Below are 60,071 nucleotides of genomic sequence, written 5' to 3'. Positions count from 1 at the left end.
AATTTTTTGACAAAAAATGCTTAAGTGACAGTAGAATTTTTACACGTGACATCCCAATTTTGCTAGTTTTACCTTAAAAACTAACTGCATATATAATTTCACTTTTGAAGGGAGTTTTAGGCTAAATTATGCATACATGACAAGTTTTCAGATACAAAAGACAAATTACGGCTACTACCTAAGCATTTAAGCCCGAAAAAAACCAAAATGAAAAAAATTGAAGTTCAATGACTAAAATAAAAAATTAAGTTTAATAACTGAAATGAAAAAAATGAAAGTTTAATTACCTCCAAATCAATTACCAAGAGAAACCATTTGAATTGGTGAATTTTGAAATCTATGAATTTTATTATATCCATGGATTTTATCAAATCCCTGGATTTAAAATTTATGGAATGTAAAATTTATAGATTTAAAGATTCCATCATTTGGATAGAACCTAAAATCAATAGATTTATATGGATAATTTTGAAATAAAAAATATCCTAAAAGCATCAAGTATAAAAAATGGTAATTTTCAAATTTTTCACCTTTTAAGTGAAAAATCAAATGAATTTTTTTAAGTTTGGTAAATTTTAATAATCTTTAGGCTCATATTTTGTCATATAAAATAATTGATGTTTAAATTCATAAACTGTATAAAATTTATGAATTTTGATCATTTGAATTTCTTCATTCTAAATAGTGCTAGAATATATAAGTTGAGAGGACTAATTGCAAATTGAGAGGACACTTAGTTTAAAAGTTGAGGAGGCAAATTATAAATTTGCGATAAATTGACCATAAATGTCAATTTTATAATTAATTTGACCATAGAATATATTTGTATATTTATTGTCTATTACTTAGAAGACAAATTGCTACTTGAGTGTTTTAAGAAATGTAAGTATCAAAATTCATATATTGAAACAGTCAATTTATAGTGTAGAAACTTTAAGTTTTAACTTCTCTATATGTGCATAAAAAGTGCACATGCAAACCAAATGTCAAATTATTTGATAACCTACAGGTAAATGGTTAAATTTCACTAGTAACCACGAATTAACCAAGTTTTGTTACCAAGCTAATTTTTTAATTAAAAAACAAACTAAGTCATTAATTCAATTTTTTTACTTTTTTATAGTCTAAATTTTTAAAATCATTAATTTTTATTTATTTTTTTAGATTTCAATTTTAGTTCAGCCGTTTATTTATATTAGAATGAAAATAAATGAAAATATATATTTCATATTATTTTATATTGTTTCAATTCGTAGTGTTAACATCAAAAATTTCAAGAAGATGTTTTGAATTGTTTTTCCACTTCAGTTCAAACAAATGATTATAATAAAAAAATGAAATATATATTTTTCAATAATTAAATCTTAAAAATCATATAATTAGATTTCTACTAAAAAAATGAAAACATTTGAATCCTTCTTATATATCCCCAATAAAATATATTGAGAGGCTTAAGATCTTAATTAAGTGGAAGCTGACACAATGCTCTACATGATTATAATTTTATAATTAGACTTAAGTATATTTTGTCATTGAAATCTCTCTAGAGACATGCAGCAATTAAAGAAAGGGGTTAGTTCCCAATATAAGTGTAAGAGATCCAACAATAAATTAAGATTAATGAAATAAATTAATCCTAGGGTTTTGAAACCCTAGCTAAAAGAGTCAATGGGGTTTTAGTATTTTTGGAAGGTGTCATGTGGATAGATAAATAATCATAAGAGACATAATAAAACCCAAGCCAAGAAACCCCATGAAATAATTATATATAGACACTAAGGTTGTTGAAAGATTAGAAGAAGGGAATATTTGGGAGAGTATGAAAAGGAATTATAAGAAGAAGGAAGGAAGGTTATATATAAAATAATAATAATGTTGAAAATGAAAATTTAGGGTTTACGATATGTACACATGAATGCAAACAAAATACCCTTTAGTGGCTCTATCTCTCTCTAACACCAAGGTCAATGCCTCTATGCATATTTTAACAATTTTTTTTGTATTTATAGGATAAATGTTATATATCCCCATGTATATAATTAAAATCTCCTCTAACACTGTCCTCTATTTTTAATATATTATTATAGATAAATTTACATTGAGCATGTAAATAATTAGTAATTTTATAGATTTAAGTTTTTATATAATTTAATAATTTATTATAATATTACTCATTTTTATAAAATTATAATAAAATATTTAGTAATATTACCAGATCGGCGAACATATATATAGGCAAAGAATTCTTTTTGCCTAAACATGTTTTATATTTTGTTACAAACTTAACCATATATATTTTATATATCTAATTAATTTTTATTATGCAATATTTAATTAATGTAGATCTATAAATAAAATATAAACATGATCTAATAAGATTTTATATATATATATATATATATATATATATATTTATACATACATGTAAATGTACTTTGGAAAAGGCTAGAATGGCCTTTTTAAGCATAGAAATGATAGGCAATTGTGATGTTATAATATTGCGAAGAGAGTGGGGGAGAAAGAATCAAACACAAGACACTCTTTATCTCTCTCACTTATTACAACCCGTTCTCTCCGGGCAATTCTATTACCAATGCTGCCTTTTTTTTGTAAGCATTTCAGATACATTCCATGTATTTTCAACTTTAACTAATTTAAAATCCATATTTTAACTTATATTTCTCATTTGTAAAATTAAAAATTCATTTAAATAAATAAAGGGAGTATATAATTTATACCAATATGTGCTGTTTTTTTTAAAAAAATAATCCCTCTAAAAAATTATTAATGCTAATTATTTAAGTTTAATCTAATTAATATTTTTTTTTTGAAAGTTTTGACTAAAGAGAGATAGAAGTTGTGTGTTTTTCTAGTGTCATTTTCCAAGATATACTCTCGAGGTGCACCACACCTAAATCCTTCTCTCTATTTTATTTCCTTTTTATGCACTTTCTGGTTATCTTTTTTAATTTTATTTTTCTTGAAATTTGTTGTATGAAATAATATTATTTAAAAATGAAAATTGATTAGCTTGACAACACACATGCCTTCTCTTAAATTTCATCTCTTTCTAAAACTCATAATCTTTCTCTATCTATCCACACCTTTCACTCATTCTCTTCTTTTTTCTTTCTTTGAAGCATGTTTGTTTCTTCAACCAAATTTTCTTTTCTTTAGTTAACCACAAATCAAGAACATTTCAAATCTTTTATTTTCTTCAAGTGGGAAAAACAAAAGATTATTCAAGATTCAAGACTTGCACTTAATCTTTAGTTTTGTTGGTACCGAGTTGAAGTGAATTAGATAAAAATGCCCTTAGAAGGGGTTATAATTGAACCCTCTTCAACCCCAGTTCCTGATCTTTCTTTACAAATTAGTCCTCCTAATACTACTTTTCTTTGCATCAATAGTACTGCTACAACTAAAGCTTCAGCTGCTACAGACACAAGCTTCAGTCTCTTAACCAGACAAGAAGGTAATAATAATCTTAAATCATCAAAAACCATGAGATTAGATTCTCAAGCTTACACTGAGCTATCTCTAGCTCACCCAGCACCAACAATAAATGTTCTTGATGATGAAACAAGAATCAGAAGGAATTTCTCAGCTTCTTCTTCAACACAGCACAGTAACAACCCTTATCACCAAAATCTTCATAACCATAACCATCATCATCGTCACTTAAATCATATAAACCATGGAGTATCTTTGCTTGATGTATCAGACGGTTTAAGGCCAATAAAAGGAATTCCAGTGTATCACAACCGTTCGTTTCCTTTTATGCCATCATCAGAACAACAGCATCATCATCAACAGTCATCAAGAGAGAATATTTTGAATACTAATAATAATACTAACAATCATATTAAAGATCCGAAGATGTGTTTTTACCAAATGCCTCATCCCGGTTCTTCTTCTTCTTCTCCGTATTATATTGGAGATCCAATGGCTATGCTTAACTCATCAGGAGTACTCTCAAATAATCATCACCACCATCATCAGTCTGTTCCGACGTATAACCGGCTAGCCGCGACAGCGAGGTTTAACGGGCTGTCAATGGATGCTTTTAAAACACACCACCATCACCACGGCCACCAGTATGGAGTCGGATCCGCCGGAGAAGCGTCCCATGGTTTGATTAGATCAAGATTTTTGCCTAAATTACCTACAAAAAGAAGCATGAGAGCACCGAGAATGAGATGGACTAGCACTCTTCATGCTCGATTTGTTCATGCCGTTGAGCTTCTTGGTGGCCATGAAAGTACACATCCCTAACATTTTTTTTCCTCCTTCTTTTTTTTCCTGTATAATTTAATGAAAATTTGGGGTTTAGATAAAAAATTCTTGATATTTTAAAAATTTGGATTTTCTCTAGTTTATTATTATATAGTTGGGTGGTTCACTAATAATTTTATAATTTTTTTGAATTAGGAGCTACACCAAAGTCAGTTCTTGAGCTTATGGATGTTAAAGATCTTACATTAGCTCATGTGAAGAGCCATTTACAGGTAGAGTTGAGCACAGAAGAATAAGTATTAATCTCTCTACTTTTCTATAACTCAGTCACTTTTTTTTCCTTAATCTCTATGTTTTCTTTTAAAAAAATGCACATTAGCCAAAGAGAAGTGAGTGAAGATTAAAGAAAAAAGAAGAAAAAATATGTCTGAAAGTTCTGCAAAATGTTTTTCAGACAGACAAGGTTTTGCTTTTGAATAGAAGAAAAAGAATGAAAACAGACAAAAGTAGTCATCATTTCACAATAATAAACCTCTCATTACCAAACTCATCAAACATCAACCTCGTGATTAATGATGACTCTAAAAGCCCACAGATATACACTTTCAAGAACATCTTTAAAATAAAGAAAAAATAAATAAAATTAATTAATTTTTTTATACTATAGTCTTAATTTTAATTTAATCTGTTTATACTATGTATTAAACTGAGTGGTATATAGCTAAATGTTGATGAATGACTTATTTTCTTTATTTCTCTCTCTTTGTGCAGATGTATAGAACTGTTAAGACGACTGACAAACCTGCAGCCTCTTCAGGTAATTCGTATTGCTTAGTCTTCATCTTTAACCTTTTCTGTTTTTCTTTTTTAATTTTATTTTCTTCTCTTCTCTCTCTTTTTAATTCTAATTTTACTGCTCTAATTTGGAAAATTATGTCTTCAAATTCTTATATTATAATACTAAACCCTATTAGACATAGTACATCCATCATACATACATGCATGTATATAATTAGCATGCTAACTGAATATAATATACTTATATCTTAATTAATTATTTGCATGCATTGTTTAAACAAAACTAATAATGTTTCGTTTTGTATTTTTCTTGAAAGGTCAATCAGATGGATCTGGGGAAGAAGACATTTCCACCATGGGTAGCGGAAATGACCGTAACGGCGGCGGTTTACGGAGATTTTCCGATCAAAGAGGAAGTTTAGAAGGGTCAGTGCAACAAGAAATGGATTACCCTTGTACTGCTACTACACTTTGGAGTAATTCTTCAAGGTATTTTTTTCTTCTTAAAATTTTCTTGATTTTCTTGCATTATAGATTTGAAATGCAAGCCCACGTAATGCACCATTTTTGAAATTCTTGATGAAGAATAAAAGTCTTGTTGCTGCAGCTTTTGCTTTTATTTTAATTTGATTAATTTGTTTTCTTTTTAAGCTTTTTGTTTGTTTGCGAAGATTTTCTTGGCTGAGATTAGATTTGTAGGTATAGCTAGCTTTAATGACAGTATAATTATTAAAGAACAATCTTTTAATGAATTCCTCAGCTAGGAGTTTCTTTTTGTTTCTTTTTCTTTAGAATTTTATATCATCTTCTCATTATTAAACTCTTCTTAATTTGTTCTTATTCCTTCCACAAGGATATTGCATTTACTAAATATATAAATTAATTTTTGCTTGTCATAAAGATTTTCTAAGTGCTCTTCTTTTTCAAAGATCAAAATTAGATATTACCATTAATGTTCTTAATATTCCTTTTGTTTGTTCTTCTTCCTAATTCTCCTCAAACTTTATTTATATTTGTTTTGATCAAATCACTTGCACATAGCCACTTAGGAGTATCAATTTTTGGTGCCATATACATATATTTAATTCTCTACAAAATTGTATGCATAATACTCTTACAAACTGAAAAATTGTTTGGTAACTTTTATTTAAAAAAAACATATTATATAGAAGTGATATAACTATGTATGCAAATATGAGGTTTAGTTATGATGTTTGTATTTCATGCATCAACTACTACAACTCATTTGTTTCAAAAATTTAATTTTGGTCTCATTTGCTCCATGTTGTAGTCTAGTTAATGGCAAAGGCATTTCGATTATTTTGGATTTTTTCCTAATTTGATCACTAATTTTATTAAAAAAATTAGATTCAACAAAAAATTGTGGATTCCACTTTTTCTTACTATTATTTTGTTCCCTTTAACTACATTTCATTTAAAGATTTTGTTTTCTTAGATATATCTTCTGAAGAGTGGAGTGCAATTGACTTGATTGATAGATGGAAATAATGTATGCATATTTTGCTCAAATATTGATTGCACTTAATTAGTCTTTATGTCTCATTTAAAAAAAAATCATAACTTGTGTTGTTAATTATTGGAAAAAATTAGTATTTTTCTTATGCTATGAGTCATGATTTTAATTAGTTATAATTCACATAATCTATTTAAAATTGTAACTACTAAACCATCCATATATAGAGAGAGAATATGGATTGTGTAGATTAAATATTTACTCCATAAGCATAGCAATTTTTCTTAATTTAAGAGTCGTCATTATTTAGATAATATATAGTGATAGTTTGATCTATCACAATCTGAATATTTTCCTTCCAGTAGATACGTTAATTAATTAATTCTTTGCAGATTAGAGTATTGCTTAAATGTTGCTTATGAAATTTAATTTAGCAAAGGGTGATTGCTAATGTTTTCCATTTTAAAATACTAACCATAGAATATGTAAGTTATCATAAAATAGAACTAGGCAACTCTAAAACGTATTAAAAACATGTAGTGATAAGTAATCAAACTTTGGAAGCATTATTCAATTAATGTCTTGGATTAGCCAATATTATATCTCTCTCTCAACTATATTACACAAGGGGTTAGCAATTTACATCATAAAACGTTAAAACTAATGTTCATTTTTTTTTGACATATATGGCTCATTTGGAAACGCCTTAGTATAAATTTTGGATTTTAACAAAAACTGTGATTGGTAGAATTCATGAACTTGTTTGCACGAGTATAAAACCTTGAGAGTGTTGCATCCATGGACAAATAATGGAGTTGGAATCTCTTGCAAAAAACTAATTAAATGTTTTCTACTAAATATTATTAACTTCCGCGTATAAATTACTCCACTTAATAATTCAATATAATATGTTAGGATAATTGATTCTCGAAGTTACTAAACTACTATCTTAGCATAATTGATATTTGCTAAGTGGCAATCCGTTTTTTTTAATTATTTATTTCATCATAAAGTTTTTAGGCCAAATTAAGCATATGTTGCATAACAATAAGCAAAAATAGATTTGTCATTTTTTGTCTGAAAAACTTTGGTCGAAACGGAATTAAAGTTAGGTCACCGAAATGAAATAGACGATAGTTTATAATTTTAAAAATTAGTTACCCTAACATGTTGTTTACGCCATATGATCTAGTAAAATTTATCAAGTGTCAAAATTTTGAAGCTATTTGAAAGAACATTGGCAGATTCATTCAAGGGCTTCCCTAGTAGAGAGGGGAAGATGTTATGAACTTATGATGAATAAAGAGAAAAAAAGATTGAGATACATACATGCATAGACAAAAATGTAGATTTCATAACCCTAACTCACCTACCAGAAACTGGACAAACATACTCTTAAAAGAGGAATATACTATAAATATAAGTTGCCTTCAAATAATAATAGTAGATATATAAATAAATGGATGGTGTCTTTTTCTATTTATTAGAAGAGTCAGCATCACTACAAATACCTAATTCTTCAGCTGTTTTCTTCTGTTGACAATGAAATCTATAGCTTTCAATTCAAATATATTTTCCCCCTTCTCTTGGTTTGTATATTTTCTAACTAATTTACATAGAAAAATGAAGTAAACTTTAGTAGGGTAGGTGCCATACTCCATTCACTAAACAAATCTTTAGTAGGGTAAATGACTAAATGTAAACTGAATTCTTAGATTTTGAATGAAGGTGGGAAGATGGAATAGGCTAAAAAAATTTGATGATATTTCTAATCTTTGAAATAGCTTGAAATTTTTTATTACAAAATAGAGATTTGAATCTTATAGTTTTGAGGCTGGTTAAGTGAGACTCTAACAATATTGTTAGTATTATATCTAGTACATTCCACACGTGAATGTCTATTGGATTTGAAGCGTGAAAAATATAAAAGTTTAAGCTAGTAGGTGAGATTCTAATGATATTATCTCTAATATACTATTTTACCACTAGACTATGGCAATTGAATTGAAATAGCTTGAAATTTAGTGGAGTAAATTTTATTTTATTTTATTACAAAAAATTCATTTCATTTTTTAAGAGGTAATAATAAGCATTACTGAAAACAAAATCATTTGTTCCTTATGCAACTTGAGATTTTATTTTTCTTGTTTTGTGGATAATCTAAGTATTTCTATTCTCACACTTTTTTACCTTACTTTACCTATATGTTTCACATTAGTTTGACCCAAAAAAACATTCATAGTACACATAAATGTGAATTGTGTGATTTCATACTCTAAAACTTTTCCAAAATACCCATAAAAACTAAAACTATTCCCATTTCATATATCATTCTCTCCTACTCATGAAAAATATTACATACATATCCTTGCAGTTGCAAAATTCTTCCTATTTTATGCTGATGTGTAGCCACATATTCTACTATTTCTTTCAATTTTACCTTTTACAATTCTTAATGCATTATTGAAAAGAATTGAGTTATAATATATAATAAGAAAAGGAAACTAGTACAGATAGTTATGGGGCAAAAGGGCTCAAAAACTACCGAGCTTTCAATTTTTTTTCAATAACACCCTCACCTTGTAATTTTGTCAATAGCACCCTATTTCGTATTTTTCAATTTCAATAGCACCCTAATTGAGAAAATTAGATGATTTGATTACTATAAGGATGAAAATTTTCAAAAGAACTAAATTTAAAGGTGAAATTATACTTTTTTCTACTTGAACACATTTAAACAAGTCCTTTTAACTTAAAAAAAATTCAAATAAGTCCTCGATAAATGAGTTTAATTTGATGATTTAGGGTGCTATTGAAATCGAAAAATACGAAATAGGGTGCTATTGACAAAATTACAAGGTCGGGGTGCTATTGAAATCCAAAAATACGAAATAGGGTGCTATTGAAAAAATTACAAGGTCAGGGTGCTATTGAAAAAAAAATGAAAGGTGGGTAGTTTTTGAGCCCTTTTGCCTTACTTGTTTGCAGTGACTTTAAAGGAAGGGAATGCAGTCTGTTGCCTTATTGGATGCCCTTTAAAGGTTCTGCACTGAGTTGATATTACATCAGATGTTAAGCTTCTTTTCACACTCATTCTCTCTTTTATTCAATTCACTCATTTCAACTTTTCTCAAAGTCATCAATCTTACATGTTTAAAGCTTTATATATATATAGCTTCCTTGTAAACATATTACATGCCTACAATCACTTTCCAAACAAAAATTAAACATAAATGACTTATAGTAACCGTGGAGAACTGTTGTTGCTGAATGTACAAATACCGTTATCTTAGATCTTTTGTTGATTTTATAAAATTGAAACGGCTGATAGCTATAACTTTTTCGTTATCTGTGTATATATGGGTGCGCGCGCGTGCGTTATTGCAATAGTTTTGAAACTGCTACTAAATTGATGTTGTAGTTGTGGCAACTATTGTGGTATTATGTAGTACTGAGCAAAACCTAACTAAATATTTTATTTGTGTTAATGTTACTAGTAGAGAAGCTTGGCTACAAACAAACTCCAATGACACGGATGGGATCAGAGAAGCAACATTTCAATCACAACAAAGATCTGGAAATCCAATTCAGGTATCCAATTTAGAAGTTTGTATCCATATCTTTAGGGTAATTGATTATAGAGGTTACCATGCTTTTCTATGTCTGATTCTCGAAAATTTCAGAACGTTACAAATTGATTCTTTTACAATACCTTTAGTGATTCCAATGAGTTTTTTCAATAAAATCTGGTCAATTTATGCCTACGTGGCAGCCGGATTCCACTACGGAATTTCAAATTTGGGAGAAGAGAAAGGTGGTATTTTACGGTAAAGGAGTGTGAAGTGTCTCATGTTTATGTAGCTGATGTTTAAATGAGAGGAAATTAAAGCATAAATCGGCTACCGCCTAGGCTAAATTGGCCTTTTTACATTAGTTATTTATTAGAATCACTAAAAGTATAGTACGATAATCAATTTGTAACATTTTGAGATTGGTAATCAAACTATAAATAGAACTAAGTACGATAACCACAGAATCAATTATCCCATATTTTGAAGTTGAATTTTTAGGGCAACTTTTGGTTTATGTGAGACTCATTATTGGGAATAGAGCTAGATAAATAGTGTTTGAAATGATATTCAAAGCATAAACAATAGCTAACCATATAAAATTGCAAATTTTGGTGCAGGAAAGCAATTCAAATGGGCAAAAAAGGTACATAGGGAGTAGTATGGATTGCAAGAATCCAAGCTTGGAGTTCACATTAGGCAGACCAGACTGGCAAGGAAATGAACATTAACTCATATCATAATTTTACTATAATCTTAATTTGTTGTCTAAGTTCTTTTAATTGAAATTTAATTACAAATTTCAAAAAATCAGTCTTGACCATCAATGAGAAGATATATATAGATGTGTCAAAGGTTGTTGCCAAGGAGGAATTTGGGTTTTTTATGTTTTTTTTTATTGAAAACATATAATTATCTCAAAGGTTTTGTGAGTGGGGTGGGTGACTAGCTAATGTTGCAGATTTCATGAGAGTTTGTAAATTTAGGAAATTGAGCTAATTAAATCTTCACTTGGTTTGTTGAAGATTATGGTTATTTGTCAACTCCAGCTTCTATAATGGAGAATGTCGCATAAATTGCTTTCTTTTTTTTTGGGTTGATTACCTTATACTCCCTCCGTCCCGTAAAGATAGAAAAAGTTGCATTTTCACAAGAATTAAGAAGTTAGTTAGTTATAGTTAATTTGTGTTAAAATTTCTAAATTACCCTTTTATTTTTATAATGGTTTACAAAAACCAAAGCCACTACATAAATATAGTCCAATGAAATTTCATATGTTTAAAGTCACACATGGGAACTATAAATTAATTAATATTGATATAATCAATTCTAAGGGTATTTTAATAATTTTATATCTAACTTACACCACTTTTTCTATTTTTATGGGACAAAAAAAGTGGCTACTTTTTCTATCTTTACGGGACGGAGGGAGTATCATGTACTTGTAAATCTTAGTTTTCTCTTGAAACTACATTTCACTATTTTTTTGAGAAACGCCTTCTTCTCCTTATTAATTTATATTCAATTCCGACTAAATTTTGAATTCTAAATCTCCCGGTACTATATTATTCCCCTTTCGGCTTCACCTTGTCGCCGGGGGAATTATCCCTAATGCTTTTGGAATTTCGGACCGATTCGTGCTTATAGAAAGTAAAGGCAGCCAAGTGAACTAATTCAGAACTGCTCCAATTAGTCACTTCTATAGCGGTTCAACTCCTAACCATGTTAATATTGTATAGTATAGGGACTAGACCGTATAATAAACCAATACCTTGTGGTCCTTAAAACATATACTTATTTGGGTGCAATTGGAATGGGATAAAAGATAAGGTATGGTTTCTATCTTTGGAATTATAGAACCCCATCCTAGTGTAATCGCTATTTTGAGTGTTAAATGCACTGTCGTTTTCAGCTAGGCTAAATGAATGACAGCTACTTCACATACAATACTTAATTAATTTCATTATATTTTGTGAATAATGTCATGAAAATGTGATAATAGGCATATGTCCATTTCAATGAAAACAGTTGGTTGGGTTCATTTAATTACAAAACATGAATCTTAATTGCTTACTTTACATGTTTAGATTAGTGAAAGTAAGCAGCACCATTTTTTTGCTGCTTTATTAGCCATTCTGCTTATAGCTAATTCTGCCTTTTTTTTTCTTAATTTTAATTTTGTTGTGGAAGTATTATGCTTATTGGACAATCATCTAACCGTATTTTTTCGAGTTCATATCTGTCAAATAAAAGAAACCATGACATAGATTATTTGGAAAATTGAATTCACGATCTTAATAAAATGTTATTCTTCATTTATACTATTCAACTATAACTCATTTATATCAAAACTTTTTTTGATTTTATTAATTCTGGTTAAACTTTTACATGTTTGTCTGATTTGAAGTGTTTCAATTCAATTATAATGTAATTATATAAATAAAATGAGACGACCATGTAACTTTTTTTTTAATTATTGAGGAAGAGAGCTTATGGGAGGAAAGAAATTCACTACTTAACGGATTGTTGTCAAGCGCTTATACCATTTAAGTAATAGCTTATCGGTATATAACTTTTCATTTACATGTCTGTCATTTTAGAATAAATTAACAATTTATCGTTGAATAAGTATAACAACAATTAATAAATAAAATAGTTGATATTTTTATTTTTCCGAATTTTGTGCACTCGTGGCAAGAAATAAATTAGCAGGTCTGGTATATTTAAACAAAATAAGTCAAATACAGCAGCTACGTCAATATAGATATCCCCTTTATTCAAACTTTGCAACTAATTATAACTGAAATAAAATTTAAATTATATTAAAATAAAAAAATTGCAAAATTGCAAAATTTGATTTTTATTTTAAATAATGTTTTTTATCAGAGATAAACCTGCTTTAAATTAGTTGTTAGCAAGTTAGTTGTTAGCAGAAATTAGCGGGAGTTAGTGTGCATCTTTCAAATTTAAACCAGGCATAACACAGCCTGAGGAAAATCAGAAGTTTGAACTCCCGACCTCATGCAATGGAAGGACTTGGCTATTAGGCCAAGCCTTCACATGCTTATTTTAGATAGAGAAAATTAGGAAAAATACTCTCTTTTTAAAAATAATAGGATTTCCTACCTCAAGAAGGAAAAGATAGAGAAAATACCTCACCCTTTTACTATAATTATTTTTTTACTCTAAGACATATTTATATTATAATTATACCTACTTTTTATTATTATTTTACTCTAATCATATTTCTTTTACTCTAATCATATACTATCTGTCACTTTTTTTTTCTTTCTCTTTCCTTTCTCTTTCTTCTTCTTTCTCTTCTCTGCTTTCTTTTTTCTGCGCCATTTTTCTTCTTCTTCTTCTTCTTCTTCTTCTTCTTCTTTATTCTTCTTTTCTTCTCCATTTTCATTCTTTTTTTCGTCATCGTTCCTTCATCGATCCGTTGTCGCTCCGCCATCGTTTCGTCGTCGCTCTGCCATTCTTTCGTATTTGATTTTAACGATTTTTTCTTAATTCGTGGTGATAAATACAATTCATTTTAACTTTCAGATCTAAATAAATTAATCTTGATTTTTTTCATTTTTAGATCTAAAAAGCTGCATGAAAAACGATTTTATGATGAAAAAAACGATTTTCTGCAAACAAAACAGCATCTGATTATCATATGAGTATCACTGCATTATCATCACATTATCATAACACTGCAGAAAAAATTATTTTTTTTATAAAAAAACAGCCTCTGATTATCATATGAGTATCACTGTATTATCATGTAGTTATCATAACATTGCGGGGAAAAAATTCTGCATAAAATAATGTTTGATTATAAAATCGTTATCATAATATTATCATATTTCGTTATCATAACATTATCATATGATACCGAGATGGTGATATTTATGGTATCAAGATGATAATGTTATGATAATATCTATGATTATGTTATGATAAAACAATATTTGATTATCATGTCAGTATCAGTATATTATCATGTTGTTATCATAACACTGCAGTAAGATAACTAGATGATAATGAAATATGATAATGTTATGATAATATCTATGATTATGTTATGATAAAACAATATCTGATTATCATCTCAGTATCAGTATATTATCATGTTGTTATCATAACACGACAGTAAGATACCTAGATGATAATGAAATATGATAAGATTATGATAATTGGATGATAACGTGCGCAAAAATATAATTACAGAAGGATTTATGATAACCAGATGATAACGGAGTAAAATCATAAATATTTTTAAACCCAGAGTAAAAACATAAATCTGAAAAAAACGTGAGGTATTTTCTGCAACTTTTCTGTGTTGAGGTAAAATGTGCAAATATTTTCATTTTTGGAGTAAATACCTAAACTTCCCTTTTAGATAATCGTATATGAAGGTTTTAGTAATTGGCATTTTTGGACTTTCAGTCACCACCAAGTAAGAAGAATGTTCTTTTTTTTTGCTGTAAAACAGCAAAACTAGAACCAGCGAAGCTGTGTTGATTCCATTTTTCATGGGCTGGTTCTCGTTCTGGTTTTGGGACAGAGCTGGGCTGTGGCCGTGTCTACTCAAACTCTACGCAGAGGTGTAAATAAGCCGAGCTAAGCAGGATTAAATAAAGTACGAGCTCAATTTTGAATGACATTTAATCTATTAACATGGTAGAAAGTTAAATTTAAAGATATATAAAGTTAATGTAATAAAAAAGTTATCATTTAATGTGTGTACGAGATTTGTTTAAACTTGCGAACCTAACGAGTCTTTTAGATCTGATACTCGAGTTCGACTAGAGATTAAACTCGAGCAGCTCAAGCTCAAGTTCGGCCTAAATTTTTCGGGTTGATCTCAAATTCTTTTCGAGTTGATCTCACTGACTCGAGTAGCCAAATATTGCACCTTTATCTATACTTGAACAGACATTCTGTTAAATATCAGAGAATCGTAAATAAGATAAAATCTTCATACCTAATAAGTAGTAAGCAACAAATATGACAAGCTAATAACACTCCATGATGATGATGATGATGACGACGGCGACGGTGACCACCACCACCAGTAGTGAGTCATCATGATTGGAAGGTGGCGTTCTAGGTGATGATGTAAATCATTTCTAGGAAACTACTCTGCATTTTTTACGAGTAAACTAGGCCATTGGTACTTGCTAAAAATAACAGAGCAAGTCAGACAATAACCGGTTTTCTCTACTACAACAGGCAATGAAAACTGCAATCCGTCTTCTTTGGTTAAGGATCACTACATATATCTCAATCACATTCAAATTTTTGTTACTAACAAAACATAACTCGGCTGATTTTACATTATTCTACAGTTACAACATAAGTGATACTAATTACGAATTTAAAGTGTTTTAAATTTTATGAATGATTTGCAGTAGCTCACCAATTCAAGTTGTCGGATTATCCCTATTTCTTTATTTTCGTTCTTAATGTTTTTGCCAGCAGTTAACATAATTGTTTTCCTCACTCCATATGCAACTAGAGATATTAAACAAGTATTTGAAAATTACAAATTTCAAGTTAAAGCTATTGCAATCCAACCTCGAATAACTGAAAATCAATGTACGAAAGTGGAGTAATAAGAGAATTATTAGCTTAATCACCTTAGAAAGCATATGAAGAAATGTATGCAACTAATCAGCATCATGAAATAAACCACCAAAAACATATAACAAATAATCCAGATATCTAAATAAGCATGGAAGGAGAAGATCTTAGATAGATATTGCAGAATCAATATCCAGTATTACCTAAATCACGCAACTAATGCATCATCTTTAATTCCAAATAAGCATTTTTGATGAGCATACAAGGATTTTATTCAACTCGGAGCAGATTGTTTTACCATAAGGTCGCACATCCTTCACGAAATACAACATTACATCACGTGGAATGGGGAGTAGAAGGCGAAATATCAATTAAAAAAAAAACAAACATGATAGCAAATGCAAGCTGCAAACTGATTACAACAAATACTGACTTGTCCTAATCATATGTGTTTTTAAAGTGTATTACTACAATCTCCCAAAAGCTTTGTAATTATAAACAAGCAACAATCAATGATACTGTGTATTACAATAGTGCAGTCTCAAGAAAAATGCAGCAACGTGTATCCAGGTATAGAAGAATGTCTACATACATGGAGTTGGATGCATCGTGGCTCACTCTGTCACCTTATTTAACTCATGATTGCGCTGTACATGCCGAGAAGAAGAGTATGCTGAAATTGCTGATCCAGTCACGTGCAGCGAGTGCTTGGCCACACCCATGCTTTTCTTTGTCAGCAACCAGACAGTCCATAAAAACCCAATCCAACCTGATTTACAAAAAGTTTTCAGACACCGTACAAGAATATAGCGGATTCACTTGTAACCTCACTAATCATTTTATATGATTGAAAGATTCTACATGATTCAATGCTTGTTATAGATCACGTATTATAGTGGCAAGAATTTTAACATTTACAGTCGCGACTCGCATGTGAACATGTCTAAGCACATTTAAACGTGTTAACCATCAATATCAATAAACTAAAATCAAAATTCCATTCGCTAAAACAATAAAGAAGCACTATGCATTCCCAAGATCCACTGCCCAAATTCAAAGAACGAGACAACTAAAACACTTGTTGCGTTGAAAACTACTCCTATCATATTATTGTTCATCAGAAAACATAAAAGTCAGTGTAATTCTAGTCTTCTCGTTCTATCACTGCATAATTTTAGTTAAATACCCATAAATGAACTACCAAATACAACTCTTCTTCAATATCTTCTTCAAGAAAACAATTAATGTTCCGAGTTTTAAAATTATCACTCAAATTCATTGAATTTGATTCCTAAACCATATATGGAACTGGACCGACAAAATCTAGAATACATACTAATATACTATGATTTAAATTGCAGTAACAAAAACCAATTTTCTCGTACCTGTAGCTATTGAAACAGCTACAATTGCAGAAATTGTTGCAGTGGATATGACAAATACAGCAACTGATAACGCCCCAATATATATGGCAGTTAGACAAGCCAAAAACAGAGCCAAGAACCCGCCCGCGGCCGCCAAAGAAATGAGCAACGAAACAACAATGGCATTGACAGTAGCCGCCAAAAAGAACAGCATAAATACAAGCAATCCTGTCAATGTAAGAAGTGCAATTGTCCCAACCTCCAAAACAAAATAAAACAAACTAATTTAGAAATCAATTCATAATAACAATAAATTCAGTCCTTAAAAATAAATACGCCAAATTAGGGTCAATTTCGCAATTATTCGAAAATACAAATGAAAGTAAACGAATCATTGTAACGGAACTCACAGCGATCACCAGAAGTGCTCGGAGGGAGCTTCCACGACGAGTCCAGAGCATAATTTCCCGGCCAGTGTTTCTAGAAGCATCCTTAAGACGCGGTACGTTCTCCGATAAAGAAGTTTTGATTCGCTGCATCACCGGTGTAGATGCACTCGAATCATCAGGTGCTAAGATCATAGCAATCATACGGTGGAGCACGCTGTAGAGTGTCTTCTCCTCCGTACTCGTCTTTTCGCTACCGCCAACTCCGCCGTTAATTCCTTCCGTCTCGTCGTTAGGTCCGTCCATTGGATTATGAAAACTTTCCGTTAAAAAAATCTGAGATTATTTGGATTGGTAGGTTTTGCAAATAGTTGAGGATTGTCGCTAATAATAATTCAGCAAGTATTGTATGCTGTTTGGGAAATAATCAGTTGATGTGAACTTGTGTACAACTGTGACTATGTGCTTTTGTTTTTTCTATATTGACAAATCACACTTAAGTCCCTAAAGTTCTGATTGTGTTGCTAATTTGATTATAAATATCAAAAATTAAAATTTAGCACTAAAGATTTAGCTTGAATATAGGAGTTTAATCGGTTTAAAGTGTTGAATATTGTACTCTCTCCGTTCTAAATTAATAGCAGTTTAGGACAAACACATATATTAAAAAATTAGTAAATTTATGCAAAATAAAAACTTACGACATTTGCCCTTAATTAATAGGGTGTTGACTTTGTTTTTCAGTGGATGTTATTCCATTTTCAATGTAATATACTCCCTCCGTCCCACTTTAGAAGTCCCATTTGACTTTACACACAGATTAAGAAAACATTAATTATTCTTGTCTTTTCATGTTTTTTCATGTTTTGCCCCTATTAATGATAGTGGAATTTTCCATAAAACTCTTTTAAGATAACTAAAATAAGGGTAAAATGGGGTATTCAATGGAAAAGTATTCTAAAAATAGTAATGAGACTTTTTAAATGGGACATCCCAAAATAGAATATGGGACTTCTTAAACGGGACGGAGGGAGTATTATAGTTAATGAGGGTATATATGTCATTTAAACATTCAAGCAATAAATTACCGTTTATAATTTGGAACAAAAAAACTTAAAATAGTGCCTATCAATTTGGGGACGGAAGAAGTAGCATTTTAAACGGCCTTCAAATGTAGGTAGTGAACATTGAAGGACTAAAGTGATAAGTATGTTTACATTCAGGGAGGTGATGAGGACGTTTCTCATTTTCATCAAAGAAAATGTGTTCACGTATGTATGGTGAACTCAGCGAGCGCATCATTTGCATGTTCGTACTGAAAAACAACCCGTTTCATAAAATACTAGGCTTTTTGACTTGTAACACGTGGCTTAAATGGACTTATCTTACTAATCTGGCTCACTATTCAATTTTATTATTTGTACTTTTATTGTGAGTTGCATTTGTCATGTCAGTAACTCTACACGTGGAACCCTCTCATTAGATGAAGGAATTTAATATTTTTAAAAAATAAATAAACGGATCAATTCGGAATAAAATAATGACAAATTTATTATTTGAACTGAAATTATAAATTTAATTGATTTTACATGTAAAATTTAATTCAATTAATTCAACCACACAAATCTAAGATCAAATAATTCTCTAAAATATTTTAATTGATTTTACAATTAAAAGTATGACAATAATAACAAATTGATGACTGCATTTCTTCTTCTTCGGATATTTCAATGTAAAATAAGAAATCAAGATTGATGGAGTTCAAATATGTATAGTTTATAGAATTTACAATTATTCAAATGCAGGTAGAAAAAGTAGCACCAAATTTAAGAAGTTCAAGAAAATCCTTTCTGGATTTTTACATTAGTAAACTGAATTGTATTTTTTATTCATATTTATAATGCTATTTATAAGCTCTTATCTTACTTAGGAAACTGGAAAAAAAATTCTTTGTTGAATTATTCACATAAATGGAAATTTTTTAAAGTGCCGTTTAGAATAAGATTTTTTTTTAAACGGAGATATAATTCATTCCACGTAGGCCGAAACTAAATAGAATTTTAAAATAAAGAGTATCAAGCTATTAATTACGGTATAATTGAGGAGTCTTAGAATAATTTGATCTTTAAATTAATTAAGCTATTGAATTTCATAAAAAGAAATAAGCATATTTGGATTAAAATTTCTTTCAAGCAGAAGAAAGCAAAACCAAAATAAACCTATAATAGTTATTCCAAGACCTTCAAAAGAAATATCATAAGAATTGTTATATTTAGTTTCTATTTTCAAGTGAGCAATTTTCACAAATAATAATTTCTTATAATGACTTCAATTCTTCCATGCCTTAGATAACTTGGAATTGCATACAACTGAAGCAAATCAACATAAGCAGCAAATAAAAGTACTTAACAATGGAAGATTAAATTCTGCAATTAGCAACAATGTTAATTTAATATGGGAAGATAAAATTCGATAATCACTTATGCCTACAGTTTTTAATTTTGAAAACATTAAAATTAGTTCATACTAATTAGCTAAGGTTATCAAAACATAAACATATCACAATTTGCTCCAATTCTGAATTTCCTTGTCCGTTTCAGCTAATACTATTCACTCAAAAACTTCAATATTAGGGTAGCTAAATAAAAAAAACACATACCACATTCAGCTAAAACAAATTAAACAGATAATTAAATGATACCCTAATAATTAATAATTTAAAGTTCTACTCAAATACTACTATTTTTCTTTCGCCGATAGTATAATAATTAATACATTGGTACTAATCTTTTCTATGCATCCATTAAGTAATTTGGCTTCCATACTGACAATAACAAGATAATATTATATACTCTTCTTCTTCTTCAGCTGCTGCTTCTTTTCGCGATGGCTCGTTTTTTCTTGTCGACGAAACACCACATCTCCGTACACAAAAAAAGATAATAAGCATGCTTCCGATCCCAGCCAAAAATACAAATAAAGTTTCCGTGGAAGAATCCATCTTATATACTCTATGTTCCTGCAAAATATAATGCAAATCAAGATATCAAGATTAATGGAGATTTCATAATTTATTCATATGCATATAGAAAAGATTAGTACCCAAATTAAAACTAAATCCAAGAAAACACTTCCTGATAAATTTTATTAGCAAGCTGAATTGTAATTTTCAGAAAACGATGTTTATAATCCTATTTATAGTAAACTAAAGCTCTTGTCTTAATTAGGATATTAAATGAAAAAATGTATTATGCTCCTGAATGGGGAGATGCCTAAAATGTTTTCTTTAGTCTTTCCATTAAGCAAATTTATAACAGGAAAGTACAATAAAATAATGGAATCTACAAAATAAAATATTTAATTACATTTTTTTCCATTATGCCTATATGTGATAACTTATGCAATAAATTCACACTAAATTTTATATATTTAAAATGCAAAATGCTACGTACATAAAAAGAAACAAAAAATATGCTGTTTGATCCATCTATTTCAGCTAATAATCAAGCATGGTACTTCAATTTAGGGTACCCTTACACTAAACTCCCTAAGTTAAAAAAAATACACTAAACTCCCTAAGTTATCGGTTTTATCAACAACACCCCTTTTATCCTAAAACTACCCCAACTCAAAATATAACCAAAATACCCCTAAAAAAATAAAAAAATCAAACCAACTCAATTTAATCAAATCTAAAAGGCCAAACTCATGTAGAGGCCCCTGTACTTTACACTTTTTTCGTAGGTCTTTATACTTCATTTTTGTATTATCTGATCTCTCTACTTATCTATTTTTTATTTTCAGGTTCTTTTTGAGTTTTTTCCAGTCCTTTTGCGCGACTGAAGGAAAAAAAGATTATAAGTAGAGGGACTGGAGGAAAAAAAATCGTAAGTACAGGGACTTGAAAAAACTCAAAAATGATCTGAAAATTAAAAATAGGTAACTAGAAAGACCAGATAATACAAAGATGAAGTATTTTACCTATGGAAAAAATATAAAGTACATGAACCTTTAAATAGGTTAAGCCAATCTAAAATCATCCATATGTCCAAATCAAACATAACTCATCCAAATCAAACTTAAACCATCCATCTGTCCAAATCAAACATAACTCAATTGTATATGAGTTATGTCTGATTTATTTAGATTGAGCTGATTTGATTTTTATTTTTTCAGGAATATTTTGGTCATTTTTGGGTTGGGGAGGTTTTGGAGGAAATTGGGTTTTGTTGATAAAAACGATAACTTAGAGAGTTTAATATAACTTGTTTTTGATTTAGAGGTTTAGTGTAACGGTATACAGTGCTGATAGTAGAGATAGAAGCGGTTTTAATAAAATTACGGTTTTTTATTTATTTATTTTTAATAAATTTAATTATTCATTTAATTTTTTTTTGAATGTTTTTAAAGATTAAGATCTCGTTTGTATTTTTTTTTCAAATAGAAAGAAATATGATATTATCCTTCTATTTAGTTGCTTTGAATTTGTCATCTTTAAAGTAATTAAATTGACATAAATTTTTAATTTAGGGTACACTTGAAATATTAAAACATAAACTAGGATAAAATTAGAAAAATTTCTATGTCATGGTGTAAAAAAGGGGCTAAAATGGTGGGAGTTTGAGTGATTAAACCTTAAGTATATTTATGATGGGGAGTTACAATTAAATGAAACCTATATAATAGGGTATTTAACATAATCTTTTTGCATTAACATGCCAATATATGATTTAATCTTTAAATTTATATTTTTAATATGTCTAAAAAAAGTCACATTATTATGCGAGTTTGTGAGTTGACGGTTACAATTTATTTTTTAATATTTATCAATATTTTTAATTTTTTTTAAAATATTTTTTTAGTTTAATTTTTTTAGTTTGATAAAACTAAATAAAATAAAAGATTTTTTCTAAAAAGTAAAAATTAAATATAAATTTATTGATACATTGGATTTTAAAAATTTATAATTTTTATTTCATATTTGAGTGAACAATATCTACTATAAATATCCTATAATTTTTATTTTTATTTTTTTTAGATTTGTTTATAATTGGTAAAAACATAGAAATTTAAATTTAAAATATATTTAAGCCAATATTATATTAAGCTATAGTTTTTTTTTATGTCATATTATGTTTATATTTTCATAAAGATATAAATAATGTCAAATACCCATTCAGCTCAAACAAATGAGCAATTAATTAAAGGATTAACTATAAATAATACACAAACTTTATTTTAATTTACAATTACAATATAAATTTTAAAATTTAACAATTACCACATCAATTTTATTTTTTTGACAAATTAGTATACCGACCATTCACGTAACAATATATGGCTATTTATTACAATGTCCACGTTAGTGTTTTTTTAGTTCGGTGTACCAATTTGTCTTGGTGTGGTAATTGTCAAATTTTAAAATTCGTGTTGTAATTGCAAATCAGGATAAAATTTATGTATTAATTTGTGATTAATCCTTAATTAAATGAGAGTCAAAATTTCTACTTTTGTTTCATTGATAATATAGTAACTAATACATTGAACCAAAAAATAATGCATTTATTTTATCCATGCATTGAGTAATAATTTGGATTCGAGAGTGACAATAAAGAAAAGAAACAGTACTCAATTTCTTTTGAATGCATAATAATAATAATAATAATAATAATAAATAAAAAAAATAGAAAAAACAAATAGCTATGGCTGATAAAATAATGGGAGCTACGTTTGTGCTGCTTCTGCTTCTTTTATTTTCTTCTCACAAGCCTTAGCTATCGCTACACAAAAAAAGAACGCAAGAATCCCTGCGACTATAGCCAAAACAAGAACTGTAATTCCTTTTAAAACCATCTTTATATACTCTATGTTCCTGCAAAATATAATGCAAATCAAGAAATCAAGATTAATGGAGCTTAAATATGTAAGTAATTTATAATTTATTCATATATGCATATAGAAAAAAAGTAGTACCGAATTTAAAAACGAGTTCTGATAAATTTTTTTGGTAAGCTGAATTTCATTTTTTTGAAAATGATGTTTATAATCCTATTTATAATAAACTAAGCTCTTATCTTAATTAGGAAACTTGAACAAAAAGATTTCAATAAGAGAAAAAAATTCTTGAAATGTATTAGTCTCCTAGATGAGAGATTTTTAAAATCTTTTATTTAGTCTGCCTATTAAGTAAGTTTACAACATGAAATTACAAATAAATGGAATCTTTAAATTAAAATATTGAATAAGATTTTTCTATCAGAATGCCAATATGAGCATATATGTTCACAGTATATTTTCTACATTTAATTAAAATATTTAATATGATTTTTCTGCATCAGAAAACACTTTCTGATAAATTTTATTGGTAACCTGAATTGTATTTTTTAGAAAATGATGTTTATAATCATATTTATAATAAACTAAGCTCTTATCTTAATTAGGAAATTTGAACAAAAATATTTGAATAAGAAAAAAATTCTTGAAATGTATTATTCTCCTAGATGGGCGATTTTTAAAATCTTTTCTTTAATCTGCATATTAAATAAATTTACAATTGAAAATTACAAATAAATGGAATTTATAAAATAAAATATTTTATAAGATTTTTCTGCATTAATGTGCCTATATGTGATATGTTATGCAATAAATTCACAGTATATCTAATATGCAATAACAATTTTTTATAATTTATAGTATCAATTATAGTAGATGTCCCGGTGAAAAATCAAGAGTCAATTTAATAAAAAGGGTTAAATGCAAATTCATACACCAACTTTAACCTAATTTGCAATTACAACATAAACTTTGAAACTTGGCAATGTCAGTAACCAACTTTACACTTTTGGCAAATCGATACACCAAATTTAAAAAACACTAACGTGGACATTATAATAAATCACCATTTGTCGTTTTATGATTGGTCGGTGTACCAATTTGCCAAGAAATGAAAGTTGGTTACCGACATTGCCAAGTTTAAAAGTTTATGTTGTAATTGCAAATTAGGTCAAAGTTGGTGTATGAATTCGCATTTAACCCTAATAAAAATAAAGTATATTGTCATCGTCTAACTTGTTTTTGTAATAAATGATTTCTTGATAGAACAAAAAATTAAAATAATCTGACTCAATTATTAATGCATTACATGTACATTGCATGTAATTATAATTTTTTTTAACTAAATTAATTGATAGATTTTTTTTTATTTATACCATGATATAGAAAAAAAATTATTTGTACTCTTTTTTGGATTTTTATGTTTCACCTATACCCCAAAATATTAAATTGACTTCTTTCATCTGAATTTTTTTTAAAATAATTCTTCATTTTTATCTTATATTTTAATTAGACGCTAATGTTATTATCAGTATAAAAGGACCTTATTCCTAACAAAATTCAAACAATAATAATCATTTTTTTGTTTAATTTCTATTAATTATTAATAAATTTTTAAATTTAAAAACCGTAAAAAAACACCGTTTATACAAGATAAAATTGACTTATGTTTCCTAAAAAAATAATATTTCCGAACTCACTAAAAAAGAAGCAATCTGCTCCTCCTTCCATTTCTTTCACTGAAGGAGGAACATATTTTCCTCAGAGATCTCCTTCCATGGAAGGTGGAACATATTCTCTTCTTCCTTGCATAGAAGAAGAACGACAGTGGCTCCTAGGAAGATGGATAGTGGGTCCGAGAAAGAAGGACGACAACGCTGACGGTCCGACAGAAAGCGTTTTCTTTTATTTATTTATTTTTATTAAAATTTAAAAAATTTATTAATTAATAGAATTTATTTGAACGTTTTTAAAGATGAAGGGCTTGTTTGCATTTTTTTAGATGGAAAAAAGTACGATACAATCCTTCTATTTAGTTATTTTTAATGTTTTCATTCTTAAATTAATTAAATTATTTAAATTTTAAATTTTTAAGGTAGAGGTGAAACATGAAACCCCAAAAAAAGCGCAAAAGATTTTTTTCCTAAATCATGATATAAATCAAAAAAAGTTTCAACATCGATGGTTTTTAAGTAATTTGGCCCTAAAAAAGTTTGTATTTTTTGGTTTTTATATTTTAGCTTCACGATATTAAAAAGTCAATTTTTCGACTTTTTATAAATAATCCACACTTTTCAAAAACTATAAATCTATCACAATTTGTCTTTTTTTAAAAAAAATTATTTAATTTTTCAAAATCGATTTAATATTTTTAACATCGATTTATCCGAACCATGTGGCATTCCAATTAATAAGTTTTTTCTTTTCAATTTAAAAGAAAAACACAAATTCAATAGCAATTATAGGCATAAAATAAATCAATTTTAGAAAAATTGATGCATTTACAATAAAATTATAAGATTTGTATAGATTTACAATTTTTGAAAGATTTGAATAATTTTTTAAAAAGTCGAATAAATTTGACTTTACAACACCATTAGGCCTTACATGTTTATAATTTTCACAACTTTTATGAAAAATATTTAAGAAAATTCATTAGTTTATAACATTTTCTATATTTATAATCATTTATTAAAAAAATCACATATTTAATAAAGGCAAAATTATTCAAAAACCATTCACCTTAAAACTTTTTTCAATAGCGCCCTGATGTTGAAAAAAAAAATTGTACTCTTTTTTGGTATTTTGTGTTTCACCCCTGTGTCGTAACAATGCCGTTTCAAGTGTGGTAAAACTTTTATAACGAAAAATAAATGCATAAATATAGTTCGCAATGTAGGATTATAAACTATCTACTTATTGTGTGGCACGTGACAACAATAAATATATGCAATTAATAAATAACACATTAATTTACATTAAAATATAAGTAATTAATGTGATATTTATTGATTGGTTAATAGATTTATTATTGCCACGTGTCACACAATATACGAATGATTCATAAAAAGTTTAATTCCTTAAAAAAAACCACCTTGTATTTTTTCTACGTTTATACCCTGACCTTATAAAAACACCATTTGCATCCAATTTTGGGTTTCTATGTTTCATTCCTAACCAAAAGCATTAAATTATACTCTTTTCATTTGGAAAAGAGTTTAGAACATATTTTTTTTATTTTAAAAAATACAAACAAATCCTTAAACTTAAAAAATAATCAAATACATCAAAATAATTAATTAATTTTTTTAATTTTATAAAATAAAATAAATTAAAAAAATCTGGAACAAACAAGGAGCCGCCGTCGCCGCTCCTTTTCCAATTTGGAGAATGAGTTGCTGCTCCTTCTCCACTTTTTGGAGAAGGCCAAATTAGAGAAGGAGCGGCGGCCGCTCCTTCTCCGATGAAAAGGAGCGGCGGCCGCTCCTTCTCCGATGAAAAGGAGCGGCGGCCGCTCCTTCTCCGATGAAAAGGAGCGGCGGCGGTTTCTGAAATAATTTAAAAAAAAAATATTATTATTTTTAATTTTTTAAAGAAGATGACATTTTTGTACTATTAATAATATTAATATTTAATTAGTATATAGGTTAAAAATGAAGGATTATTTTAAACTTTTTTTCAAATGAAAAGAGTACAATTTAATGCTTTTAAGTTGAGATGAAACATAAAACCTCAAAATTGGATACAAATGGTGTTTTTACAAAGTCAGGATATAAACGACAAAAAAAATATAAGGTGGGTTTTTTTAAGAAATTAACCGTTCATAAAATTATATGGCGAAATAGATTCACCTAGGAATTTCTCAAAACAAACACAACTGCATTATCTAAAAATTCTTTTTTTTTTTTTTGAGAGAGATCTAAAAATTCTTTAAGAATTGAATTGTTTGAAGGCTCTTCATTAAACATTTTTGGATGCATAACATAATAAAAAGATGGGAAATTTTATAAAAAAACTGAAAACAGAAACAAGAATTAATCTAGCTATAGGTAGATGTTAGTGGATGCATATAAATAGCAGAAGCTACACTTTTTCTTCTTCATCATCAGGTGTTGATTCCTCAGCTATTTCGGCTTCTTTTTTTCTTTCTGCTTTTTCTTTTTTTGCTGCTTCTTCTTTCTCTTTTTTTATTTTAATTCGGCCATCATATATTCCCCAACAAAGAAAAAAAACAAGAATGCTTCCAATGCCTCCCAAAATTAGAAATAAAGTTAAATATCCTTTTTTCTCCATCTTCTTATACTCTGCAAAATTTAATGCAAATCAAAAAAATTAAGATCAATGAAGCTATAGGTTTTATATTTATTTAAATGCATGTAGAAAAAAGTAGTACCGAAATTGAAGAACAAGTTCAAGCAAACACTTTCTGAATTTTTTTATTGATTAATAACCTGAGTTGTATATTTTTTACAATGTAATTTATACACCTATTTATAAACTAAGCTCTTATCTTAATTAGGAAATTAAAACAAAAATAGTTCTTGAAATGTATTACTGTCCTAAATGGGAGATCTCTAAATGTTGTCTTTAATCTTCCTATTTAGTAGATATCTCACTGCAATGAGTGGTATCGGAGCAGGACGGTCAGGGACGGTTCAAGAAAAGGTCGAGCAAACGATCTGGGATCGCAAGCACGCAGTCAGGGACCGTGCAGAGTATTGGTCAGGGACCAAGTAATTTGGTTAAGTGGAGAAAATAACCAAACAAATGGCGGATTTTTCAACATCGGTGAGTATCCTTGAAAAACTCAATGCTAGTAACTATAGCACATGGAGTACTCGTATGCAATTTTATTTGCTCGGTCAAGATCTCTGGGAGATCGTCGGAGGGAGTGAAACGACACCCCCGACAAATCAAGATGACCTTAAAAGGTGGAAGGTCAGGACCGGGAAAGCTCTATATGCTTTATCGATATCAGTGGAGGACGACTTGCTACAACATGTCAAGGATGCGAAAACGCCCAAAGAGGCGTGGGATACTCTTGCAGGAATATACACTCGGAAGAATGACGCCAAACTCCAACAACTCGAGAACGAGTTATTGTCGATAGCACAAAAAGATTTAACGGTGAGTCAATACTTTTCTAAAGTTAAATCTTTATGCCAAGAAATTTCAAAGTTGGATCCAGATAATAAAATCACGGAAACACGAATGAAAAGAATAATCACTCACGGGCTACGTCCAGAGTTCAATGCTCTCGTGACCGCAACCCGTGGTTGGTCAAAGGAACCAACTTTGAATGAGTTAGAAAATGTCTTGGCGAATCAAGAGGAATTAGACAAGCAAATGTCTAAAACCTTAATCAAAGAAGAGGAGAGAGCCCTCTTCAGTAGTAAAAATGGTAGGGATCCACAAGGGGTGAGATCCAACGGAGGAAGAACGCCAATGAAAGAAAATTGGCGAAGACGACAAGGAAGGAGTGGCCAGCAAGGGGGAGCACAAAAACAAACCAACAATGATCAAGCCGAGACGAGTCAACGTAAAAGTAATCAATGCTTCGTTTGTGGCAAACGAGGTCATTATGCTTGTGATTGTTGGTATAAGAATGTCGAAGGAAACGTTGCATCTGCACACCCACTAGTAGAAACCGAAGAAGAATGGGACTTTGAAGTTCAAGCTTCGTGTGCACTTGAGGAATTAATAAAAGACGATGTGTTTGCGGAGCACTGTGATAATGAAAATGAGAAGAATTCACCAGCAATATTCGCGATGTTAGAGCATTTCGAAAAATCATATGCAAGTGAAGAAGAATGGAATTTAACTACGTCAGAATTTTATGCAGATTCTCCAGAAGAAGAAGAATCCAAATTGAAAGAAGAAAAGGAGAAAGAAACAGAGAAAATACTCCAGAGTATAGAAGAGCAGATAAAGAATGAGAGCGAGTCTGTCAAAACTGAAGAAGAATTTCTGGATTATTCAATTAATGAAGAAAATGAAGATCGGATCGCTACATCAAGCGAGAAAAGCAAGCGTATTAAAACGGAAAACAGTGCCGATCACAAGAAACAACATGTTAAAGGCAAGTCACAGGGAATGATGGATGACAAGAAAACCACAATTTAGGGTAAAGGAAACGTCGATCAAGACGGACGTGAAATTCCAAAAATATAGAGAGTAGTCGTTGAGGGGAGTGTTGAAAGGACACCGACATACTCTCTAAGTGTCTCTAAATATCTAGTGTCTTCTAGGATTTATTATCAAAAAGAAATTAAAAGAAATACCTAGAAAATAAAAGAGTGGATTAGGAGAAATCTGGAAAGTATTCCACCGACCTATACTGGCTATGAATATGGGATAGTCTTTGTATAATATATGTGAAATAAGAGAGAAATAGTGAAGTTAGTGGAGTCTGTGCACGTGAGCACATTAGGAAGAAATAAAGTGAGGTGAAAGTTGTACTAATTACATATTAGTACAAATAATAAAGAGTTTCTTTCAATTAAGTCCTCCTAAATAACTAACAGGGAACGGCAACAATCGACTGCAATATCACATGATACCTTATGTTAATTTCTATTTGGAACTTCCATTCGATTATTGAAGGTAATTTTTTTGGGTGGCGATATTTTCAGAGTAAATTTTGATATGACGAAAGCACGTTTTATGATTTGGACATTACTGTCCTTTAGATTAGTTAACTATTTCCTTCTTTAGATTTTATATTTTATTACTAAATTAGCTTTGTTGTTTTTAGGAAATAACTAATGCAATAAAAAAATTTCTTTACATGACGTATAATTTATTGTTCTGTTTTTTTCTTCTTTGAGTTCTAATACTCATGACAATCTTATGACTCCTGAAACTGAGATTGATCGTCAATTGCAGATAATTTTTGAGTTTGGTTTAGCTAAAGTTGTTATCTTGTTAATTTTGTTTTAAATTATTGGATGATTGAGACGAAATTTTCACAAATTTGTTTAATAGATTACAGTGTTATGCGTAGATTATTTAAATTATCAGTTATTTTAGTTGAATTTTGTAATGGGTTTTTTAGTAGAAAAGCTATAAAATTTACAGGTTTTATTCAATTTGCTGTATAATTTGAATGGAGTTGACCATGTGATTCCCATGACACATCTTAATGTTTTTATTGTTTATTTTTGGGAAATTCTTATTTCCCAAAAACAACAAAGCTAATTTAGGTATGAAAATATTAAATCAAAGGAAGGAAATAGTTACTAATTGTGAAAGGAAATATTAAAGAAAAATTATTGCACACAACCGTTGCGCCACGTCATTCGTGCAACAAACCAATTGTGCGTTAGCCATATGGAAAATTGAATGATAAAAAAATAAGTAATAATTAAAAGATTCCCTATCGCAAATGTTCATTGGCTTGATGTAAAAATGACGTGGCGCAACGGTTGCATGGGATAAACACTCAATATTAAATTAAAAAAAGGAAATAGTTACTAATTGTGAAAGGGTAGTAATATCCAAATTTTAAAATATGTTCTGATAATATCAAAATTATCGCCACCTGTTTTTATATGACAATTTTATGAAATTTTAGATTTATGAATTGTTAATGATAATTAAATATAATCACTTATTTGCGTCTCACGTCCGTTCTCTTCGGGAGCCACCCTGCATTCCACCGTTGGTGGGGAGATCCTATTTCATCTGTGTCTTCGCTCGCAATTGTCCATATTCTTGATTTTCTTTCTTTCTACAGTTTGGCACTCCTCTTGTGTTTACATCTTGGCTAAGCTTTGGGCTGGCTTTGTGCGTTTGTCGTTGTTTTGTCCCGCTTCTATTAATAGAATTTATTTTGAGAACTGAGTTCCTATACAGACAGCACCAAATGATAGATTCATAGGTTTATGAATGGGTTATGATATAGATTGGACTGAACGGTTACATGCTTTTTTGCCTAATTCCATATTCAGATGTTACACACTTGGCCCTTTAATGGCTTAGGACTGAACTATTATAGGTGAGCGCCCGTTTATCAATTTTTTTTTTGGCGATATGAAATTTCTGGCCTGTGGGTTTTATAATCATATTCCATCCAGTACAACTGATCTTTTTTCTATATTAGGGTAATATTGAAATAAAATTTCAAAATGGGTGGTTTTTAAGTAATTTTATCTTATTTTTAAATGGTTGATTGTATGGACTCTTATTTAAAATACTGATCAGTGCAGCTGATAATTAAGTGATTGTATATGTTTTTAATGTCATTCAACAACTCTATAACATTATAAATAAAAAATACAAATAATCTTGGACTAAATATGAGGGTAGAATGAGGCTATTAATCATCCATAACATCTGAATTTAGCTCCTTTTATCACAAAACTTCTTAAAAAAAAACCTTTCAACCCTCTAAATTTACCTAAAGGGTAAGTTAAATCCCCTTTGCACCAACACCGTTCTGAAAAAACTGCTTCAAATTTATTTTTTCCTAAAAATTGACCAAAATACCCCTAAAATCTATAAAAAAAAATAATCAAACCAATTCCATCTAACCAAATCAAAAGTCACTAATCCATCCAATCAAATCAGACATAACTTATCCATCCAAACAAATCAAACATAAACCACTAATCCATTCAACTAAATTAAACCACTCCACCGGAAACCGCCACCAACCGTTGCCACGTTTTTTCGATCATCGCCTTCTATCCATCGCTGGCAAAAAAAATCCGATAAAAATTAAATAGATAATTATTTTTTTTAATTTTTTTCGTTCAGAAAGACAGACGGAATAAACCTGTTCGTCTTCTCAGGCGAGGTTTGTTTTCAGACGAATCCATATAAATGCAAATTAGATATCTTTACATTGAAGATAATAACAAAAAGAAAGAAACTAGACAAATCAGAAATCAATTAAAATTGTGTTGACTATATTCATCGTTCATAGTACTAAAAGAAATTCCCAAATCAAGAAGCAACCTATGAATCTCTAACAAACTTGAAAAGGCTAGTTTCTCACTATAACATCAAGCACCAAATTTCTTCAAAAACAAGACAAAACATCTGTCCTCAAATCTCTCTTTCTACTTATTTAGTTAAAAAAAGTCCACGTTGATTTGCCTTAATCAAGAAAAATTAGAAAATAAATAAATAATTGTCACTGCATTTTCTTTGTAATCTCTAAAACTTATGTTAAAAGCATTTGCACATGATTTATGTATTAGTAGGTCAATTATCCATTCATGACCTAACTAACTACATGACATGCCTCTTACCCTTGATAAGCCAAATAATTAATCATTTTTTTGTTTATTTTTTTCATTAACTTATAGATTTTATGATGATAATTTTTCATATATGTAGTTTTTGTTTTGTTTCTTGGTTAGATAACGGATTTAACAAGAAAGAATTGAAAGTGGGTGGTTAACTACCTTATGGTCACTTTTTTACTTTTATTAGACAGTGGAACTAGGTAGTATAGTATCAAGAGATGAGGAAAAAAAATCCGGCCGGCCAAATTAACCGACCGAACTAATGATTTTTGATTTTTTGTCGGTTTAGTTTGGTTAATACTTTAGGTTTGGTCGTTTCGATTTTAATATAAAAAATGTTTATTTTTTCGGTTATTAGTTCGATTTGAATTTTAAAATATTCTAATTAATCGAACCGGACGAATGAACCAAAAATTTAATATTTTTAAATTTGTTGTCAGTTTTAACCAAACCGACTAAATCAACCAACTTATTTGATCGGTTCGGTTTTTTTACTTTTTTACTCGGCCGGCTCAATTTTTGGTTAAATTTTCTTATTCGATCGGTTTGATTTTGACAATTCGGTCGAACGATCAATTTAGCTAAGCAGTTGTTGGTTCGATTTCGACTGAACCGACTAAATGCTCACTCTTGTCGAATCTAGTTTAATTTGAAAATAAAATTGATTTGGCTTTAAAATTTAAAAGAACTAAATTCCAAATTTAGTTCAAAATGTAATTATATCTTTTCTTATCATAAGATTAAATATGAAATACATAATAAAATAAATTGCATAATTATATTTACTTTAATTTTAGATTTAACTATATATTTTACTTTGTTGAAATACTTTTATATATATAGATATATTATTTACCTTTATATTTTTTTCTTTAAATTTTTACATAATTTAATAAAATATTATAAATTAAATTTTAGATTATTTTTCAAATATTTTAAATTTTCTCTAAAATCTATAAATTTTCCCATGAATATATATTTTTAAATTTTTTCTTACTTTAATTTATTCTCTTTCATTTCTAAAAAAAATATTCTCTCTTAAGTTTTCTTTTAATCTTCTGTCTCTAAAATTATATCTCTGATAGTTTCTTTTTCCAACATTTTATATCTCAATATACTTAGATTTTCTCTCTTTAAAATTCATTCTCACTAAAATTTATGAATCTTCTCTTAAAATTTTGTGATTTTTTCTATAAAATTTATAAATTTCTCTATATTTTTTTATCTCTAAGATTCCAGAATAGAATCGGATAGACTGGTTCAACTAGTTTTGAGCTATTTAGTCAAACTAATTCAACATTGCACCAAAAAACAGCAATTGAATCGAATGAATTAACAGTCAAACCGGTGTTGAACCGTTGGTTGGACCATAAACTATACAATAGTCAGGTCTAATTTCATTTTTTACAGTTTTATTAAGTCGATTTAACATAATCAGTGTTCAAACTGGTTCAGTTATTGATTTGATTTTTCTAAAACATAATTCTAATTTCTAAAGTATATAAATTTTATCACTCTAAAAACTTCTCTTCAAAAATTTCCATCTAGAAATCTCTCTAAAACTTTTCAATTTCTCTTTAAAATCTATAAATTTTTTCTTCAATAAAAATTATGAATTTTCTCATTTAAAAAATATTAATGATTTTCTCATTTAAATATTTTATATTTAATATCTCTATAAATTTATGAACTTTCTACCTAATTGTTTTATCTCTTTAATTCTCTCTCTAAAGTTTTATATCACTAAAATTTATTAATTTATGAAAGATTATACAAGGCAAATTAAAACTAGATTAAATTTGATATGTTTCTAAAATTATTTGAGATATTTTTATCATTATAATAACGATATTCATTTGCGAATTTTATTGATTTTGTTAGTATTTGGAAACAAAAATAACCCAGTAAATCCAAATCGGCTAAATGTACGTATTGGACCATCACGTTTGGTTCGGTTTTAAATTTAGATCCTAATGAACATTTTTTTTTGATGGAGGTACTTTACGTTATAAAAAAATTCACATCGAACCCTCCGAATCTAAAATGCCACATGTCGGTTAGAGACTGTCTAATGTGAAGCATCGAACCTAATATGTCAATGTTGAATTGGCCAGTCATTAACGGACATGTGGTATTTTAGGTACGGAAAGTCCGATGTGAATTTTGTTTATAACATTAAGTACCTCCATCGAGAAAAAAAAAGTTCATAAGAATCAAAATTTAAAACCGAACCAAAGGAGAAGTTCCAATCTGTTCATTTGGCCTTAATGTGTTTTATACCTTGTAATTTCAAATTAGCCAAAAATTACAATTCTCAGGAGATCACCGTGCGCTCCGCTTCAACGAGTCAGTATAGTCTACACTTGTGAAATTTGACATTTTAGAATTTCATAACACGGTAGTGTCCATATGAGAGGAGTTCATGTGAACCGGAAAAACTAGACGAAAAAAATATTATGTGAGTAAATAATCATAAAACTTAATTAATTTGTAGTTAAACAAGAACAATATATAATAAGAATCGAGGTGGAGTTTTAAGTCAATTTTGATTAAATTAGTTACCGGGAAACATGAAATCTTGGATCAAATCATTGATTGATTGAATAGGAAGAGGAGGAATGAAGAAACATACAGAATGGGGTGGGTCTGGTATGATAAATAAGAGTGCATGAGAGGGAGATTTAATCAGAAAGTTTGGTGTAAGAAAGCATGCAAGTGCTTCAGAATTAATGTTGGTGATGTTGTAACAGAACCCAAAAATATTTTAGACAATTACAATTCTCCAAACTCTTAATTTTTTTATTATTTCTTCACTCTATAAATTCACTTCAATATGTTCATTCTATTGCATCGATCTTTCTTTAATATTTAGCTTAAGTTATTTTAATTGTTATTCAAGAATGGAGAAAGCTCACACAAAAGCTGCACTTAAGGTTTCTTTCATATTTTTTTTTATAACTAAAAAAAGAGGGAGCGCTTATGGGAGGAATTGATCTCACGATCTAGCAGATTACTGCACAACGTTTATACCATTTGAGTTATAACTCATTGGTTTTCCTTTCATATTTTTCTTTTCTTTATATATAATTATTCATTGCATTCATAAAAAAAAAGTATGCTACTTTTTTCAAATTGTTGTCTAAAGTGAATTTTATGGATCCGATTTAATTAAAGAAAAAAATATGTCATTTTATAGTATGTGTATTCTAATTATTGATTTAAAATATTAAAATCATATTTAATTTACTGTAATGAAGTATAATATAATCACAACCTATATTACTAAGGACTTTTAATTGCTAACGATTCTTCCTTCCAAGTAATTGTATTCTTTGAAAGTGTCCATCAATTTTAATTTAAAGCTTAATATCAAAAAAATGTTACAATCATTGCTATCATTGAAGAATATGGTTGGATGGTAAAATTATTAACAACTTTATGCATGATTGAAAGCTACCTTTTCTTAAATTCATTTAACTAGATTCTAAATTAATTAAAATTCTCAATATAATAACCAAAGACTTCTATATCAAAAAAAGTATACTTTTTTATGCTAGGGATAATGGATTAGATGTCAATTTTATCCCTATTATAAAAACTGACTTCTAATTGTTGAAAAAATATTTTATATGGAGTAAAACTTTTTTTTCCATTTAAGCACCATTTTTCTTGAGTAACTTCATTTTATTTATTTTTTAAAAATTGTATTTACCTAAGACCTGAGTAAAACATGTTGACATGCATGCATATGGAATAAAATGAAGGAGAAATATAATTAACTTAATTGCTAGTGAAAATAGCAAATTATGATCTATCGAATTGTCCACTTAATTATACAAGGAATATCCATACGTCAAAACATGGTGTTTGATAAAAAAGAATATGTCTGATCTGATATTTTTAAGCTCATTATTAACAGAACTGCCAATGTTTTTGTCACAGGTAAAAGATGAACTCAACAAGGATATTCTCTATGACAAATTCAAGGTACAATTCAATACTGACTAGATAGAGCCTCAGCCTCTGCTGCATAATTTTAAGGAAAATTCCTTAGTTACTTAAATTATCATTTAATTTTTTTTTATTTCTCGGTTAACTGAAATATCTTTTTGGAATTCAATTTTTTAGTATTTAAATATTGAAATAAATAATAAATTTTAAAAATTTAGAAAGAAAAAAGAAATTGTATTTAGATTTGTTAAATGAGTTGGGATAGAATTGAACCGAATTTAGACACTTAAATTTTTCCATCTAGTCCAATCTGAACTCGATCATATTAGGACTGTTTTTTTATGTCCGGACCAAAAATAATTTCTTTAATCAAAATTTTAAGAGTTTTTCTACGTTTACTTTATCTTTTACAAAATAAATCTCATTTTATTCACTTATCACCGTTTGATGATCAAGTTTTATCACATCCATCCAATTGTCAAATGAATAAAGATAAAAATAAAGTAACCGTACGTAAACTTTTCCAAATTTTAAATAGGTCAAGAAAAACTGATATGAGTACGTAACAAATGAATTCATGAACTGAACTCTTGAGTACAAAAAAACTTCTTACATTACAGACTACTCAGAAACCTGTTGCTAAGGAACATACGAAGCCACAAGAATTTAAACTCCACACTTCTCAAAGAGCTTACAAACGTGCTATGTTCAATTATTCTGTAAGTAGCTTCACTTATAATTATTATGGATTCAATTTTTTTTTTAAATCATTTCTCTAATGCTACAAATAATTAATATATATTTTTAATGCAGGTTGCAACTAAGATTTATCTTGATCAGCTGCAAAAGAAACAAATAGAGAGGGTCAAAAAGGTAGTGTTTATGTAAATCATATATTGGCTAACCAAATGGGCATATTTGGGAAAAAAAAACAAATGGCATATTTGATGCATAAAAAGTTAAAAAGTGACTTGCTAATTATTTAGTTTAAAGTAAATATAAATTTTATGGTTTGGTGTGAATAAAATATTTCATGTTTCATATTTTTCTTCTTATTATTATTATTATAAAGAGAGACTACAACTTAGCATTCTAAATTAAAATAGAATCTTAATACTATTGAATTATAGCTAATTAGGTCTGAGGTAATGTTATTTATTATTTTTGTATAATAAAAATACATTTTGCAAAAACAAAATCAGAATTTAAATTAAATATTTTTTAATAACTTCTTATTATACCCTTGACTGAGTAATTTATATATTTTTAATATTATTAATTATACTTTAAAAATACCAATTGTTATTTTAAAATTATATTTTATCGGATAATTAAAAATAACTAAAAATAATAACATAAACAACTAAATTAAGAATAATAAATTATTGGAGCAGATAATAGAAGAGGAAGAGGTTCGCACGTTGAGAAAGGAAATGATCCCGAGAGCTCAGTTGATGCCTTTCTTTGATAGACCATTCAATCCACAAAGGTGCATACATTTAACAAATTTGGCAACTATTTCAAATCATAATTTGCTATGAATTAGGCATAAATACAAACAATTTCATATGCAAATTTGGATTGAAATGCAGATCAAACAGGCCTTTGACCATACCAAGAGAGCCAAGTTTCCACATGATAAACAGCAAGTCTTGGAATTGCCACTCAGCTGGAAATGAAGTCTACCATTTTCAAAGTTGGAACTATTAATTCAATTTGTTTCAGTTTTCATCCATCTTTGTACAACATATCTAGCCATAGATTTTATTTTTGTGTGAATGTGTTGTAATGTAGTATATATAGCTGCATGATTATGTAGATCTTCTAGCTGTTGGTGTGATTAGTTGGCTTTTTAAAGCCATATCAAACCCCCATTTCAATGGGTTTTGATCAGTTCTCTTAATTTTCACAATTGAATAATGTGAATTGTGTTTTGAATTTGATATTTTCTGTAATCAAAACAAATTTTGCATCCATTTTGTTTTATGATCTAATGACGTTATTTTGCAAATTTTATTTCTGCTAATATTTTAATTTATCTATTCATTTTTCAGTGTGTTAATTAAGTCTAATGACTTATTTAAGAAAGCTAAATTTTTAGTTAATTTAGTCTTTAATCTTTTTTCATATAAATATAAATAAACATTATATTTTTATAAAATATAATTATAACTTTATTTAACTTTTTTATATGTATTAATATTTTAAATTGTAAAAGTTTTTTAGTTTCAAAAAGTGAAAAAAATGAAAATGAAAAATTAATAAAAATAAGAAAAACAGTACAAGATTCATTAAATTATTAAATTTCATTAAAAATATTTTAAAGAATAAATACATGTTTTGATTAATAGAGTTCTAAACCATTTTAAGAGAAAAATGATTATTTATAATGGAATCCTCAAAAAAATTCATAAAAATCCTTATAAAGTACTTATTTGAACTATTTTCACTCAAAAAAATGAATGATTTTTTTGAACTTTTTTCGAATAAAAAAAATCAATTTAGCATTTAAGGGTGAAACTGAAACTCAAAGATGTAATTTATATATTTTTAAATTTATATCCTATTTGAATAAACTATTTGTATATGTATTTAAAACTAATTTGACTTCAATTTTAAATATATGTGCAAAAGATGGTATCAAGAGCTCATTAAGAAAGGAAATGGGCTTAATATATAGTTTGACCCCTGAACTTGTATCCTTTTACCCATCTAACCTCCAAACTTAACGTCTCACCTATCAAACCTCTGAACTTGTTAAATAACCTGATTTGACCCCCGAACTTGATAAATACGTAAACATTGAACCCCTCCGTACAAAATTTCTTCTAGAATGTTTCAAGTGACAGGTGGACACGAAGGGTTCAATATTTACATATTTATCAAGTTCAGGGGTCAAATCGGATTATTTAACAAGTTCAGCGGTTCGATAGGCGAGACGTTAAGTTTAGAGGTTAGATGGGTAAAAGGGTACAAGTTCAGGGGTCAAATTATATATTAAGCTAAAGGAAATGAGAGCTCATGGACAATAATGAATTTTTGTTAATTTTTTTATATAATTAATAGCATGTATATATTTATAATAAATTATATATAATTTAGCTTGAGGTGAAAAAATATTATGGCTCGGTCACTACTAATACAGAATAAGAATATCGATTGTAAACAGTTGGATAACGTAGAGTTTCTTTATTAAGAAACTTGTGTCTCTAGTTCTTGATATTTCTCCAGCCGGGGGCGGCCGCACGGGCTCACCCCTAGTTGCTGGTTTCATTTACTTGCATTAATGGTACATGATATTTATCGAGCACTTGGCATATAAGTTTCGTCTATCTTTCCAATAGTGATGTAAGATAGATATGCAAAATTATATTTTTACATGCCATCACTAAATGGTCGAGATCTCTAGTTAGAAAATAGTTTTGGATGGCCTACTAAAATCAACAATTATTTATGCAAGTCTCTTCAAAGTTGCTACTTGTATCAAGAAAGTAATAAACAATAATACAATGATATATCTAGATAATTAGTTTAAATCTCATTAAAAAAATTAAAAAACCATTATTTTTATTAGTAAAAATTAAATTTATCTTGAAATTTCATATTTATTTCAAAATAAAATCCATCCCCAAAGTCGATTATTAATATATGTAAATTCAAAGTTGATTATTTCTTTTACAATACCGATATGGCCGTTTCGAACGACAACATGCAAAAGAGTTTCTTTTACAACACCAGTAGTTATTATTATGGCAACCACTATAAAAGACTCTTTTACTTTCTCCAATTCAGCTAACACTGTATTTTGATACTTATCATTCTTCTCATGTCATTATTCATTGATAGTTATTTTTTCAAATGGTCCACAACCGAGATCATTCTTCCATTCCAAAATTTCTTCCTGTCACAATATTTGAATTTATATTAGTTAATTTGAACATGAAAACCATTATAGATTAATATTTAGTTCTAATTTAGTAAGTAATAAATATGTTTTACCATCTTTATATCCGACTGAATGAGAAAATTATCGGACGCACTGTCTCGGTTCTGAATAAAACGCAGCACATACGGAAAGCAAATGGAAAACAACCTAAGAGGAGTGCACCCTTTGATATATGACGCATTCAAAAGATATATCAACGACGGGTCTTCGAAAATTAATTCCACTGCTCTTGCGCTTTTACTGATCAAAGCGTAATAAAGAACATTCCAACCTTTGTTATCAACTAGTTTGTAACAGTCAGAACATATGGATATATTATCTTTCATTACGTCGAAAGTATCTCTAGAAACAACCAAATGAAGAGCAATTAACTTTTTCTCCGTCTCACCGACATATGCAATCGATCTATCCTTTTCCAATAAAGTCATCGGCGCTATAGGATGACCAAAAGAAACATATGCAGCATAATGTAGTGGAGTCGATCCATATTCATCTACTTCATTTGTTAAACCACTCTTTTTTTCAAACAATGCATTCATTTTCTCTAAAGCAAATTAGATCAGTATATAAGTAAATATCAGTTATTTTCATTTAAATATTATAAAAAAATCAAAATTGTATTTTTAAAATTTTATTAGACGTCATTTTAATATTATTAATAATATGTGTATATCTATCGTAAATTATATATTATTTAGCCCTGGGTGAAAAAAGTATTATGCTTTAATCACTATGAATATGGAATAAGAATTTTGATGTTACGATTGTAGACAATTAGATAAGATAGAGACTCTCTGTTAAGAAAATTGTGTCTTTGGTCCTAGAGACTTCTTCGGCCTGGGGGCGGCCGCACGAGCTCGCCCATTGTCGTCGGTTTCATTTATTTGCAGTAGGAATACATGACATTTGCATACTCTGTTTCCATTCTCTAACACTAGTAGTCTTTTGGTGACATACCCTAAGTCGACACCGAAGCTTAAAAAATTGAAGTAAATTGAAAAAAAATACATTATCACATCTATCTATTAAATTAAAAGTTTTGAGAAATATTTACATAGAGGATTTCTAAACAAAACAAATTTAAGAGACTGAAATAAGGATCTGCCACTATCTTTTCTTTGATCACACATAATAGAATTCCCTAGAAAAGATTTAAAGACAGATGAAACCAATGAAAAGAATAACCCAACGATATTTGTGGTACTGTCAGTAATGATAACATCAGAAAGGGATAATATCACATGAATTCTTTCGATGAATGTAAACACCATTGCTGACATAGCAAATATAATAAACCACAACGCTGTCTTAAGAAGAAGACGGTATTTTCGCTTATATCTCATTGCTGCCATGAAAAAATATAATAACACCCCACTTGATGATAGCATCAAACAAATTACATCTGCGATAAAAAAAAGTTTTTAAATTTATATCTTTAATTAGAATTAGATTCCCAACATCTTTTTTTTAGGATCACTTATCAAACCGCCGGGTATGATGAATCCCACTGCAAAAAATCCAGTAGCGATTAATGTGGCAACCACTATAAAAAAATATTTTCCTTTCTCCAATTCAGCTAACACCGTATTTTAATACTTATCATCCTTCTCATGTCATTTTTCTTTGATAGTTATTTTTCCAAATGGTCTACATCTGAGATCATCATTACATTCCAAAATTTCTTCTTGTCACAATATTTGAATTTATATTAGTTAATTTGAACATTAAAACCATTATAGACTAATATTTAGTTCTACTTTAGTAAGTAATAAATATGTTTTACCATCTTTATATTGAATGAAAAAATTATAGGATGTACTGTCTCAGTTCGGAATAAAACGCGGCACATACGAAAAGCTAATGGAAAACAACATAAGAGGAGTGCACCTTTTGATATACGGCGCATTCAAAAGACATATCAATGACGGGTCTTCGAAAATTAATTTCACTGCTCTTGCGCTTTTACTGATCACGGCGTAATAAAGCACATTTCAACCTTTCTTATCAAATAGTTTGCAACAATTTGGACATATGGATATATTGTCTTTCATTACAACGAAAGTATTTCTACAAACAGCCAAATGAAAAGCATTTAATTTTCTCTCCGTCTCACCGAAATATGCAATCGATCTATCATTTCCCAATAAAGTCACCGGCGCTCTTGGAAGACCAAATGAAGCATATGCAGCCTAATGTAGTAGAGTCCATCCATATTCATCTACTTCCTTTGTCAAACCACTCTTTTTTTTAAACAATGCATTCATTTTCTCTAAAGCAAATTAGATCAGTATATAAGTAAATATCAGTTATTTTTCATTTAAATATAATAAAAAAATCAAAATTGTATTTTTAAAATTTTATTAGACGTCATTTAAATATTATTAATAATATATGTATATCTACCGTAAATTATATATTATTTAGCCCGGGGTGAAAAAAGTATTTATGGCTTAATCACTACGAATATGGAATAAGAATTTCGATGTTGCGATTTTAGACAGTTAGATAAGATAGAGACTCTCTATTAAGAAAATTGTGTCTCTAATCCTTGAGACTTTTTAGGCCTGGGGGCGGCCGCACGAGCTTGCCCCTGGTCGTCGGTTTCATTTATTTGCAATAAGAATGCATGACATTTGCATACTCTGTTTCCATTCTCTAACGCTAGTAGTCTTTTGGTGGGCTAATAATCACCCATGGCCCCTGACTTTAAGGGGTACGGGCGCTAAACCCCCTGATTTTTAAAAACATGCGCTAAACCCCCTGATCTTTGTGGCGGCGCTCACTAAACCCCTTTTGGATGAAATATGACCAAAATACCCCTGGCGCCGTTTTTTCTGGTCAACTGACATTCTTAAAAAAATAATCTGACACTGTCACATCATCTGCCACATCAGCAAAATACCCTGAAAATTTTAAACCCCCAAAATACCCCTAATTTAATTTAGAAAAAGACAAAAAAAAACCAACCCAATCTGATCTAAACCATTCGAGTAACCCAACAACCCACCCAACCACCACCCCCACCCAACCACCGCCGACAAATTTTCCGGTCATCTTCTCCGATTTGAAGATGACCGGAAAATTTTCCGGCCCTCAATTTTTTTTTCTCGAAAACGTTGTTCTTCATGGATCTGAACTCAGATCCATGAAGAATGAAGATCTGTTCTTCATGGCTCCATGAAGAACAAATCTGCTGTTCTTCATGGACAGCCATGAAGAACAGATCTGCTGTTCTTCATGGCTGTCCATGAAGAACAGCGTGTTCTTCATGGGTCTGAACCCATGAAGAACATCGTTCTTCATGGGTTCAGATCCATGAAGAACGAAGATCTGTTCTTCATGGCTCCATGAAGAACGGATCTGCTGTTCTTCATGGACAGCCATGAAGAACAGAATATTTTTTTCATGGAGCCATCGGCGGGCGGCGGCTCTTGCTGGAGAAGATGATCAGCAGACGGCGGCGAGTGTTTGGGTTGTTGGTGGATGGGTTGGCCGAATAGTTTAGGTTAGATTGAGTTGGGTTGGATTGAGCTGGGTTGGATTGAGTTGGGGTATTTTCGGTATTTTTATTATTTTTTTATTTTTTGATGACGTGTCAGATGATGTGGCGCTGTCAGATTTTTTTTTTTTTTAAGAATATCAGTTGACCAGAAAAAACGGCGCCAGGGGTATTTTGGTCATATTTCGTCCAAAAGGGGTTTAGTGAGCGCCGCCACAAAGATCAGGGGGTTTAGCGCCCGTTTTTAAACATCAGGGGGTTTAGCGCCCACACCCCTTAAAGTCAGGGGCCATGGGTGATTATTAGCCCTTTTGGTGACATACCATAAGTCGACATACCCGAAGCTTAAAAAATGAAAGTAAATTGAAAAAAAATATATACATTATCACATCTATCTATTAAATTAAGAATTTAAGAAATATTTACATAAAGAATTGCTAAACCAAACAAATTTGAGAGACTGATATAAAATCTGCCACTATCTTTTCTTTAGTCACGCATAATGGAATTTTCTAGGAAATATCCATAGACAGATGAAACCAATGAAAAGAATGACCCAGCGATATATGTAGTACTGTCAACATGATAACATCAAAAAGGGATAATATCACATGAATTCTTTCAGTGAATGTAAACACCATTGCTGCCATGGCAAATATAATAAACCACAACGCTATCTTAAGAAGAAGATGGCAATTTCGCTGATATCTCATTACTGACATGAAGAAATATAATAACACTCCACTTGATGATAACATCAAACAAATCACATCTGCGATAAAAAAAAAGTTTTTAAATCTATGTCTTTAATCAGAATTGGATTTCCAACATCTTTGTTTGAAGGATCGCTTATCAAACCGTCGGATACGGTGAATCCCACCGCCAATAATCCAGTGTTTCACAGACTTCAACTTCACCCAAATTTAGAAGTTTATGAAATTTTAGCTTTTTCATGGTTTTCAATTCCTGGACCTTGTAATAATTCATCATCATCATCTTTCAGACTTCTCCGGCCAGGGGGCGGCCGCACGGGCTCGCCCTTGGATGTTGGTTTCATTTACTTGCATTAATTATGCATATAGCATTTGTTAAGTATTTGGCGTACATATTTCGTTTATCTTTCCAATGGTGTCGTCACTAAACGGTCGAGATCTCCAGTTAAAAAATAATTATGGATAGCTTAGCAAAATCAACAATTATTTATGTTAGCCTCTTCTAAGTTGCTATTTGAATCAAGAAAGTAGTAAACAATGATACGATAATACATCTGGTATTTAGTTAAAATTGTATTCAAAAAAATTAAAAAAACCTTAATTTTTTTATTAGAAAATTAAATTTATTAAAATTATCTCGGAATTTCATATTTATTTCAAATGAAATTCATCCCAAAATTTTAATATCGCCATCCTTTACTTCCGCCGCTCTCACTCCGGCCACCGCCATCTCATACTCCAAAGACACAAATACAGGCAGCTAAATGAAGAGTATTTACAATATTCAATAATTTTTCACTTAAATATTGTAAAAACAATTATTTACTAAAAAAAATTTAAAAAAATTATATAAAAATAAACAAAAATTAAATATTAAAAAAAAGACGGAAATTACAGCTGCACCTTTATTATCTCACCTTTATGCAACCAATGAACGGGTGAAGAAGAAACAGCAACCAGTGAGCAGGTATAGGTTGACAGAATATGGAGTTGGTAGAAGTATGTGTTACCGAGGTATAAAACAAATTTTGTAGAGTTTTTTTATTTTAATTTTATAAATAATTAACTTTCAAAACTAATTGATAAATTCTCTTTTATTTTTTTTAAGAGTAAATTCTCTTTTATAATTCTATTAATTAACAATTAGATTAAGGATACATTTTATCAAACATTACATATATTTAGTTTAAATTTTAAAATTAAATTATGATATCAAAAAGATTTATTTATTACTATATGCTTAAAAAAGTGAAGTTTTTGTAAAATTTAATTTAAAATTTTGTTTGGCCTAATTTAAATGTAAAATCTCTAATTTATATGTTCATACCTAAGTCTTTATGCGTAATCGCTAGATGCAAAGCTGTTACACCTTTAATGCCGCCACAATCCACTGATTTGCAAGTGTTTAAAATGTGATAAAAATGTCGACATTGTGATTATAGACAACCAAGTAAGGTAGAGACACTTCAAATGGGGTTTTTGACGGATCTGTGCCTACGGGCTTTTAAAAATTCCATTTTAGTGCTTGTGTGGAAATTAATTCCACAATTGTGCCTGGGACCACGTCATCCGCGATTTAATATCGCGGATTGCCATGTCATCCGCGATATTAAATCGCGGATGATGTTAATTACTCAATTCTGAGTAATTAACCTAATTAGATGCAATCCGCGATATAAAATCGCGGATTGCATCTCTCCCCAATGATTGGGGAGACAGATTACTGTCTCCCCAATCATTGGAGAGAGACATGATTGAGTATTATTTACCCAATCATTTTATTTATATTTTTTTAAAAAAAATTACTATAAAATCACTAAAATTGTTTTAATTAGCGTTTTTGAATAAATTCCGTATTTTAGATTTTTTGTTAAAATTCTAATAAAATATAAAAACCGTTTTTTAGTTAGCATTGTATATTATTTTTTCTGTTTTTACTAGTTTATACAAAAATTACAATTTGCATAAACAATATAAAATGATGAACGATATAATAATACGGAATAGTCGATAAAATAAAGTAGGATTACAAAATTTAAAGTGTCTACAAAAATAACAAAATCATAAATAATCTCGATATCTAGTGTTCTTCTCCAGTTGAGTCCTCATATCGTACCCCATATCTTGCCTGCGGCGCAGACTGCTCTCAGTAAGATCGCGATACTGTCTATCACCCGGTCTGTCACCTGGCGCGCCCTCGCTCTCGTGATCATCGTCTAGGGATAGCTCCTGATCATCTGCAGCCGGTGCAGTAGTCGGTGCCTCCTGTGACTGCGGAAGGAGGCTGAAGGACGGACCCGAAAACTGAATACTACCGGACTGTAACGCCTCGAAAGAGCCCCCCTCCCCGAGACCTGGACTGTTCAACCAAGCCTCTGATATCGAAAAAAACATCTGCGACGGATCCGCGACCGGGGTGGAAGGGGAGGGACGCGAATGTGACGCTGACGGTTGATCGAGCCAAGAAAACACGGGCCGGTAACCCTGATCAGAGGGGGTAGAAGGTTGACCATGCTGAGGTGCCTGAAATGGGGGTGGTGTAGCCTGTCGATACTGAGCCGGCTCTGTCAGATGAGTGGTATACGGCGTCTGTTCAGAGGAGTAAAAGAACGGCCCGGATGACGGTGGTACCGGAAACGATGAGGTCGGAGGGACCTGTAATAAAGAATAAAATTAAAAATATAAGAATCAACATTTATTAACTTGTATTTTAAAATAAAGTGAAACTGTTATGCAAAAAAACATAATAAAGTACGCAATACCTGCGAGTGCTGCTGAAACTGTGAACCGTCACCCTGAAACTGAGTAGGCCCGCAATAGTTCTGTCGTGTCTGCGAGCTCTCTCCTGCATCGTAATGATAGTACACAGGGGGCGGTATAGGCTGATCTGGACGCTGGCGAGGCTGGCGTGGTGTAGGCCGTTGTCTACGACGACTGTGAATGGAATCCAAGTCAACCGTCAAAGGAGGGAGAGGAGGCAGTACAAATGCCGGGACTGCTGGCTCAGGCGGTGGAAGAGTGACATCCCGACGATCCTCCATGTACGCCATTTGTGAACTGCGTGCAGCGGACCCAATTATGGAGTCACGGCTAGATCTCCGGACGTGGACCATCTCCGCCAGATCACGCTATACAAGGGAAAACAGTAATCGGTAAATATATAGAAAGTAGAAAATGTAATTGTAAAGTTGTTAAAAAAAAAGGTACGTACACTCGAACCGTCAGCTGCACCCTGCCAGGTAATCCACCTCCGGGTGTGTCTCCGATACCACTCCATGTACTGGGAATGGTAGTGTGGTGGACGCTCAAAACGGTAACCGCCAACGACATGTGACTCCCTGTGGAGCCAAATTAGTACGTAATACCCGAGGATCTCCATGTAGTTGTTGCTGCTCTTGTAAAGGAGGGAATGGAGGCGGTGATCCTGCACTGGGGCCAGAGGGATAGGCTGAATAAGCCCAAACTGCTGCAATACTCTATCTGGCTGGTGCCACTCCACAATGTTGTAGTAAATCAAGGGTACCCGAGCACGCCAAACTTCTGAACCCGCAAGGTACTGGGAGGGTATGGATCTGAGGAGATCGTCGGTGTATGGCTGCCAAACAATCTGCACAGAAAGAATTAGGTGAAAACATAAACTAAATTAAAATGAAAAGTATTGAAAAAAAAAATAAACTTACATCACCGTAACGCAGCCTGTCAAGCAAGAGTCTAAAGTAAGACAGATCGTGTCTGGGGGCCCCTCGGACCCGACGCTCCCTAGGGCCCGCCCATCTGTCAATTAAAAAATTTAAATGTCAAATTCATATATAACTATCAAATAAAATTAAACGTTATAGTAAATACCTGTCGCCTAAAGGAAGATGCTGTGTGATGGGAAGCGCAGCGTAACGGGGACGTAACGGCGTCAAACGCTCAAAAGCCCAAAGCTGCAAAATCCAAAGGGCGCCACCGATGTTACGTCTGTGCTGTGAAGCCATAGAACAAATGCAAAGCTCGTGGTACAGGTGGGCAAGCACGGCTGATCCCCAACTGATGGATCGCTGATCCTCCAAATCCTCCAAATGTGGAAAAAGCCATACCACAAATGCAAAGCTCGTGGTACAGGTGGGCAAGCACGGCTGATCCCCAACTGATGGATCGCTGATCCTCCAAATCCTCCAAATGTGGTGGAGTGAGCGGGACGACTTCTGGTTCTTCGTGGGTAGGGACTGGGTGGTTATTCGAGCAGTTCCGTCATTTTCGAGAGTTAGACGACGACGTTTCAGATATGGAGGTGGAGTGGGCTGTTCGGGCATATCTCTGGGCCGCTTTGGATGGGCTGTGCTTCACTGATTTGAACAGTGGACATTTGGGGTTGAGGATTTTACCACATTTGGAGGATTTGGAGGATCAGCGATCCATCAGTTGGGGATCAGCCGTGCTTGCCCACCTGTACCACGAGCTTTGCATTTGTTCTATGGCTTCACAGCACAGACGTAACATCGGTGGCGCCCTTTGGATTTTGCAGCTTTGGGCTTTTGAGCGTTTGACGCCGTTACGTCCCCGTTACGCTGCGCTTCCCATCACACAGCATCTTCCTTTAGGCGACAATTTACTATAACGTTTAATTTTATTTGATAGTTATATATGAATTTGACATTTAAATTTTTTAATTGACAGATGGGCGGGCCCTAGGGAGCGTCGGGTCCGAGGGGCCCCCAGACACGATCTGTCTTACTTTAGACTCTTGCTTGACAGGCTGCGTTACGGTGATGTAAGTTTATTTTTTTTTTCAATACTTTTCATTTTAATTTAGTTTATGTTTTCACCTAATTCTTTCTGTGCAGATTGTTTGGCAGCCATACACCGACGATCTCCTCAGATCCATACCCTCCCAGTACCTTGCGGGTTCAGAAGTTTGGCGTGCTCGGGTACCCTTGATTTACTACAACATTGTGGAGTGGCACCAGCCAGATAGAGTATTGCAGCAGTTTGGGCTTATTCAGCCTATCCCTCTGGCCCCAGTGCAGGATCACCGCCTCCATTCCCTCCTTTACAAGAGCAGCAACAACTACATGGAGATCCTCGGGTATTACGTACTGATTTGGCTCCACAGGGAGTCACATGTCGTTGGCGGTTACCGTTTTGAGCGTCCACCACACTACCATTCCCAGTACATGGAGTGGTATCGGAGACACACCCGGAGGTGGATTACCTGGCAGGGTGCAGCTGACGGTTCGAGTGTACGTACCTTTTTTTTAACAACTTTACAATTACATTTTCTACTTTCTATATATTTACCGATTACTGTTTTCCCTTGTATAGCGTGATCTGGCGGAGATGGTCCACGTCCGGAGATCTAGCCGTGACTCCATAATTGGGTCCGCTGCACGCAGTTCACAAATGGCGTACATGGAGGATCGTCGGGATGTCACTCTTCCACCGCCTGAGCCAGCAGTCCCGGCATTTGTACTGCCTCCTCTCCCTCCTTTGACGGTTGACTTGGATTCCATTCACGGTCGTCGTAGACAACAGCCTACACCACGCCAGCCTCGCCAGCGTCCAGATCAGCCTATACCGCCCCCTGTGTACTATCATTACGATGCAGGAGAGAGCTCGCAGACACGACAGAACTATTGCGGGCCTACTCAGTTTCAGGGTGACGGTTCACAGTTTCAGCAGCACTCGCAGGTATTGCGTACTTTATTATGTTTTTTTGCATAACAGTTTCACTTTATTTTAAAATACAAGTTAATAAATGTTGATTCTTATATTTTTAATTTTATTCTTTATTACAGGTCCCTCCGACCTCATCGTTCCCGGTACCACCGTCATCCGGGCCGTTCTTTTACTCCTCTGAACAGACGCCGTATACCACTCATCTGACAGAGCCGGCTCAGTATCGACAGGCTACACCACCCCCATTTCAGGCACCTCAGCATGGTCAACCTTCTACCCCCTCTGATCAGGGTTACCGGCCCGTGTTTTCTTGGCTCGATCAACCGTCAGCGTCACATTCGCGTCCCTCCCCTTCCACCCCGGTCGCGGATCCGTCGCAGATGTTTTTTTCGATATCAGAGGCTTGGTTGAACAGTCCAGGTCTCGGGGAGGGGGGCTCTTTCGAGGCGTTACAGTCCGGTAGTATTCAGTTTTCGGGTCCGTCCTTCAGCCTCCTTCCGCAGTCACAGGAGGCACCGACTACTGCACCGGCTGCAGATGATCAGGAGCTATCCCTAGACGATGATCACGAGAGCGAGGGCGCGCCAGGTGACAGACCGGGTGATAGACAGTATCGCGATCTTACTGAGAGCAGTCTGCGCCGCAGGCAAGATATGGGGTACGATATGAGGACTCAACTGGAGAAGAACACTAGATATCGAGATTATTTATGATTTTGTTATTTTTGTAGACACTTTAAATTTTGTAATCCTACTTTATTTTATCGACTATTCCGTATTATTATATCGTTCATCATTTTATATTGTTTATGCAAATTGTAATTTTTGTATAAACTAGTAAAAACAGAAAAAATAATATACAATGCTAACTAAAAAACGGTTTTTATATTTTATTAGAATTTTAACAAAAAATCTAAAATACGGAATTTATTCAAAAACGCTAACTAAAACAATTTTAGTGATTTTATAGTAATTTTTTTTAAAAAAATATAAATAAAATGATTGGGTAAATAATACCCAATCATTGTCTCTCTCCAATGATTGGGGAGACAGTAATCTGTCTCCCCAATCATTGGGGAGAGATGCAATCCGCGATTTTATATCGCGGATTGCATCTAATTAGGTTAATTACTCAGAATTGAGTAATTAACATCATCCGCGATTTAATATCGCGGATGACATGGCAATCCGCGATATTAAATCGCGGATGACGTGGTCCCAGGCACAATTGTGGAATTAATTTCCACACAAGCACTAAAATGGAATTTTTAAAAGCCCGTAGGCACAGATCCGTCAAAAACCCTTCAAATGTCACTAACAATATATGTAAATTCAAAATCGATTATTTCTTCTACATCACAAATATGACCGTTTCGAACTACAAATGCAACAAAGCTTCTTTTTTTTGTTGACCACAATATTGTTTTTTCTTATTTTTTCGCTGCTTTCTAGATCAGTGAGAGGAGGAAATTCATTGACAACCAATTTAATTGCTTCTAGATGACCATATGTTGTTGCAATATGCAACAGAGTGTCATCGACTTTATTTACTTGCAATAACAATGCATGACATTTGTCAAGCACCTGACATATAAATTTCGTTCAACTTTCCAATGGCAATAGAAGATATATATGCAAAATTGTATTTTTACATGCCGTTACTAAATTTTCCAAATCCACTACAAATATTTAAATTGAAGTAATAAATATGTTTTTGTTAATTATTTTTATAATTAATAACATGAGTATATCTATCGTAAATTATATATATTTAGCCTGAGGTGAAAACAACATTATGGCTCAATCACTACTTATAGAGAATAGGAATGTCGATGTTGTAATTGTAGACTGTCGGGTAAGGTAGAGACTCTTCAATAAGAAACTTATGTCTCTAGTCCTTGAGACTTCTCCGACTAAGGGGCGGCCGCACGGGCTCGCCTCTGGTCGCCAGGTTTCAATTATTTTCAATAAAAAATACATGACATTTATCGAACACTTGGCATACATTATTTCGTTTATCTTTCCAATGGTGATGTAAGATGGATATGTAAAATTGTATTTTTGACATGCTGCCACTAAATAGTCGAGATCCTTAGTTAGAAAATAATTATGGATGGTTTATCATAATTAAAAGTCACTTATGCAAACTTCAAAGCTGCTATATCAAGAAAGCAATGAATAAGGATACGATAATACTACTTCGAGATGACCATAAGTTGCTTCAATGTGCAACGAAGTGTCGCCGGCTGTGGCGAGCAAGAGTTGCTACGAATGGGGTGCAAATTTTTTTATCAAATCATATATCATTTAATTTTTTTAGTTTTTTATATGTTCGATTTGTGCATATTTTAAAAATAATAATTAAAGGTTTAAATGCACCAAAAATCACAAACTTTTGCGTGTTTTTAGCTTTTAAAATAATCTTTTAATTTTGGCAAAAAATACACGAACTTTCAAAATTTTGCAATTGAAGACACCGACACCGTTTTGGATGTAAAACGACACCGTTTTATATTAAAACTACGCCGATTTAGATGTAAAATAACACTATTTTTCAAAGAAAAACACACTTAATCTTAATTGCAAAAAATTGAAAAGTTCATGTTAAATATGCTAAAATTAAAAGATTATATTAAATACCAAAAACACGCGAAAGTTGGTGATTTTTTGTGCATTTAAGCCATAATTAAATGCCTTTACAATATTAGAAAAATGTAATATTTACCTCATCTATTTATATAAGCTCTTAATATATCTAATATTAAATTAAAAATTTAGGTTAGAAAATAGAAGGTATGTCAATAAATAAAAAGATTGGAATAAAAAATATAACTATAAAAAATAGCAAAATAATAATATAAATAACATTATTTTACTAAATAAAATATTTTGTTGGATACACATTCTCTAAACGAATGATGCGAACTAATTTGGTCCTCTTCCATAAGGTACCATAGTTTTTTTATTTATATGTTATTTTAATTTTTTTTATAATTTTATTTTTTATATGAACAATTTTTATAATTTATCGTGTTAAATGAGCATGAAGAATGGCCGAAAAATCACATGACACTCATGTCACATGCATGCACAAACGATATATTTCTTACTAATTGTTGGTAGAAGCGGCTAACATTGGACAACAATAGCGCTCTACCAATTAGGAAACAATTATGAACGGTGTAGCAAAATCAACAGTTATTTATACAATGATACATTCAAAAATAATTCTCTAATGATTACAAGTTTTATGACATACTGGAGGAACACCACTACACATGTACATGAAGAGGGCTATACAGTACACATACTGAATATATTTTTTAAAATTTAAACTAGTTATTCATAATTTGACTTTTTATTCTATTTTTCTTATCACAGTTTTAATTGATTTTTTCTAATACCGATGTTGAGGCAATGATCATTTATGCTTTTAGGGGTAAAATAGTTGAATTTCAAATAATACTACGACAAAGAGGCATTTGAATATTTTTGTATGATTTAAATATTTTTGAATTTATATTTGTATTTATTTAATTTGAATAAACTATTTGTATATGTATATAACACTAATCGATTTCAATTTTATATATAAAGGCAAGAGATGATACAAAGAGCTCAATAGCTTATTGAGAAAGGAAATTATACCAAGAGGTCATTGAATAGCAATTGAACTATTTTCAGATGACCATATGTTACTTCAATGTGCAACGAATAGTCACCAACAATGGTAGAGTCAAATTTTATGAGTAAAGGATCAGAACCCTCTTGAACTTGGCACAAAATATGAAATACATCCAAATATGTAAAACCGGATGAAATCACTTCAAAAATTGGCAAAACCGGATCAAATACACCCCTCGATTATTGTTGCCCACTCTCAACCCACGTTTGAAACACACTCTTCATGGTAAAAAATTTAAAATAATCTATGTTTTTCTTTCAATTCTTCAAATTAATACTTGAAATTTTTGTTTTTTTTTTTTAAATTATGAAAATAAAATGATTAACCAACCATCACTGCCGGTGAAAAAATAAATTCATAGGAGTCAAAAATTTTGTTCCTCCGACAACTCCGGGTTTTTTTTAATCCGACTGACCCATTTGGATTTGCTCTTCATCGTTGAAGAGTGAGTCTGCTCTTTAACGAAGAACAAAAAATAATAATTGGCCGCCATATTTGTTTTTGACCGGAGAGTTCATTTTTCGGCGGGCTCAGCAATTTTCCGGTGAAAATTCCAAAGTTTAGGTGGGGGTGGGGGCGATATCCCGCTCTCTTAAAAAGGTTTTTGAAACAATTTATCAAATTGTGGGTCTGTTTGATCAATTTTTAAAAATTTGAGTTTATTTGATACTTCGTGCCAAATTCGAGGTTTTTTTTATCCTTTCCTCGAAGAAAAAATAGCAAATTCCAGAAATTAAAACAATCTTTGATTGGGCCTAAACTTGCAAACTGGGCTTTGGTTTACTAAATCCACGAAAAAGAAAGAAGAATCGATTCGCTTCTTTTCTCTCTGTATGCTGCTTCCTCTCTTTTTCCCCCTTCGCAATTAGGTTTCTCTGTCGTTTCAGCCATCAAAATCCCAATTTGCCGTCTCTAAATTTCAATATTTCGTTTCCTCTCAGGTAAAATCAATTTCTTCTTTACTCCTTATACGTTTACAATTAGGGTTTCTATTCCATACTTTTTAATCTTTCTAATTAATCCTTGATTGCAATTTTTTTGATGTAGGAATGCGATTAATTGATTGACGAATAAATCAATAACAATCATGGAGATACAATCAAATGGAAAGCCGATTGATTCTTTGCTAGAAAGAGTTCTATGTATGAATATTTTATCATCAGATTATTTTAAGGAGCTTTATAGGTTGAAAACCTATCATGAAGTTATTGATGAAATTTATAATCAAGTTGATAACGTTGAGCCTTGGATGACTGGCAATTGCCGCGGCCCGTCTACGGCTTTTTGTCTTCTGTATAAGTTTTTTACTATGAAACTCACTGTCAAACAAATGCATGGCCTTTTAAAGCACAAAGATTCGCCTTATATTCGTGCGGTAATTTCACTATCATACCCTTATTTCAACTTCTTTTATTGTAGTTCTCCTATCTTATTGTATATATCATCTTTGTGTCATATATTTGCTGTTTTTTAATGGATTGCGTAATGGTGTCTTGATGATTTATTTGTCATGTTCATCTTAACTCATGTTATAGTTTTTACATATACTTGCAGTATATATGTTGGTGCCGAGGGTAACGCTTGTGCTCATAGTTAAGCGCTTGAGCTGAATGCCTGACATAGAAGTGTAGAACTTTTGATTAACGTTTAATTGTACAATAAATGATGTCTTTTGAGTTTTTGTTACTAGATTTGTTTTGCACTGGATGCCTTACTCATATGTGCTCAACTTTGTGTGTGCATGTCTAAATTTGATTGCATCTGTTTAGTTTGTTATGTCAACGTTTTTCGAGTCAACAAGATAACATTTTAATTTAGTTAATGATATATTGTACTTTGCTATCGTCAGTACCTTTCACTGTTCCTGCTTCCTTTAAGTACATGAAAGTAATTTAAATTGGATTTTTCATGTCTCGTTTATTCTATTAAAGGAAAATTTTAGAAGATGACTAATTTATAAGAGTTGATTTTTTTTATTTGAAATTATATTTATTCATATTGATTGGCTTTTCTGGCTGTGGAATGTCCAAAAATAATAGAGCCCGTCGCTATAGAGGTAATGGACAAAATATATCTGATCTTGGTCGTTTTAAAATCATTATTTGATGCTATAATACATATGTCACACATGATAATGCCCTTGTTTTTCATAGCAGATTTCTACAAATCCAGGTTGAGCTGTTCTTGTTTCTTTGAGTCGCTAAGACTTTCTCACTCCTACATAATATTGCCTTGCTTTGCCGAGCAGATAACGCTAAACCGAGGTTTGAGGCGTCTTATTTTTGATTCTAACTCCTGGATTTATCTGATAGTCTAATATCATTATATCTCTGGGAATGTGTTAACTACAGAACCAGGGTTGTGTCCCTTGTGTATGTCCAATGTCATGTTGCTATCGTTTCAGCTCTTTGAAGCTAAGGATAGGGATCTGGTATTTTTTGGCAACAAATTCTTAAGAGGTTCACATTTCATTACCTGCGTGTACATCATTTTTTCTTCTATGTGCTCACTGATACTGGTGCTTGATTGTGGGCTTTAATTTTTATTGTATGACTTAGTGTTCCATTTTAATTTTTGGGTTTGTCATTCTGGGGTTATATGCCTTTCTCCAATTTTGATTGCAGGTTGGATTCCTCTATTTAAGATATGCTGCTGATCCAAAGACACTCTGGAATTGGTGTGAACCATACATTAAAGATGATGAGGTATATTACATATCCGTAAATTGGCTTTCAAAGCTTACAGCTCTATGTTCCTAGGTGTATTTTACTGTTTCTTGAAATTTTTAACTGTTGTGTACCAAATGGTTTCTAGTCTTAAGGCATCACAGTAAACCTCTTTTTCTGGGAGATGCCTTTAATGAAAATTAAAATAAAATCTAGAAAAATTATGGGTTCATTTCCCTTTTGAACTTTTTTCTTTTAAACTTCATTTTAGAAGTTCTCAATTTCTGTTTTTTGCTTTCTATTATTGTGTATTATGGGAATCTGCCTGCATTAATCTTATCATTATCGTCGTTGACACTACCCTGCCACTAGTTGCAGCCCGATAAGGAGTTTGAAAGAAACATGCATATAATCATGTCACTTTTGGAACTTTTACGAGATAAAAATCCCGAGTTTCAAGATCACTATATCATTCTCATGCAAAGGTCTGCCACTAAAGCCATCTTGTTAAATGCTGGGCTAGTAGTGAAGGAGAGGTATTTTAGAAAGATCTTGGTTCATCTTAAACTTCATAGTCAATATAGCGAACAAACTTTAAATGATAGAATGAATGGTTTTTGAAACATATATCTGAGGCTTATAAGCTTGTAGACCCTAACTTAGTTTGGTCTCTCTTCTCATCTACAAACTTATGGGGGACTCTAATGAAATTATTGATACTCCAAAGACCCTATTAAAAGGGGCAAGGGTCAATAAGACATAAAGAGGTCTTGGAGATTAGGCATGTCCTAGAGAGGTCATGATCAAATTTCAAAAGGCTAGCATTTAAAAATATTCACAGTTGAGATCTAATATTTATGAAAAGATTTATGATCAATGGTGGTTTAAAATGGAGGGATGCTTTGCCAGTTCTGGTGGTGGTCTGATAATATTCTGGTGATAGCAACAGTAGTTTCCATTAAATTTTTGGCGTGTTAGCACAATAGTTTTGGTAGATCAGATAGTTGCATTGAGATTCATAAGATTTTGATGGTCTTGCATTGGAGATAGTAATTCTAGTTATTCTAGGATGTCAGTGGTGGAGGCATGTCTTTCCTGTACATTGTGCTCGGAAGAAGGCACATGCATACACCATAAAGAACACACCACATACCCTACTTTTGTTTACAGAACACTTTGGCTTGCTTTTCAGAATGCCTCATATTTATGTTTTTCTAGGTTGGGAAAGCCAAATTTGCTGGCTGTTCTCCTAAGATTAGATGCTAGCGAATGGTAACAATAAGTAACAGTGTTTATTTATATATAACAGTTGTATTTGTCTAGGGTGGCTCTATGCCCCACACATTTTAAATCATTGAAATGTTAATGAACTTTGGTTGTTTTCTATATGCCGGTTTTTCAAGCTCAATCTTATATAGCTTACATTAATTTTTTTCTTTAGGGTATTCAAGTAAATGATTTGCAATGTAAGGGGTGAATCACTAATTCGTTATTAAAATGCACTATCATAAAAAGAGGCTTTTGCTTGTGCTAAACTGAACCCATTTTCTATGCAAAAATAGACATGGTATCCTTTGTAGTTTGTGCTAGTACCTTTCTTCATACCACTAATTTTCTCTATCAAATGCTCGTGCTTGTAAAAAGCCAATTAATAGGGAATTTCGTTATCCTTGATTTAGTATATTTAGATCACCTCAGAACATCTACAGTTTTGCATGGGTTTTAATTTGTTTTTATAATAAAATGTGTTCAGGAATTCTGTCCGGCTTCTAACAAACGAACGACTACTACAATGGGTGTATATGTGCGTGATCTGCTTCTTGGACAGGTTAGTTGCAATCAACTTCTTACAATTTGTATTGTATTAATGCGCCATATCTGTCTTGGGTCAAAATTGATTTTTAAATTCTATTTCTTTGGCTCTTGCAGTATTATTTTGATACCCTTTTCCCCCGAATTCCTGTCCCTGTATTGAGGCAGATTGTGTCTCATCTTGAGAAGATGAAGCTTCCCTCAAAGCCCTCAGGTGCAACAGGGGACTCAGTTCGCCATGGATCTGATGACACTGCACGCCGGCCACCATCTGTGAAGGCTGCACTTTCAGTCTCTTTTGGCCAGCGTGCTCCCCATCGTGCATCAACAAGGGACTCATCACCTGTTCGTCGTACAATACCGCCGCCCTCTTATAATAAAGACAATGAAGATCCAAGAAGATCTCCTAGCAGGCGTCGCAGCCAGAGTCGTGAATATTCTGACAGAGAATATTCCGATAGAGATAGGGATCGGGGAAGAAAGTATGATGAAGATCGAGACAGGGACAGGGATAGAGATCGAAGATATGACTATGATAGGAGGTCGAGATATTCTAACAGGGAAAGCAGAAGAGACTATGAAAGCAGCAGTCGTGAAGGTATTAGACAGTACAGAGAAAGCAGTTCTCACAGAAGCCGCAGTCGAAGTAGGAGTCGTAGCCGAAGCAGGAGCAGAAGTCGAAGTATACAGGCTGGTGCTTCACCATTTGGTCGTCATTCAAGTCCATACAGGGAAGGGACCAAGGAGAAGACATCTGCATCGATCAATCTGGCAAAGCTTAAGGATCTGTATGGTGACTTGAGCAATCAGAAAGGGGATGATGGCATGGAAAGGGTTCCTCGAAGAGATAACAGTGGCGAAGAAGTAATTCGGCTTGGTGGTTCTACTTGGAAATAGTTAAAAAAAATTAGGCTGTGGTGCCGGGAGCACATGAGATGTATTATTTGGTTCTCAGATAGCTAACTTGTTGGTTCAAAATCTAGGAAACAGTTGGTTTCATGAGCGTTTCATTTCTCTGTAGGCATTGTAAGAGATGACTCACATGGAATACGTGTGCCAATTCAGAGGGATATATGTATTTTAGACTTATCAATTGTTACATTCAAACAAATTAATGCTTTATGATGCTGCGCTTTTTCTGTTGCATAATTTTTAACACATTTATGCTGAAGAGTGGTCATGTTGAGGAGACGGAACTTGCTAGTATATTCAGTTGTGGTAAAGATCAAGTAGCGCCGGAGCAGACAATGAATGCCCAATGGGTTTGCGAAGTAGTAGTGGTTGCAGTGATCGTCCAAGCTTCAACCTTGGGAGTTGAATAAGTTTAGAAATTAAAAATTAAGGTGGTGTTTGATAAAACGAAAAATTAAATAATTAAAATTACATGTTGAATATTAAACACGGAACTGTCTGAACGTAATAATCACTATTAAATTTTCACGTGCTGAATTTAATATTCAGTTCGATAACTTTAGCCATTGCAAAATATTGATATTTTTTACTAAATATGTATTGATATTGGAATTTAGTAACAGCATAATTATAATAATATTTGTATAGAAATATTATATCTACATAACTAAAATAGACATAAAGGTAAGAAAAGGTTTCTAAATAATGATTTGATAGTTAATTATCAAATTAAGATTGTG

At 31.3% G+C, this 60,071-nt stretch overlaps 6 protein-coding genes across 13 annotated transcripts; 4 read left to right on the top strand and 2 right to left on the bottom strand.

Moving 5' to 3' along the window:
* The first annotated feature begins 3,045 nt into the window (after nucleotides 1-3,045).
* LOC126679412 (transcription repressor KAN1) lies at nucleotides 3,046-11,153 on the top strand. Of its 2 annotated transcripts, none has more exons than XM_050374432.2 (6): nucleotides 3,046-4,261; nucleotides 4,432-4,508; nucleotides 5,008-5,053; nucleotides 5,352-5,523; nucleotides 10,009-10,099; nucleotides 10,698-11,153. In XM_050374432.2, the coding sequence occupies exons 1-6, from the start codon at nucleotides 3,310-3,312 to the stop codon at nucleotides 10,806-10,808; spliced, it is 1,449 nt and encodes a 482-aa protein (XP_050230389.1). In that variant the 5' UTR covers nucleotides 3,046-3,309; the 3' UTR covers nucleotides 10,809-11,153. The 2 variants fall into 2 exon arrangements, with proteins under 2 accessions (XP_050230389.1, XP_050230388.1); XM_050374431.2 differs by having other exon boundaries at nucleotides 3,048-4,261; nucleotides 10,006-10,099.
* A 4,876-nt stretch (nucleotides 11,154-16,029) lies between these two features.
* On the bottom strand, nucleotides 16,030-17,843 carry LOC126676218 (uncharacterized). The gene is made up of 3 exons (XM_050370377.2): nucleotides 17,429-17,843; nucleotides 17,040-17,277; nucleotides 16,030-16,423 (listed from the first exon to the last, which is right to left on the bottom strand). The coding sequence occupies exons 1-3, from the start codon at nucleotides 17,708-17,710 to the stop codon at nucleotides 16,269-16,271; spliced, it is 675 nt and encodes a 224-aa protein (XP_050226334.1). The 5' UTR covers nucleotides 17,711-17,843; the 3' UTR covers nucleotides 16,030-16,268.
* A 17,502-nt stretch (nucleotides 17,844-35,345) lies between these two features.
* On the top strand, nucleotides 35,346-38,414 carry LOC126678320 (microtubule-destabilizing protein 60). The gene is made up of 6 exons (XM_050373222.2): nucleotides 35,346-35,420; nucleotides 36,430-36,474; nucleotides 37,059-37,157; nucleotides 37,252-37,311; nucleotides 37,833-37,927; nucleotides 38,031-38,414. Exons 1-6 carry the CDS (start codon nucleotides 35,388-35,390, stop codon nucleotides 38,146-38,148), a joined length of 450 nt encoding a protein of 149 aa, XP_050229179.1. The 5' UTR covers nucleotides 35,346-35,387; the 3' UTR covers nucleotides 38,149-38,414.
* Nucleotides 38,415-46,570: 8,156 nt separating this feature from the next.
* On the bottom strand, nucleotides 46,571-48,894 carry LOC126678653 (uncharacterized). Its single transcript, XM_050373549.1, has 5 exons — nucleotides 48,443-48,894; nucleotides 48,277-48,370; nucleotides 47,808-48,203; nucleotides 47,359-47,724; nucleotides 46,571-47,251 (listed from the first exon to the last, which is right to left on the bottom strand). The coding sequence occupies exons 1-5, from the start codon at nucleotides 48,892-48,894 to the stop codon at nucleotides 46,658-46,660; spliced, it is 1,902 nt and encodes a 633-aa protein (XP_050229506.1). The 3' UTR covers nucleotides 46,571-46,657.
* A 348-nt stretch (nucleotides 48,895-49,242) lies between these two features.
* On the top strand, nucleotides 49,243-51,057 carry LOC126679556 (uncharacterized). The gene is made up of 4 exons (XM_050374607.2): nucleotides 49,243-49,352; nucleotides 49,426-49,821; nucleotides 49,904-50,269; nucleotides 50,377-51,057. The coding sequence occupies exons 2-4, from the start codon at nucleotides 49,654-49,656 to the stop codon at nucleotides 50,968-50,970; spliced, it is 1,128 nt and encodes a 375-aa protein (XP_050230564.1). The 5' UTR covers nucleotides 49,243-49,352; nucleotides 49,426-49,653; the 3' UTR covers nucleotides 50,971-51,057.
* A 3,690-nt stretch (nucleotides 51,058-54,747) lies between these two features.
* On the top strand, nucleotides 54,748-59,568 carry LOC126677308 (pre-mRNA splicing factor SR-like 1). Of its 7 annotated transcripts, XR_008790550.1 has the most exons (6): nucleotides 54,749-54,882; nucleotides 54,989-55,316; nucleotides 55,981-55,997; nucleotides 56,098-56,205; nucleotides 56,293-56,400; nucleotides 56,566-56,650. XR_008790550.1 is itself a non-coding variant. In XM_050371863.1 (5 exons), exons 2-5 carry the CDS (start codon nucleotides 55,029-55,031, stop codon nucleotides 59,314-59,316), a joined length of 1,224 nt encoding a protein of 407 aa, XP_050227820.1. In that variant the 5' UTR covers nucleotides 54,765-54,882; nucleotides 54,989-55,028; the 3' UTR covers nucleotides 59,317-59,568. The 7 variants fall into 7 exon arrangements, 1 of the variants encoding a protein (XP_050227820.1); XR_007640492.2 differs by lacking the exon at nucleotides 55,981-55,997; XM_050371863.1 differs by lacking the exons at nucleotides 55,981-55,997; nucleotides 56,098-56,205; nucleotides 56,293-56,400 and adding exons at nucleotides 58,361-58,435; nucleotides 58,537-59,568 and having other exon boundaries at nucleotides 54,765-54,882; nucleotides 56,566-56,646.
* The last annotated feature ends 503 nt before the right edge of the window (nucleotides 59,569-60,071 follow it).

Source organism: Mercurialis annua, linkage group LG4 (assembly GCF_937616625.2).
Source record: "Mercurialis annua linkage group LG4, ddMerAnnu1.2, whole genome shotgun sequence".
NCBI lineage: Eukaryota > Viridiplantae > Streptophyta > Magnoliopsida > Malpighiales > Euphorbiaceae > Mercurialis > Mercurialis annua.
The sequence above is the reverse complement of the archived record's forward strand: the minus strand, read 5'-3'. Positions and strand labels throughout refer to the sequence as shown.

Excerpts from the sequence above, each read along its gene's own strand:
- LOC126679412 (XM_050374431.2), top strand. The coding sequence starts at position 3,310 with ATGCCCTTAGAAGGGGTTATAATTGAACCCTCTTCAACCCCAGTTCCT. Across the intron at positions 5,054-5,351 it reads CAAACCTGCAGCCTCTTCAG|GTCAATCAGATGGATCTGGG; the intron begins GTAATTCGTATT and ends TTTTCTTGAAAG. Across the intron at positions 10,100-10,697 it reads GATCTGGAAATCCAATTCAG|GAAAGCAATTCAAATGGGCA; the intron begins GTATCCAATTTA and ends ATTTTGGTGCAG.
- LOC126676218 (XM_050370377.2), bottom strand. The coding sequence starts at position 17,710 with ATGGACGGACCTAACGACGAGACGGAAGGAATTAACGGCGGAGTTGGC. Across the intron at positions 17,278-17,428 it reads GAGCACTTCTGGTGATCGCT|GTTGGGACAATTGCACTTCT; the intron begins GTGAGTTCCGTT and ends TTTGTTTTGGAG. Across the intron at positions 16,424-17,039 it reads AGCTGTTTCAATAGCTACAG|GTTGGATTGGGTTTTTATGG; the intron begins GTACGAGAAAAT and ends TTTGTAAATCAG.
- LOC126678320 (XM_050373222.2), top strand. The coding sequence starts at position 35,388 with ATGGAGAAAGCTCACACAAAAGCTGCACTTAAG. Across the intron at positions 35,421-36,429 it reads ACACAAAAGCTGCACTTAAG|GTAAAAGATGAACTCAACAA; the intron begins GTTTCTTTCATA and ends TTTTTGTCACAG. Across the intron at positions 37,312-37,832 it reads AAATAGAGAGGGTCAAAAAG|ATAATAGAAGAGGAAGAGGT; the intron begins GTAGTGTTTATG and ends TTATTGGAGCAG.
- LOC126678653 (XM_050373549.1), bottom strand. The coding sequence starts at position 48,894 with ATGCCCGAACAGCCCACTCCACCTCCATATCTGAAACGTCGTCGTCTA. Across the intron at positions 48,204-48,276 it reads ACAGGCTGCGTTACGGTGAT|ATTGTTTGGCAGCCATACAC; the intron begins GTAAGTTTATTT and ends CTTTCTGTGCAG. Across the intron at positions 47,725-47,807 it reads GTGCAGCTGACGGTTCGAGT|CGTGATCTGGCGGAGATGGT; the intron begins GTACGTACCTTT and ends TCCCTTGTATAG.
- LOC126679556 (XM_050374607.2), top strand. The coding sequence starts at position 49,654 with ATGGAGATCCTCGGGTATTACGTACTGATTTGGCTCCACAGGGAGTCA. Across the intron at positions 49,822-49,903 it reads GTGCAGCTGACGGTTCGAGT|CGTGATCTGGCGGAGATGGT; the intron begins GTACGTACCTTT and ends TCCCTTGTATAG. Across the intron at positions 50,270-50,376 it reads AGTTTCAGCAGCACTCGCAG|GTCCCTCCGACCTCATCGTT; the intron begins GTATTGCGTACT and ends TCTTTATTACAG.
- LOC126677308 (XM_050371863.1), top strand. The coding sequence starts at position 55,029 with ATGGAGATACAATCAAATGGAAAGCCGATTGATTCTTTGCTAGAAAGA. Across the intron at positions 55,317-56,565 it reads ATTCGCCTTATATTCGTGCG|GTTGGATTCCTCTATTTAAG; the intron begins GTAATTTCACTA and ends TTTTGATTGCAG. Across the intron at positions 58,436-58,536 it reads GTGATCTGCTTCTTGGACAG|TATTATTTTGATACCCTTTT; the intron begins GTTAGTTGCAAT and ends TGGCTCTTGCAG.